The 71,620-nt window shown below is 42.1% G+C and overlaps 4 protein-coding genes across 8 annotated transcripts in view; 1 reads left to right on the top strand and 3 right to left on the bottom strand.

The window, feature by feature from the left end:
- The window catches only part of RabGGTa (Rab geranylgeranyltransferase subunit alpha), a 20,889-nt gene extending 12,416 nt beyond the window's left edge, over positions 1–8,473 (bottom strand). Inside the window, exons 1-6 of the mRNA XM_045754639.2 lie at positions 8,359–8,473; positions 5,896–6,006; positions 5,431–5,549; positions 4,185–4,375; positions 3,747–3,946; positions 2,195–2,295 (exon numbers count right to left, since the gene is read on the bottom strand). Of these exons, the coding sequence (XP_045610595.1) occupies positions 2,195–2,295; positions 3,747–3,946; positions 4,185–4,375; positions 5,431–5,549; positions 5,896–6,006; positions 8,359–8,361 (725 nt within the window). The 5' untranslated portion in view covers positions 8,362–8,473. The remainder of the gene's footprint in view (positions 1–2,194; positions 2,296–3,746; positions 3,947–4,184; positions 4,376–5,430; positions 5,550–5,895; positions 6,007–8,358) is intronic.
- Positions 8,474–27,234: 18,761 nt separating this feature from the next.
- Positions 27,235–38,578, bottom strand: LOC123765842 (asparagine synthetase domain-containing protein 1). 3 transcript variants are annotated; one of them, XR_011230685.1, is made up of 9 exons: positions 38,377–38,578; positions 36,924–37,073; positions 35,966–36,043; positions 35,472–35,594; positions 33,594–34,493; positions 31,100–31,264; positions 30,618–30,799; positions 28,031–30,284; positions 27,814–27,942 (listed from the first exon to the last, which is right to left on the bottom strand). XR_011230685.1 is itself a non-coding variant. In XM_045754638.2 (8 exons), exons 2-8 carry the CDS (start codon positions 36,981–36,983, stop codon positions 27,696–27,698), a joined length of 1,755 nt encoding a protein of 584 aa, XP_045610594.2. In that variant the 5' UTR covers positions 36,984–37,073; positions 38,377–38,565; the 3' UTR covers positions 27,235–27,695. The 3 variants fall into 3 exon arrangements, 1 of the variants encoding a protein (XP_045610594.2); XR_006773772.2 differs by having other exon boundaries at positions 27,825–27,959; XM_045754638.2 differs by lacking the exon at positions 28,031–30,284 and having other exon boundaries at positions 27,235–27,942; positions 38,377–38,565.
- Positions 38,579–39,224: 646 nt separating this feature from the next.
- Ssadh (succinic semialdehyde dehydrogenase) lies at positions 39,225–55,820 on the top strand. 2 transcript variants are annotated; one of them, XM_045754634.2, is made up of 12 exons: positions 39,225–39,452; positions 40,791–40,919; positions 42,018–42,116; positions 44,294–44,464; positions 44,797–44,880; positions 45,393–45,537; positions 47,185–47,280; positions 50,597–50,760; positions 51,362–51,520; positions 52,237–52,406; positions 53,156–53,243; positions 53,976–55,820. In XM_045754634.2, exons 1-12 carry the CDS (start codon positions 39,402–39,404, stop codon positions 54,153–54,155), a joined length of 1,536 nt encoding a protein of 511 aa, XP_045610590.2. In that variant the 5' UTR covers positions 39,225–39,401; the 3' UTR covers positions 54,156–55,820. The 2 variants fall into 2 exon arrangements, with proteins under 2 accessions (XP_045610590.2, XP_045610591.1); XM_045754635.2 differs by lacking the exon at positions 39,225–39,452 and adding an exon at positions 39,920–40,024.
- On the bottom strand, positions 53,934–59,550 carry LOC123765841 (serine-aspartate repeat-containing protein I). 2 transcript variants are annotated; one of them, XM_045754637.2, is made up of 3 exons: positions 59,453–59,550; positions 56,219–57,404; positions 53,934–54,072 (listed from the first exon to the last, which is right to left on the bottom strand). In XM_045754637.2, the coding sequence occupies exons 1-2, from the start codon at positions 59,462–59,464 to the stop codon at positions 56,256–56,258; spliced, it is 1,161 nt and encodes a 386-aa protein (XP_045610593.2). In that variant the 5' UTR covers positions 59,465–59,550; the 3' UTR covers positions 53,934–54,072; positions 56,219–56,255. The 2 variants fall into 2 exon arrangements, with proteins under 2 accessions (XP_045610593.2, XP_045610592.2); XM_045754636.2 differs by lacking the exon at positions 53,934–54,072 and having other exon boundaries at positions 55,798–57,404.
- Between the last annotated feature and the right edge of the window lie 12,070 nt (positions 59,551–71,620).

Genomic DNA, 71,620 nt, shown 5'->3' with positions numbered 1-71,620 from the left:
CAAAGGTTATCTTCACAACCCGGAGGGGTTGACGGCGACTACCACGAGGGGGACGAGTAAACGTGTCCACCTGGAGAATAGAATGGCCCTGGGCAGCGAGGATATGTCGAATATCGTCGTGGCAGTCGCGTAGGTCCCGAACACCGGTCGCAACATGGGGCGGGAGCAAAATAGTGCCAACACTGGCATTCAACTGAACGTTCTTCGAGACCCGAACGGGGGTCTCGCCAAGGCAGGATAAGGCAGCCAAGCGGGAAGCAGCATCCTGAGAAGGAGCAGCAACGACACGTGTACCGAGACGAGTGGGGTTGAAAGTAATGGAGGCATCCACGGAATCAATGAGATGTCGATGGAGGGAGAAATCGTCAGGAGGCGCAGAATCAAGAGGGAGGAGATCAAAATATTTGGCCCACGAAGCGGGACCAAACAAGGCTTGATAGGTAGCAGAACTGGAAGGAATCGAGCGAGGGCGGCCGTGACGAAGACGGCGGTGAGAACCCCCAGAGAGAGAGGGGTTAAAAGGCGCAGTAGTTACAACTAGAGAAGGAGCCACGCCAGGGGACGAGGTAGTCACCACTGGGGGCTTGGGGCTCGACCCAACCACAGAGGAGGGAGGGGAGCCAGAGGAAGGAGTCAGAGAGGCCAAAGGAGGAGCAAGGTCGGGGCCCAATGCAGCGGAGGCTACAGAGCCCGGTCTTCCAATACGGACCGACTCGGGGGCTTGGTCGCCCACCCCACGAGCCTGAGAAGGTAAACCAGAAGAAGCCGAAGCAGGGGTAATCATCTTGACGAAAGAAAGAATTCACTCACGAATGTGCCCCCACACCCACCATGGAGCCACAATTAGAGGCAGGACACCCAACAAGAAGCTATCGCCGATCTTGTCGGGGCCTCCTAGGGGTGCGTCGCGAGTATACGCCCCACAAACGCCACCTTAAGAAACCGACAGTCCGTCGAGATCGGGTTCAGTGACGAAGTGGGGATTGACAATAAAAGGTTCCCCTCGCTCTCGACGTCGGGTACTGCAGTTCTACGGGTGCATGAGTATGCCTCCTCAAGCACCCGGGCGTCAAAATAGAAGAAGTCCAAGGGAAGAACCAGAACGAGCAAAAGGTCGGTAGGAAACGGCAAGCAGATAGGAGAAGAGGGGGGAGAAAAACGAAACAGAAGGAAAAGGAAAAGATGCCCAGCAGAATTGGAGAGGACGGCAGCAGGAGCACAAGGCTAGAAAAGGACAGAGGACTGTCCCAAGGAGCATCACACTCCGGCAGCCGCCCACTAAGCCCCCACACGGCGACAACGAGCTGAGCGGGGAGGGGGTTGGTTGTAATGAAATGTCCCTTTTTGGAGGGAAAGGGCCTTGGTGGCTCCCTGGACCCTGCCTGGTGCATCAGCGGGCATTTGTTTGACTCTTGACTAAGGGTTTGTTGACATGGGAGCCAGCATTCTAGTGGTAACCAGGGGATGTGTGACCTAATTACTAAGTGGATTGTTTGCTATGTTATTTCACTTTGTTTACTCACTCTTGACCATGCTGCTATTTTGCTTTGCTTCTTTCTGGGGGCATGATATCTTTCTGAGGATGATCATGTATCACTGGAGAACCATGCAAGAATGATCATTTTTTTTTTTAACAAGTCTGGCTGAACTGGTCTGAACATCACAACCTCCAATACTGTCATGATGTTGGTAGACTTACTATTATGTACAAGCCCAATATTCTCAATTTTCGACACCTGACCCATCTATGTGGGCAACAGTAGTTGAAACACACAACACAAGGCACTCTGCCATCAACAACCTCATACTGAAAATGCCTTTCTCAAGAACTTTACTTCAACAACCATTCATTCCGAGACTGACTCATCTGGAACTTGTTCACTCAACAGACTGATAAGTGGGATATCAAGTCAAATGATCACATGAAAGCTGTGGCACACAGCTTGCTTCTGGCTCACCATTTTCTTATACGATTGTTAATTATCATTAAAGCTAGTTTATAAGCAATGGATTCAAATAATAATCTCATGAAATAAATGAGTCTCTGGGGGGAGGGAGGGCAGATTCCAGATGAGCTGATGTAGGATAACAGCTCGTATTTACAGTTTTGCTAGGAACCTCAATGAACCCTAGTCTTAGTTTAAAAAATTAAGGGATGGAGTAAAAAAAAAAAATATTTTCTTCAAAACCTCACCTTGGGGTTTTTTCTTGCCTGTTGACAAGCCACTGCAAGAAAAACCAAGGACTTTGGTCCGAGGGATCAGTGAATACAGCTTCAACTACCGTTTTCAGTTCCTGAGGAAACAGATTTAAGTATAGTTAATAAATAGGCCATGCTAAAGTTGAGAAAACTTTCATAAATAAATAAAATTAAATAATATACACATACATATTGTGCATTCATTATTGTTACCCCTTTTATAGAGTGGTAAAACTGGGTAGCAGTGAGTGCTCTGAGGCTCCATCAAAGGACCTCTACTGTTAACTACATACATCAAAATACATCAAACTTCACAGAATGGTTGACTCTTCACCTCACAGATAAACCCTGTTAGCCAAGTTGTCACCTCTCCATATGGGTTTTTACATTTTATGATGAAACAAAAGTGAATCAGTATCCCATAGTGAGCCATCTATCCTTATCACAAACACAATTTTGTATACATTGCAAATAAGTCAAACTTTTTATAACTAATTATATTCTTAACTAAATAATATAAACCCTAACAGCTATTTAAGGTGAAAAGGACTAAAGTATGACTCATTAGGGCAGAATAATGGCATGCAGGCAAATTCACCATAATACAAGCTTGTACAGTATACAAATCATAACACTGGATTCATGATAGACAAATTTAGTTTTGATACAGGAAAGCATTGGTTTGCCAATAGAGGTATAGGTAAGTGGTGCAAGCAATCGAGGCCTAACCCAGGCCTAACAAGAACTCTCAGCCCGGATTTAGATAAGACTTGGATTGAAAACAACACTACAAAATGCCAACACATTCTGTGTCTAGTAGGTATACTTCATTTTGACTAGACACCTGTTTATTTGATATACAGTAATGTAATATATTTAACACACGCAGTACTTTAATAATGTAGAGTATTTTTCTGTATATGGTACACCCTGGTAATGTATCAAGCTGTGTATATAATGCTATTAAAATCAAACTATTCCAAAAGATCTTAAATCAAAAGAAAGCAGGTGATGGTAGTGTTTTCATCCTGGGGCCTGACAGCCGAGTGGACAGCGTTTGGAATTCGTAATCCCAAGGTTCCAGGTTCGATTCCCGGTGGAGGCAGAAACAAATGGGAAGTTTCTTTCACCCTGATGCACCTGTTCACCTAGCAGTAAATAGGCACCTGGTAGTTAGACACCTTCTACGGGCTGCTTCCTGGGGGTGTGCAACAAAAAGAAGGCCTGGATGAAGACCAGGTCGCGGGGACGCTAAGCCCCGAAATTATCTCAAGATGACCTCAAGAAGATAGATCCACCAAGTTGAGAGGTGGCATCTCTAAATACTGATACTAGTATAATCATGGGCCAGTCTGTCATGCGTGTGCCCGAGGAGTCCAGGGATGCGGGTTAAATCCCATCACATGGCCTCAATATTTTCTCTGATATATCACATCCTTCTGACGTCATTGTGCATGATTAATATTCTAATAATATTAAATATACTGTATTACAGTGCTTACAAATTTAGAAGATGAAACAAAAATGTCAAAGTTAAAAATGTTACCTTGATAAGTGCATTTTCTGATATTGGATGAGGAGTGTTTGGTGGAGGAGGGTAAACCTGTGGCAGAAGCTTGGAACGATAATGCCAGGCAGAATAATTGCTCAAGTTGTGCTCTATCAAGTGTTGGGAAACCTTCAGCTCATCTTCTGGTTGTTGATCACTTCCTGCTACCACAAATCGACGGTAATCCCAGCAATGAACTGAAATATATAATGCAGATGTTCATGGTCTGTTTTCACCATTTCTTCACCAAAATAATCTGCATCTAGATTGACGCAGATGATAATACCTGATGATTGTTTACATGAACTATACGTTATTTATTTCAAGATACAGAATATTTCATAGTGTTCCTACCAAGAGCGTACACAATTAGGCAGCTGCCGCATGCCTCTCCTCAATTCACAAACTCTGTATAAATGATAAAGTAATGCTTACAATTTCTTTCATCTGCTTTGAGATACTTGTCACAAAGTGCTATTTCAGCAGCCCATGGCGGCGAGGGAAAGTTTTCCATCACCCAGCAGCGGTGGTGCCATGCCCCATAACTTTTGTGGTTTTTCATTAAGCAATTTTCTACCAATGTCATTTCCCCTTTAAGAAGTTTCTCCCATAGTTCTTGGTCATCTCTGAAAACATTGCCATCATTATATTTAATGTTTAATTGTTTATTAAAGAGAACATACAGTAAAGCAGGCTCCAAGTTTTGAATGGGGATGCATTCATTGAGAGCACATGAATAACCCAATGTTATTTGGTCAATGATCTTTTGGAGAAAAAATAGATTGCATTTCAAATTAAGGGATTTTGTATTAAAAAAACACATATATACTGTGCATACAGTTCTGCAAAATTTAGTCTTACTGATAATACTGTAAAAAAAAAACATTTACAGTTTTACACAAGTGCTGTATGTCTAATTTAAGACTTAACTTTTGTTTAACCAACAAAAACAGAAGCAAATACCCAAACTGAATTTTGGGCAGTCAGACAAACATAATATTCTCAATTCCTATGGCAAGCATATCTTACATTACAAATTTTATTTTGATCATTATTTAAAATCAAAATACCCATCCCCCCCTGTCACAAATCCAAGGAAGAAACATACCCTGAGCCAAAGAAGAGTATTATAGGAGACAAAAAAAAAAAAGTGTGACTATTTGGGACAAACTATGTACATAATTTTTAAACATTTTCCAACAAAAATTAAAATAATGATTTTTTATCACGTACAATATAATTTTTATGTAATGCAATGCTTAGTGAACAAGCTCATGTTGCCAAGGTTAAAATCAAAGAAATAAATCTAACAAAAACATCTAGTTCCAATGATCTTTAAAATGGTTCTCAAATCTTTTACCTAGGAAATACATGACTTAATAGTAATAATGATCCTACTTACACAACCATATGCAGGTCTTAGACGTTTTAAGCAAAAACGTGCATAAGCTTTCTTCAATATCACTCGGTTACAAAAAATTGAAAATAAAAAAAATCCCTTTGGGGAATTTCTATTAAATGAAATGAATTTTTTTATTCAGGAAAAGTACATACTGTACATAGATGAAGACTTACAAACAATGTTGGATTTATAGATAGAGCTAGTACATACAATACCTAAAGCCACAAATACACATAGCGTTTCATGCAAGCCATTAATAATAATAGTTACGGCACTAACCCCTTCATGGCCAAGAGAATCTCCCTTCGAAAGTTCCAAAGGGTTGCAGCATCTGGGTTGGCTGCTACAAGTTGAGCAGTTATCTTTAGTCCTTCTTCATCATGTATTCCAGATTTTCTCTGAAATATATAATTACCATGATCACCCAAAGCTGATATAATTATCTATTTAATTAAATTCATGATAGTATATACAATATAGTACTGTATACAGTATGGTATGCAGTATATACCAAATAGTATACAGTATACAAGCATATTTAGGCCCTCTGTAATTGACAGCTTTGGACAAATGAATTTGGCCTATAAAGTATAGCATTTTTGCTTTATTATACCATCAGTACATAAGTCATAAAAATATTACTGTATCTTGAACATAAGTCTAGTGATAATGTTGGAATCAAAGATGGCATTTCAAGGCAAAACTTCCTGAAATTTCCTTCTATACAAAAAGATTGAACTGTACCTTTGCAAAAGCTTTTGTAAGACCTGCAAGATATAATTTCTTCTTTTCTGCTCGCTCTTTCTGTTTCTCTGCTGCTTGTTCAGCTGTTGTCTTTATTTTCAGCCGTCCGTGCTATAAAGAAAAAGATAAACAAAAATGTGAACATTTAATTTATAATGGATATTATAATTTACTTTTATGAAGAAGGAAAACACTGTGTAGAACAATTAATACTGTGCAATTTAATCTTTTCACTACAGTTCTGTACCTCAGTTTTGTCCTTTGCCATCTTGGGTTAAAACAGGACTACACACAACAAAAATTATTGAATTTCTAGTGAGAAAAACTGCAGAAAAAATAATACTACAGTACATACTATATGGTAAAAGAATGTACAACACTTAAGATAAATGTTGATATAAAACTGAAAAAGGTAACACGTTTAGTCAATAAACCCCTAACAATGCACGATATAGCATCACAGATAAATATGCACCACCACACACCCACCACTTCATAAGAATAAGTGTATGGTACTGCTGCTCATGAATTGTTATATGCATTACATACAAATACCAGTACATTACATTATCACCATTTTTACAAACTGCTGCTGATGTTTATCCAATCCTAGAATTGGATCATTCTTAGCATCCTTTACCATAGTCAATGGGCTGTCCAAACTTGCTCCCTACATCTTGAGGTTATGTTGAGATGATTTCGGGGCTTTAGTGTCCCCGCGGCCCGGTCCTCGACCAGACCTCGACCCCCAGGAAGCAGCCCGTGACAGCTGACTAACACCCAGGTACCTATTTACTGCTAGGTAACAGGGGCATAGGGTGAAAGAAACTTGGCCCATTTGTTTCTGCCTCGTGCAGGAATCGAACCCGCGCCGCAGAATTACGAGTCCGCGCTATCCACCAGGCTACGAGGCCCCCCTACATCCTCACAATGTGCACCCACCTTCTTCCCAAGGGAAGCTAACTATCAAGAGAAAGTGCCAAGCCATTGCAACAATATAGCACTGGGAAGGGCTTAGGATAAGGATTTGGGATGGGACAGGGGAAAAGAATGGTGCCCAACCACTTGTGGATGGCGATGTGCATGAAGCGAGACCGTCCCTTCACCGTCCAGCCCAAGTGGTTGGACACCTTCTTCCCAAACTTTCCCTTCCATCCAAAACAATTTACTGGAATACTCATTTATCAATCATCATCAATTTGTTTCAACATGCCCAAACCATTTCAGTCTGGGTGCCCTCAACTGTGTGCTGTCTTGACTTTACGTGTCACACACGTCTATGACAATCATTCCATAGTCTACCTCTTCTTTTAACACGTCACAACAAGCTTCATAAATTGGCCATTTATACAGCTAAAACTTAAACATATATAAACTATTTAATTCTATTCATAAAGTGATTAATTATTTACATGAAATTACCCACTGGCCACCATTTCTAGTGGCCTCAACAGGGACAGAAAGCTGGCAACTTGTCAAAGGTTCCCTCAATACTGTCAGCCACCCTGGTCTGCCTGTGTCAGCCCCCCTGGTCTGCCTGTGTCAGCCCCCCTGGTCTGCCTGTGTCAGCCCCCCTGGTCTGCCTGTGTCAGCCCCCCTGGTCTGCCTGTGTCAGCCCCCCTGGTCTGCCTGTGTCAGCCCCCCTGGTCTGCCTGTGTCAGCCCCCCTGGCCAGTCCGTGTCAGCCCCCCTGGCCTGCCCGTGTCAGCCCCCCTGGCCTGCCCGTGTCAGCCCCCCTGGCCTGCCCGTGTCAGCCCCCCTGGCCTGCCCGTGCCAGCCCCCCTGGCCTGCCCGTGTCAGCCCCCCTGGCCTGCCCGTGTCAGCCCCCCCTGGCCTGCCCGTGTCAGCCCCCCCTGGCCTGCCCGTGCCAGCCCCCCTGGCCTGCCCGTGCCAGCCCCCCTGGCCTGCACGTGTCAGCCCCCCCTGGCCTGCCCGTGTCAGCCCCCCCTGGCCTGCCCGTGTCAGCCCCCCTGGCCTGACCCGTGTCAGCCCCCCTGGCCTGCCCGTGTCAGCCCCCCTGGCCTGCCCGTGTCAGCCCCCCCTGGCCTGCCCGTGTCAGCCCCCCCTGGCCTGCCCGTGCCAGCCCCCCTGGCCTGCCCGTGCCAGCCCCCCTGGCCTGCCCGTGTCAGCCCCCCCTGGCCTGCCCGTGTCAGCCCCCCCTGGCCTGCCTGTGTCAGCCCCCCTGGCCAGTCCGTGTCAGCCCCCCCTGGCCTGCCTGTGTCAGCCCCCCTGGCCAGTCCGTGTCAGCCCCCCTGGCCTGCCCGTGTCAGCCCCCACTGGCCCCCCATGCCAGCCCCCCTGGCCCCCCGTGTCAGAACAACGCCCGGGTCATGAACGGCCCATAACACTGCGTCATACGTGGCATAACAAAAAAACCTTTCAATATATGACCACGTACATACGCTTCATAACACAAGCAGCTTCTTCCATACATAGGCAAGACTTTAACAGGCGTGAGAGTTACCATTGTGCTAAAAGAGAGGCAGGTGGAGGCAGGAGAGGCAGAAGGGCGTGCACACACCTCCGCGGCTCACACAACACTGATTGCCAGATCCAAATTACTGAAAGTATTTAATTATTAATTTATTTACTTACATATTTATATGCAAGAAGGTAAATTGGGGGTTAATAGAGGACACAGAAATTAAGTTGATTTTACATTCTTGTCAAGCCACTAGCACGCATAGCGTTTCGGGAAAGTAGCGAACTGACGGTCTAAATGTAGCGAATTTGTAATAAGAGTAGACCAATTTTTTGTTTAGTGACTGGTACGGGTTTCAAAGTAATATATTTTGATATATAGAGTACACTACATGATGTTAATTGTTTTATTAATATTATTTCTGCACGCACGCACACACCCAATATATATATATATATATATATATATATATATATATATATATATATATATATATATATATATATATATATATATATATATATTAGTTTATATCAACCATACACAACCCAAAGCCTAAGTGACACCCTTGGAGCCCGACCAGTTGTGTAACCGGAGCCCAACCAGTTGTGTAACAGGAGCCCGACCAGTTGTGTAACCGGAGCATGATCAGTTATTTAACTAGAGACCAACCAGTTGTGTAACCAGACCCCGACCAGTTTTGTAACCGCAAGCCTAGCAAGTCATCTCATCCAATCCCCACCAAGCTAAACAAACAGCCCCAGAGCCCAATCAATCTATTCCTAGCTGGACCAAACAAAAATCTCCTTAGCCCTACCTAAAACCCTCCACTTGCCCTAGAAACTAACTATGGAGCTATTGCAAACAAAGACTTGACAAAAAGTACAAAAAAAGGTACCCAGATTTCCACCAAATATATAATTATAGAGCCCTAGCAAACAAACCTGGAGCACTAGTACACAAACAACCCCTGGAGCACAACTATGTACAAACCGAAGCCTGATCATGCACAACCCGAAGTCCAAGTGACATCCCCGGAGCCCGACTAGTTGTGTAACCGAAGCCCGACCAGTTGTGTAACCGGAGCCCGACCAGTTGTGAAACCGGAGCCCGACCAGTTGTGAAACTGCAAGCCTAGCAAGCAAAAATCTCATCCAACTCTTACCAAGCCAAATAAACAGCTCCTAGAGCCCAACCAAACTCCCTCCCTAGCTCTACCAAATGAACCCTTCCTAGCTTAGCCCTACCTAACAACTGACCCCCCCCCCCCCTTGCCTTAACAACTAACTTCGGAGTCAAAGCAAAGAAACAACTGAGCCCTATATAAAAAATGAATCCTGTAACTCTTGTAAAAATATAACAATTAAACCGTAGAAAACAAAGATGCACTCAGCCATAGCAAAGAAACAACCATGATGATCTAGCAAAGAAACACGAGGCACCAGCACACAATCCCTGACGCACAACCATGCACGAACCAAAGCCGATCATGCACAACCCGAAGCTCAAGTGACACCCCCGGAGCCCGACCAGTTAAGTAACCGGAGCCCGACCAGTTATGTAACCGGAGCCCGACCAGTTATTTAACCGGAGCCCGACCAGTTGTGTAACCGGAGCTCGACCAGTTGTGTAACCGGAGCCTGATCAGTTGTGTAACCGCAAGCCTAGCAAGTATACATTTCCATCCAACTCCCACCAAGCTAAACAAATAACCCCAGAGCTCAACCAAACTACATTCCTAGCTCAACCAAACAAACACTTCCACAAACCGCAAGCCTAGCATGAACGAACCAAACAAACAATTCAAAACAAACATGAAAGAAACAACATCTGGATCACAACCATATATGAACCGAAGCCTGATCATGCACAACCTGAAGCCCAAGTGACACCCCCGGAGCCCGACCAGTTATTTAACCGGAGCCCGACCAGTTGTGTAACCGGAACCCGACCAGTTGTGTAACCGGACCCCGACCAGTTGTGTAACCGCAAGCCTAGCAGGTATACACCTCATCCAACCCCCACCAAGCTAAACAAACAGTCCCAGAGCCCAATCAAACTTCATTCCTAACTCGACCAAACAAAAATCTTCTTAACCCTACCTAAAAACCCTCCACTTACCTAGAAACCAACTATGGCGCCATAGCAAACAAAAACTTGAGCAATGTACATAAAAGGAAACCCAGATTTCTAGCACACATGACCTCAGAGCCCTAGCAAACAAACCTGAAGCACTAGTACACAAACAACCTCTGGAGCACAACCATGCACGAACCGAAGCCCGATCATGCACAACCCGAAGCCCGAGTGACACCCCCGGAGCCCGACCAGTTATGTAACCGGAGCCCAACCAGTTGTGTAACCAGAGCCCAGCCAGTTGTGTAACCGGAGCCTGATCAGTTGTTTAACCGCAAGCCTAGCAAGTATACATTTCCATCCAACTCCCACCAAGCTAAACAAATAACCCCAGAGCTCAACCAAACTACATTCCTAGCTCGACCAAACAAACACTTCCACAAACCGCAAGCCTAGCATGAACGAACCAAACAAACAATTCAAAACAAACATGAAAGAAACAACATCTGGATCACAACCATATATGACCCGAAGCCTGATCATGCACAACCTGAAGCCCAAGTGACACCCCCGGAGCCCGACCAGTTATTTAACCGGAGCCCGACCAGTTGTGTAACCGGAACCCGACCAGTTGTGTAACCGGACCCCGACCAGTTGTGTAACCGCAAGCCTAGCAGGTATACACCTCATCCAACCCCCACCAAGCTAAACAAACAGTCCCAGAGCCCAATCAAACTTCATTCCTAACTCGACCAAACAAAAATCTCCTTAACCCTACCTAAAAACCCTCCACTTACCTAGAAACCAACTATGGCGCCATAGCAAACAAAAACTTGAGCAATGTACATAAATGGAAACCCAGATTTCTAGCACACATGACCTCAGAGCCCTAGCAAACAAACCTGAAGCACTAGTACACAAACAACCTCTGGAGCACAACCATGCACGAACCGAAGCCCGATCATGCACAACCCGAAGCCCGAGTGACACCCCCGGAGCCCGACCAGTTATGTAACCGGAGCCCGACCAGTTGTGTAACCAGAGCCCGACCAGTTGTGTAACCGGAGCCTGATCAATTGTGTAACCGCAAGCCTAGCAAGTATACATTTCCATCCAACTCCCACCAAGCTAAACAAATAACCCCAGAGCTCAACCAAACTACATTCCTAGCTCGACCAAACAAACACTTCCACAAACCGCAAGCCTAGCATGAATGAACCAAACAAACAATTCAAAACAAACATGAAAGAAACAACATCTGGATCACAACCATATATGAACCGAAGCCTGATCATGCACAACCTGAAGCCCAAGTGACACCCCCGGAGCCCGACCAGTTATTTAACCGGAGCCCGACCAGTTGTGTAACCGGAACCCGACCAGTTGTGTAACCGGACCCCGACCAGTTGTGTAACCGCAAGCCTAGCAGGTATACACCTCATCCAACCCCCACCAAGCTAAACAAACAGTCCCAAAGCCCAATCAAACTTCATTCCTAACTCGACCAAACAAAAATCTCCTTAACCCTACCTAAAAACCCTCTTACTTACCTAGAAACCAACTATGGCGCCATAGCAAACAAAAACTTGAGCAATGTACATAAAAGGAAACCCAGATTTCTAGCACACATGACCTCAGAGCCCTAGCAAACAAACATGAAGCACTAGTACACAAACAACCTCTGGAGCACAACCATGCACGAACCGAAGCCCGATCATGCACAACCCGAAGCCCGACCAGTTATGTAACCGGAGCCCGACCAGTTGTGTAACCAGAGCCCGACCAGTTGTGTAACCGGAGCCTGATCAGTTGTGTAACCGCAAGCCTAGCAAGTATACATTTCCATCCAACTCCCACCAAGCTAAACAAATAACCCCAGAGCTCAACCAAACTACATTCCTAGCTCGACCAAACAAACACTTCCACAAACCGCAAGCCTAGCATGAACGAACCAAACAAACAATTCAAAACAAACATGAAAGAAACAACATCTGGATCACAACCATATATGAACCGAAGCCTGATCATGCACAACCTGAAGCCCAAGTGACACCCCCGGAGCCCGACCAGTTATTTAACCGGAGCCCGACCAGTTGTGTAACCGGAACCCGACCAGTTGTGTAACCGGACCCCGACCAGTTGTGTAACCGCAAGCCTAGCAGGTATACACCTCATCCAACCCCCACCAAGCTAAACAAACAGTCCCAGAGCCCAATCAAACTTCATTCCTAACTCGACCAAACAAAAATCTTCTTAACCCTACCTAAAAACCCTCCACTTACCTAGAAACCAACTATGGCGCCATAGCAAACAAAAACTTGAGCAATGTACATAAAAGGAAACCCAGATTTCTAGCACACATGACCTCAGAGCCCTAGCAAACAAACCTGAAGCACTAGTACACAAACAACCTCTGGAGCACAACCATGCACGAACCGAAGCCCGATCATGCACAACCCGAAGCCCGAGTGACACCCCCGGAGCCCGACCAGTTATGTACCCGGAGCCCGACCAGTTGTGTAACCAGAGCCCGACCAGTTGTGTAACCGGAGCCTGATCAGTTGTGTAACCGCAAGCCTAGCAAGTATACATTTCCATCCAACTCCCACCAAGCTAAACAAATAACCCCAGAGCTCAACCAAACTACATTCCTAGCTCGACCAAACAAACACTTCCACAAACTGCAAGCCTAGCATGAACGAACCAAACAAACAATTCAAAACAAACATGAAAGAAACAACATCTGGATCACAACCATATATGAACCGAAGCCTGATCATGCACAACCTGAAGCCCAAGTGACACCCCCGGACCCCGACCAGTTATTTAACCGGATCCCGACCAGTTGTGTAACCGGAACCTGACCAGTTGTGTAACCGGACCCCGACTAGTTGTGTAACCGGACCCCGACCAGTTGTGTAACCGCAAGCCTAGCAAGTATACATCTCATCCAACCCCCACCAGGTTAAACAGTCCTAGAGCCCGATCAAACTCCATTCCTAGCTCGACCAAACAAAAATCTCCTTAGCACTACCTAAAACTCTCCACTTGCCCTAGAAACCAACTATGGAGCCATAGCAAACAAAAACTTGAGCCATGTACAAAAATAGAAACCCAGATTTCTAACAAACATATAACACTAGAGCCCTAGTAAACAAACCTGGAGCACTAGTACACAAACAACCCCTGGAGCACAACCATGTACGAACCAAAGCCTGACCATGCACAACCCAAAGCCCAACAAGTCACACCCCTGGAGCCCAACCAGTTGTGTAATCACAAGCCTAGCAAGCAAATATCTCGTCCAACCCACCATCAATATGCTAAGTGGGGTACCACAGGAAACCGCCTACCCGCTGAAGCAATAAATGCCAAAACTCTGCCGAGTTTTAAAATACAGCGTGAAAAAATCATCAGGGCAAATGGGGGGACCTTTGACAAGCCACCGGCTATCTTCATCAAAGCCATTAGTGTTAGTGGCCCTTAGGTAAATGAACACTGCTTTTCCCCAAAAGCAGTGGGTTTTCTGTGGGAAGAAAACGTATGTCTAAGAGTTGCATCTAACCACCTAAGCTGCATGCAACGAGCCAGTGTTTATATAAGGCTTGCCCGTGGACTCAGCGACCTCAAGTTTCAGCCCCGCTCCTGTGCCAGGTAAGTCCATCACGGGCTCACCATAGCCCATGCTACTTGGAACTTTTAGTTCCCAGTAGCTGAATCTTAAACAACAACAACTCAGCGACCCCTGTTCTCACTACGTCCGCAGCCTCCTCACTTACAAAATGCCCACCCTCCTCCCGGGATCCTCTGCATCCCGTTTTCTTTTCCAAGGGACGACACACAGGCAGGCTCAGGGAAACACTTGTTCTAGCTTGCTAGGCATTCGTGGTATCTTTGTGGGTGCTCCGCCGGAACCCCCAAAGTGATATATAAGCCTGCAGATAAGTAAGACATATTACCATGAATTGTAATTAGTATAAATTCAAATAATGCAACTTTCAATTACTAACTATACATGTAACTATTAATTGTAATTGATTTAATACTTTATATCATTATAATAATTATTCATTATAATTATTCTTTAATACTTTATTGTTATGCATTAGTCACTAATTATTTATCATTCATCCTAATTAGGCATTTGATCCATCAAAATTATTGCTTATCATTATACTATTTATTATTATTATATGTATTATTATTATTACATTTATTATTATTAATTTATTATTTATTTGTATTAATTTATTATTTATTATTATAAAATAAACAAGTCCCCACTCTGAGCGCGTTTTCTTCCAACCGCAGAAAATTCAGTTCCTGGCGGGGTGTCCCCGCTCCTTCCTGTTGGGAAGTTACAATACAATACAATACAATTTTATTTAGGTAAGGTACATACATACAATAAATATTTACAAGGATTGTTTGACTTATAGGTAGAGCTAGTACATACAATGCCTAAAGCCACTATTACGCAAAGCGTTTCGGGCATTGTTCATCTATTTGTACACAGGACTGTCGCTTGTCACTAAACTTAAGTTTTTTAACTATTAACTTGATGAAACAATATTACCTTATACAGGAGAATAATTCTGAATACGCAGTGCAATAAAATTGAGGAATGCGGCTTTGGGTTGGCCGGCCGCGTAATAGATGTATAGTGCCTTGTATAGTGACTGTTGTGAGCCTCTTGTTGAATCACTTGTGACACAAAAGATTATTGATATATATGTGTGTATGTGTGTGTGTGTGTGTGTGTGTGTGTGTGTGTGTGTGTGTGTGTGTGTGTGTGTGTGTGTGTGTGTGTGTGTGTGTATATGTGTATATGTGTATATGTGTGTATGTGTATGTGTGTGTATGTGTGTGTGTACTCACCTAGTTGTGTTTGCGGGGGTTGAGCTCTGGCTCTTTGGTCCCGCCTCTCAACCGTCAATCAACAGGTGTACAGATTCCTGAGCCTATCGGGCTCTGTCATATCTACACTTGAAACTGTGTATGGAGTGAGCCTCCACCACATCACCCCCTAATGCATTCCATTTGTCAACCACTCTGACACTAAAAAAGTTCTTTCTAATATCTCTGTGGCTCATTTGGGCACTCAGTTTCCACCTGTGTCCCCTTGTGCGTGTTCCCCTTGTGTTAAATAGACTGTCTTTATCTACCCTATCAATCCCCTTCAGAATCTTGAATGTGGTGATCATGTCCCCCCTAACTCTTCTGTCTTCCAGCGAAGTGAGGTTTAATTCCCGTAGTCTCTCCTCGTAGCTCATACCTCTCAGCTCGGGTACTAGTCTGGTGGCAAACCTTTGAACCTTTTCCAGTTTAGTCTTATCCTTGACTAGATATGGACTCCATGCTGGGGCTGCATACTCCAGGATTGGCCTGACATATGTGGTATACAAAGTTCTGAATGATTCTTTACACAAGTTTCTGAATGCCGTTCGTATGTTGGCCAGCCTGGCATATGCCGCTGATGTTATCCGCTTGATATGTGCTGCAGGAGACAGGTCTGGCGTGATATCAACCCCCAAGTCTTTTTCCTTCTCTGACTCCTGAAGAATTTCCTCTCCCAGATGATACCTTGTATCTGGCCTCCTGCTCCCTACACCTATCTTCATTACATTACATTTGGTTGGGTTAAACTCTAACAACCATTTGTTCGACCATTCCTTCAGCTTGTCTAGGTCTTCTTGAAGCCTCAAACAGTCCTCTTCTGTTTTAATCCTTCTCATAATTTTAGCATCGTCCGCAAACATTGAGAGAAATGAATCGATACCCTCCGGGAGATCATTTACATATATCAGAAACAAGATAGGACCGAGTACAGAGCCCTGTGGGACTCCACTGGTGACTTCACGCCAATCGGAGGTCTCACCCCTCACCGTAACTCTCTGCTTCCTATTGCTTAGATACTCCCTTATCCACTGGAGCACCTTACCAGCTACACCTGCCTGTCTCTCCAGCTTATGTACCAGCCTCTTATGCGGTACTGTGTCAAAGGCTTTCCGACAATCCAAGAAAATGCAGTCCGCCCAGCCCTCTCTTTCTTGCTTAATCTGTGTCACCTGATCGTAGAATTCTATCAAGCCTGTAAGGCAAGATTTACCCTCCCTGAATCCATGTTGGCGATTTGTCACGAAGTCCCTTCTCTCCAGATGTGTTACCAGGTTTTTTCTCACGATCTTCTCCATCACCTTGCATGGTATACAAGTCAAGGACACTGGCCTGTAGTTCAGTGCCTCTTGTCTGTCGCCCTTTTTGTATATTGGGACCACATTCGCCGTCTTCCATATTTCTGGTAGGTCTCCCGTCTCTGGTGATTTACTATACACTATGGAGAGTGGCAAGCAAAGTGCCTCTGCACACTCTTTCAGTACCCATGGTGAGATCCCATCTGGACCAACCGCCTTTCTAACATCCAGATCCAGCAGGTGTCTCTTGACCTCCTCTCTCGTAATTTCGAACTCCTCCAAGGCCGCCTGGTTTACCTCCCTTTCTCCTAGCACAGTGACCTCACCCTGTTCTATTGTGAAGACCTCCTGGAACCTCTTGTTGAGTTCCTCACACACCTCTCTGTCATTCTCTGTATACCTGTCCTCGCCTGTTCTAAGTTTCAATACCTGTTCTTTCACTGTTGTTTTCCTTCTGATGTGACTGTGGAGTAGCTTTGGTTCGGTCTTGGCTTTGTTTGCTATATCATTTTCAAAATTTTTCTCTGCTTCTCTTCTCACCCTGACGTACTCATTCCTGGTTCTCTGGTATCTCTCCCTGCTTTCTGGTGTTCTGTTATTCCGGAAGTTCCTCCACGCCTTTTTGTTCAGTTTCTTCGCTTCCATACATGCCCTATTATACCATGGATTCTTCTGTTGCTTCTCGGATTTTTCCCTTTGGGCCGGGATGAACCTGTTTACTGCCTCCTGACACTTTTGGGTAACATAGTCCATCATACCCTGTACAGACTTGTCTCTGAGGTCTGTGTCCCAAGGTATTTCACTTAGGAAACTTCTCATCTGTTCATAATTCCCCTTTCGGTATGCCAGCCTTTTGATTCCTAGTTCTTTTTGGGGGGAGATAAGTCCTAGCTCTACCAGGTACTCAAAGTTCAATACACTGTGGTCACTCATTCCCAAGGGCGCTTCCATCTTAACTTCCCTTATATCCCATTCATTTAGGGTAAATATCAAATCAAGCATTGCTGGTTCATCTTCTCCTCTCATTCTTGTTGGCTCTTTGGTATGCTGGCTTAGAAAGTTTCTTGTTGCCACGTCCAGCAGCTTAGCTCTCCATGTTTCTGGTCCTCCATGCGGGTCTCTGTTCTTCCAATCTATCTTCCCATGGTTGAAGTCTCCCATAATTAGTAGTCCAGATCCATTCCTGCTAGCAACAGAAGCTGCTCTTTCTATTATGTTAATGGTGGCCATGTTGTTTCTATCATATTCCTGTCTAGGTCTTCTGTCATTTGGTGGTGGATTATATATGACTGCAACTATAATTTTTTTCCCTCCATTTGTTACAGTACCTGCTATGTAGTCACTGAAACCTTCACAGCCCTGAATATCCATCTCCTCAAAATCCCAGCCTTTTCTTACCAGCAGAGCTACACCACCCCCACCTCTTCCTTCCCTCTCTTTCCGCATAACATAATAGTCCTGTGGGAACACTGCATTTGTTATTGTTTTCGTGATCTTTGTTTCTGTGAGGGCTATTATGTCTGGGTTTTCCTCTAGTACCAGTTCTCCAAGCTCATTTGCTTTATTTGTAATTCCATCTATGTTAGTGTACATCGCTTTGAGGCTCACTTTCTTCTGTCCCGTCTCAAATCGCCTCCTTGGTGAGCGCTCTGCTGGTGGGGGAGGCTGTTCCATGGGTGTGAGGACCTGTGAGGTGGGTAACAGGATCTCAGAGGATGCTGGAATGAGGGGCGGGGGATCCAGTGAAGGGGGAGGGACAGGGAGGGTATGGGGTGAAAGGGGAGGGAGGACGGGAAGGAAAGGGGGGGAGGGAGGACTCGGGAGGAGGGGAGGGGTAGAAGGGTGGGGATTGGGTTTGGGGGGAGGGAGATTTGGCTGAACTTTTGAGTGGGGGCAGGGAGGGTTTGGGGTAGGGGGGTTTTCTATGCAGAGGAGGGAGGCGGGGTTGTCCTCCCTTCTGGTGTTACTGGGTAGCTGGTTGTGGGTTCCCCCCTCGCCTCTGGGGGTGTTGTGTTGGGAGCTGTGACTTCCTGGTTTTCCCCTCTCGCCCTGCGCCTCTTCCTTGCTTCTGCCGCCACGGCTCTCTCCTCCCTTGTCATGTCTCGCTGGAGGAATACATTTTTTAATTTTCCCACGTTTTTCAGGGAGCTCTTCCTTGATAGGATCCCCTCCTTTGTGTTCTCGTTTGCAAACACTATCTTTATCATTCGGTCTCGGTCTTTGTTGTACCGGCCTAGCCTGAAAACCTTCTCAATGCTATGCTCGGCCCCTTCCATGTCTAGTGCCTTTAGTACTTCATTCACTGCTGCTTTGTCCTTGTCATTCCACTCTGTCCTATTGGTTCCTTCCTGTTCCTTAATACCCACAGCAACCACTGATCTTTTCCTTTCCAGCAGTTGGCTAGTGGAGCGTGCCGCCTCCTGCGAGGTGGCTGCTTTCATGGCCACCTCCATCACTGCAGTCATTACTTCAGAGTTATTTTGTTTTAGTATTTCAGCAAATGTTGCTTTTATTGTGGCATTCTCATCCAGAAAACTATTACCACTTTCTCCCTGGGTGGTTTTCTGATTCTCAGCCTCGATACCATTCTCTTTGAGGGTTCTAATCTCCTCCTTTGCTGCTGTCAGCTCTCTTTTCAGGTTGCTTATTTCGTTCTTCATTTCCTGCATCATTTCTTGCATCTCACTCTTGATGTCCTCCAGAAACTGGGCGAACATTTCCTTCATCTCGTCACCTTGGCTCTTTCCTGCTCCCCTGGGACCTCTGGCTGCCATCTTGACCCTGTTGGGATGGGGGAGGGAGAGAGAGAGAGAGAGAGGGGGAGAGAGAGAGAGAGAGAGAGAGAGAGAGAGAGAGAGAAAGGGAGTGATAAAGGGAGAGATAAATGGGTGGGTGGGGGGGGATCCGACCCTTCCACTGAAGTGAGAAGAAAGTAGAAGGGGAGGGGGGAGGAGGAGATGGAGAGAGAGGCGGGAGGGAGAGAGAGGAGAGGGAGAGAGTGGATGAGGAAGAGAGCGGGTGAGGGAGAGAGCGGGTGAGGGAGAGAGGGGGGGGAGGTGTGTGTGTGTGTGTGTGGGCAGAGAGGGAGGGGGAAGGAAAGAGAGGGAGGGGGAGGGAGGGGGAAGGAAAGAGAGGGAGGGAGAGGGGGAGGGAGGGAGGGAGAGAGAGAGAGAGAGAGAGAGAGAGAGAGAGAGAGAGAGAGAGAGAGAGAGAGAGAGAGAGAGAGAGAGAGAGAGAGAGAGAGAGAGAGAGAGAGAGAGAGAGAGAGAGAGAGAGAGAGAGAGAGAGCAGGAGAGAGAGAGCAGGAGAGAGATAGTGGGAGTGGGAGAGAGGGAGTGGGAGAGAGGGAGAGTGGGGAGGGGAAGAGTGTGTGTATGGGCGATGCGGGGGACTGGGGGTGGGGGGAGATGGCGACTAAGTCAGGTCAGGTCAGGTGGTGGGGTCAAGAGGGGGGGGGATAGTAAGGTCCTATCCCAGGTGTTAATGCCTTTTCCCCTGACTGAACAATTGTGTGTGTGTGTGTGTGCACGTGTGTGTGTGCGTGCACGTGTGTGTGTGTCTGTTTTAGCGTGTGCACACTTGTGTGCGCGTATACGTACGTGGGCGGGCGTGCTTGTATGTGTCAAGATATCCCTTATGCGTTACCTCTGCCTAAATGAGCCACTCTGAGATTTTTAAATATATTTGATATCCTGAACGAGAATTTGATAATCTTTTACCTCAATCTGTACACCTGATTAATTGACCAGAGAGGGGTACATACCAGTCTGCCTCCCGCTCACACAACCAGATGAGTAAGGGCACAGGCGATGTATGTTGATATGGATATCCGTCGTTGTCTCCCACTAGGTGATTCTCTAATTGCTGGTAGATTGATGAGGTCGGTTCTTCTCTGTCTACACAAAGCTCTAGAGTCAGTCACTGTATCGTTATGTGACAGGTCACTAATTCACTGTACCACTGATCACAGTCACCACTCAACAGCACAGTCAGGTGGTTCCACGGCGGGTCGTCCCACCCGGTCAGGTCACACACTTACATGCACCGGTGATGCCCTAGCTCCACTTTTCGTTTCTTCGCCAAATCTTCGCACTATCACTAGCGATATGACTATGCTATGTTGCACCCTGCTAGCTACACACTGCGAGAGGCCAAATACTATGATCTAGCCTCTATACTCCTTCAATGTCCCGAGAAATTGACGAATTTCCGCGGACCTCACTAATCGCGTGTCTCCTACCGACTCCTGCGCGTTTGTGTGCATGTGTGTGTGTATGTGTATGTGTATGTGTATGTGTATGTGTATGTGTGTGTGTGTGTGTGTGTGTGTGTGTGTGTGTATATGTATGTATGTATGCGTATGTATAAGTACATGTATGCATGAGTATGTGTACATGTATATATAACATTAATAATTGTGTAACTAGAGTCAAAAAGATTGTTATTTGCTTAGCTAAACGAACTAGAGGGTTCTGTTCCTGAACCGATTATGTGCCTCTGTAACCCTTTGCACCACCGCCCACGGGATGGGTATGGGGTGCATAATAAAGAAACTGAATTGATTGAATTACCCGCGTAGGCGAGCCTGGCCTGAGGACAGGCAACTGTAAATGCTTCACCCTCCATATATTTCAAGTGCAAATAATTGCCAACAGAACCTACTATACGCCTAATTAAACATAGAATATAGAATTAAAATATACACGATAAAAACTATTTTTAATACACAGTACATTTAAGTCGATAATAAATGCGTTTTGGGAGGTGGAGGCGGGGGTCGACCGCCGCGTTAACGAGCCTAGTCTGACGACGAGGTGGTTTAACACTATGGTGAAGCAAATCATGATCCTCAAAATCTTCCACAATATCCGAGAGGGGACGGACTATTTAGCATTAGTGGCATATAAACATTTGAATACTACAGAACCCGGATGAAAAAAACAATATGGAAACAATGACCCTCGGAGACATTTCAAAAACTCAATGTTATAATAACGAACAAATGCATAATGCATTAAGCATTGTAGGTGGAGGTAGACTATATATTCATGTGTACCTCCCAACTGCTCAGGTATATTAACAACAACTAAAAAAAAATTATCAGCCTTACCTACACGGGAGCGACATACTCACGCCGTCGCTGCTTCCTGACGACTGGCGGGGTGGTCCTCGAGGACCCGTAGCGACCAACACACCCAGGGACCCCCTGCCTAAAATTATTTGAACGCCATATTGAAATTCCTAGTGTATAGCACCAGGATTGTGTAAATTAATATTTATATGCATTATAGGCATTTTTAAGGTAATTTATAGATCTGAATATCATATATTGTCTAACAAACGAATTATTTAAGTTAATATTTTAATTATGCCAGATACAAGTTTCATCACACACAAGAAGATTCGTCAGCGGATTTATTTTTTATTTTTTTATTTGTATATAAGAAAAGTTCTTAAATTCTTGTAAAGCCACTATAGCATGCATAGCGTTTATGGCATATCCTTAATCCTAATTTTTTCCCCCGGAATACGACCCGCCAAATCGTCTAACAACCAATTCTCTGCTGGGTGAACAGTTTGTAGCGAGTAAACCTTATACTCGCTCCATTATCTCATCTTAATGGCTTAACTAATCAACGCTAATTGCAGAAGCTATAATCTCTCCCCTAATTACAGGTAACAGTTCTTCCATCCTCCTATCCTAGTGGAGGAAGCTGAGGTGTAGTCACCGAATATAACCAAGCGATATGAGAATAGTCAACCGGGACAGCCCCGCTCCTGTGCCAGGTAAGTCCACTACGGGCTCACCATAGCCCGTGCTACTTGGAACTTGTTCCGAGTAGCCAAATCTATAACAATAACGATTAGTCAACAGTACAATTTCCTTCTTTCTTTCTTTATTATGCACCCCATCCCGTGGACGGTGGTGTAAAGGGTTACAGAGGCACATAATCGGTTCAGGAACTGAACCCTCTAGTTCGTTTAGCTAAGCAAATAACAATGTTTGACGCTAGTTACAAAATTATTAATGTTGTATACACATGTACACACTCTCATACATACATGTAAATATATATATACGTATACATATATACATACACATACATATCTAATCACCCACACAAATACACACATCAATAATCTTTGTGTCACAAGTGATTCAACAAGAGGCTCACAACAGTCACTATACAAGGCACTTTACATCTATGGTGAGTCACACAGTTACTAGTCTTGCTCCACACCCACCCAACTGGGCGGCAGCTTTGCAGTCATGTGCATGCCTTACCAGTAAGCAAATTTTAGATACTTCGCTAAGATTTCGGGCAGCACATCATTATGAATGAATTACTTACACATTTCTTGGACACTATTGATGGTGTTATCTCTAAATTCCGCAATTTTTTCACATTCCATTATATAATGACGCAAAGTATGCGAATAGTTCTGCTGACAGAGTTTACATTTAGTCAAATCTACATCAGCAGATGTTACAAAGTCCCAGAGGTACTTGTAGCCGAGCCTAAGCCTAGCAGTGGTAACATCTAGAAGTCTGCTAACATTATTGGATGACCCATAGACGTGCGGTTCTTCATGCATAATAAAATGATGATAGATGGAGTAACTAGTGTGAATTTCACTTTGCCTCAAATCTCCGAAATTTAGTTGATGTTCCTGGGATATTGCTGCCCTCAGGCTGCTCAAAGGCAGTCCAAGTTGGTAATCAATTCCCTCTTTACGAGCAAAAGTCTTGGCCAACTCATCAGTTCTATCATGCATTCGGAGACCAATATGGGAAGGAATCCACAGGAAACAAACTCTGACTCCATCATTGATTATTTCACTATATCTGTGTGTAGCTTCAGAGATAAGCACGTCACAGTTATACCTTGGGGAGCTGAGGGCAGTCAAGGATGACAAGGAGTCACTTACAATTAGCGTGTCAACTTTGGATTCATATACGCACTCGAGTGCAAGGATTATGGCAACCAATTCTGTTTGAAGAGTGGAGGCCCAGTTATTTAGACGCGCTCCACACTCATGGGAGAAGGAACCATCTCTCCCTGTCACAACAACTGCATTTCCAGCTACACCATAGGACTGATGCAAGGATCCATCAGTGTAAATAATCTGGGACAGGGAGCGCTCTCTGACTAAAGCATCAATTTGGCTTAAGGCATTGTACTTTGCTTCTTGTGGAAGCAAGGCTTGTTCTTTAATCAGCTTCTTGGGTGGGAAAGGGGGAACAGTAATTTGGAAAGGAGTGATCTCCCATGGGGCAGGAAAGTGTTGTTGTTGTCTCTCTTGGTAGGGGTGATGAAAGTTATACATTCTGAGCACATTGGCAGTTACGGCAATCCATTTGGAGGGATGCTGACCTTCAAGCAAGATACAATTTCCACAGTTAAGAATGTAGCACTCGGCACAGTTGTAATCTGGGACTCCGCCGGCCTCACTCAGCTCTCTGCTGTGCTCCAAGCTCCGTCTCAACGTCCACGACATTACTGTATCTTAGTTAGTTAGTTAGTTTAGTTCATTTATTATGCACCCCATACCCATCTTGTGGGCGGTAGTGGAAAGGGTTACAGAGGCACATAATGGGCTCAGGGACTGAACCCCACAATTCATTTAGCTAAGCAAGTTACAATCTTGATGAGCTAGTTACAAAATTCAATATAAGTCATCACATCAACAATGGGTTCGAGATCGACCTCAAGTACAGGTTCTAAATTAAGCAACTGACATATGTGAAGAGCTAGTGTCAAAATTTATATGTTTGTCCTGCACACCGCCCCCCATCCAGTGGGCAGCGGTGGATAGGTTACAATCACTTAGTTACTACCTACAGTTAGCAAACTGGGGATATTTGGCTAAAATTTCTGGTAGCAGATCATTTTGAATGAAATATTGACACATCGCTGGAACATTGGTTATAGAATTGTCTCTAAATTCACGTATCTTTTTGCACTCCATCACATAGTGACGGAGGGTGTGCGAATAATTTTGTTGACACAGTTTACATTTGGTCAGGTCTACATCAGCAGATAATGAGAATTCCCAGAGATACTTGTAACCGAGTCTAAGCCGAGCAGTAGTAACATCTAGAAGTCTGCTGATTTTATTGGATGATCCATAGATGTGTGGCTCCTCTTACATGATAGTATGATGATAGATCGAATTACTGGTGTCAATTTCACTTTGCCTCAGATCTACAAGATCTTGTTGAAGTTCTCGGTGTACTGCTGCTCTCAGATTGCTCATTGACAATCCAAGGTTACACTCAACGGCTCCTTTAAAGACAGATTCTTTGGCTAACTTATCAGCTCTATCATGCATTCGGAGCCCAACATGAAATGGAGACCACATGAAATGGACTCTGTTACCATCCTTAATAATTTTGTTGTAGTTGTGTCTAGCTTCGGACACGAGCATGTTACAGTTATGTCTTAAAGAGTTGAGAGCATTTAAAGATGATAAGGAGTCACTTACAATTAATGTATCAAGTTTGGAGACTTGTACACATTTCAGTGCAAGGAGCAAGGCAAATAGTTCGGTCTGAAGGGTAGAGGTTCAGTTGTTTATACGGACTCCCCACTCAAAGTACAAGCCATCGCCCATTGTCAGAACAACTGCACTTCCAGCTGCACCCGAGGTGCGGTGTAGGGAACCATCAGTGTATATGATTTGAGAGAGAGAATGCTCTGTGGACAGAGCATCAATATGGCTAAAGGCATTGAGCTTTGCCTCAAGACGAAGCTTGGGCTGATCTCTAATTTGCTTCTTGGGTGGAAAGGGAGGGAGGGATTAAAACTGGAAAGGGTGTAACCTCCCACGGTGCAGGAAAGTGCCGTTGTTGTTTCTCTTGGTACAAATCATGAACCTGATACATTCTGAGTTGAGTTCCAGTTTTTGTTATCCGTTTGGAACAATGCAGATCTTCAATAAAGAAATTCTGGAGGGCTTCTGTGCAAGGGTTAGGATGAGTTAGCCTAAGCATTTTTATACCAATTTGACAGTTAATTTCCATAACACGATCAACAACGCTCGGAATATTAAGTTCCTTTCTCATATTAAGTATCTTTGTGGAACGAGGGCACCCAAGGATTATCCTCAAGGCTTCGTTCTGCAATTTTTCAAGCCCTCCAAGCTTTCTTTCAGGCATCAAAACAAGCAGAGGTGCAGCATAATCCACTAAAGATCTGATGTATGCAAGGTACATCATTTTGACAATTCTGACATTGGCACCATAGCCTGAGAGATAACCTGCAACAGCCTTGAGAGCTCGGAGCCTCTCTTTATACTGACGACAGAGTCTGAATACAACAGGACCCTACAGTGGCACCTCAAGGCCAAGGTATTTGAATCTGTTTACATAGTCAAGCTGGGAGCCATCAGAGAGTTGCATCTTGCGAACAGCTCCTCCCTGCCTGGATGGGCGCCGATTTAGTATCTTTGTTTTCTCTGCTGAGATGACTAAACCTAGGTCCTGACATGAGTCTAATACAGAGTTAAGAGTGTTCTGCGTGTTAGCATACCCAGTGGTGTGTATCATTATATCATCAGCATAGCTAATGATGTGGACGTTGGGTTTGCTCGGTACAGAGTTTTACAGCGTGTTTATTAAGATATTAAATAAGGTAGGACTGAGGACACCTCTCTGCGGGGTACCTAGTTCAAAGTCTCTTGTTACACTCCTATGACCCTGGAAGCTTGTAGACCAGATCAGGTGCTTGTAGACCAGGCAGAAGCTGGTAGACCAGGCACAAGGTAACAAAGTAAGCTGGTTACAACCCGCTCCAGGTACACTCAAGTATACTTGAAATACTTCCAGGTATACTCGTCGAGGGGCCAATAGCAGCATTTTTTGTTCATTTTTATGACGGCGAGCTATACCATCTTGGTTCAGTATAGCTGCAATACCACAACCCATCACAAAGGTCTCAATATCATTTTCACTTCCCACTTTACCATAAATCTTACATGTTATCTGCAAATTTTAGGACGTGGTTTGTCATATTCTCATCAAAGTCATTGATGAATATGACAACAAGGGTTGGCCCCAAAATGGACCCCTGTGGTACCCCATTTACGACATGTCTCCAGCCAAATTCATTCCCATTAGTACAACCTATTGTTTTCTTTGTTTTAACAATTTCAGTATTCTCCCATTTATTTTATGTGCCTGTAGTTTCCTTGTCAGTCTTTCATATGGTTTCTTGTCTAAAGCTTTAGCAAAGTCCATGTAAACTACATTTACCAGAAGTTGATCAGCCAGTAGTTTTCTGCCGAATTTTACATATTTCCTATCTATGGGGACTATCCCTTTTTCTAGAGATCTTCTGAAAAGGATTATCTATATCTGTAATTGTCCTGTTTATCACCAAATGGTATGAACTACAGTATTTCATACTCACGAATATTGGAAGATGTTCTTGTGCTCTACAAAAATTTTGCCAGTGTAGGCTAATAGATCAGCCTCGAATTTCATGTTCGCTCTTGATTCCATGTATGACTAACCATCCTGAGAGATGGGCATATTAGATGAACTTATAGCTAGTTATGATTACCTTGGTTTAAGATATTTGCAATAAGAGCAAGCTTAGACAATTTTTTTTAGAATAATCCAACAAATGTGCACTGAAACACACAATAACAATGAACAAAATATATTCTTTATTAAATTACAAGGTGGCTCATATTCTATGAAAGCTGTAGCATTCAAGAATTTGAGAACAGTTTTCCTTCTTGCCACTGCTTTTGGTACTGGCAAAAGTTGGCATCTATGCATACACTGCAGTGGCCTTCATGTTGTGGTTGTACAGGGTTTGAGGTGTCAACCTGCACAATAGTAGGCATCCATCAGTTTCAGGAGACCATGGAGTTGCGCTCTGGTTATCGGTCTGGAGTGGCCTCACCAGGGCGCAAAGCCAGGGTTGGTTGATTCGGGGGAGAAGCTGTTACCCAGGCAGCAGGTCCCCCTCTCCACGACGCTGAAAGTCTCCAATGGTCAGAGTTCCAGCTACCCAGAGATGGAAACGTTTGCTGTGAGGAAAGGGGGGGGGGGGACTGCAACTACTCAACATTACAACTGTCCCCAACATTTTAATAAGATTATCTCTGGACTAATCTTTTACATGAATCTGATCCTTTTTCCTTGGAATTTTCAAGCTTTGCTATTCTTGAGCCAAACTGAATAGCTCGTTTTGGTAGCCATGCAGCAACTGTCAGCCCAAGATGAGCAGCTGTAACACGAAGGAGGAACTTCTCTCCTATTCCACGTGGCAAATATAGGTTAGCCTTTATCCAGACTGGGAGCGAGTTGAGAAGAGATACAACATCTTCATCTAAGTATGGAAACCTGCAAGAGAGGGCAGACTGAATAACTTTACATATACAGTATAGTACAGTACATATATTATTTCTATGTATATTGTCTAAAAACTAACCTGTCACAAAGGTGGCAAAATGCACTGATTTGGTTCAGAGTTCATTCTCATTTTCTGCGTTCTGCCTTTGTGGTTGTGATCCAGGCTTCCTCTTAGCTGGCAGTTTCTTGGTTGGGATTCAATCAAGAAATACTATTTTCACTCCTTCCTTCTTGAGAATTGTCCTGTTTATCAGTTACATCCCAGGTTTTCTTGATTTTGGTTTGTTCTTGGCTCGTTTCCCTGGTTATGCAATGTATCTCTTAGCTTATTCTGAGCCAATTTCAGTCCTTGGGTTGGCTGGAGTTGGAAGTTCACCTCAATGTCTCCATTTGGCACTTGCTTTTTGACCCCAGCTTTGCTTCCAGTCTTCCACCAGGTTTCCTTAGGAGGTTCTTCTCAATGTCCGATTAGTTTAAGCTCTCAGTTTGTGTGTATCTGGCAGAGGTTTTAGATCATCCAGTGATACCACACAAAGCCTCTGGGTGAGTGTTGGAAGTCTAAGCTGATGCTGGTCCAGTGTCAGACTGGGTCAGGGTTATTTTAGGATTGAAAGACAGATTCTTTTGTAGTCCTCTCCATTGTTTAAGCTGTGTTTTGGTACTTCTGTTTGGGACTGAAGCTTGGTCTTCAGTTGTTGCCTACCTGTATAGGAGTATATGGTTCTCTCTGCTTGTGATAGGCATGTAGCTGAGTGCAGCAGTAAATAGCTGTTGGTTCACTTTGTGCCCTCAATTCTCCTTGTTGAGCTCTTCAATTTCCATCTATTTATGTCAGAGGGGGTGTTAAGCAGGAATTCTTTTCTGTGGTTTTGCAAGGCTGCAGGTGGATCTGTTTGCCCCGACATGGAGTCAAGGTGGATGCCTTTTGCATGGGGTTTCTGTGCATTGTCCTCTTTCAGGCTTTTCAGGTTTATTTTGTCTACACTGTAGCCGATTCATTATGTTCTTCTTAGCTAGTCTTGCATATTGACCCCATCAGGTTCTTTCTCTGTGGCTTCACCTTCCTTTGAGATTAGCATCTACCACTCTGTCAATTGTCTTATGCCATATAGGGTTTCAACCTCTCATTTGGCCTAGGCTGTGTTTCTCTTCATTGCCATTATTGTGATCTTTTCATCAGCTCTACTTACAGTACTATGTTAGGGCTTTAATATTCCTCCAGAGCCATAATTTTTTTTGTCTGAATTCTTGCATGCTTATCCTCTCACTTGTTTAAAGTCATGCCTTCAACATTAGCTATCTGGTTTCATCTTGTGTTAAGCAGTCTTATGGGTTAGGCAATCTATGCTTCTCTTCATTTTTTGGTCTGGTGATTCTGGTTCATTCCTTGCCACAAATGATTGCTTGTTTTCGACAAAGCTCTTTGGTTTTTACCGCTTCCACTGGTGACTCTAGTTGCTCGTGGAGTAGCTCTATTCTTTAACTTTTGATTTCTTCTTCCCTGCTCCTTCACTTGTTTTTCAGTGATTTTTAGCAGGGTGATCCTTATGATCAACTTCTTTCCTTCATCATCATCCTAACCTCTATATGTTTGCAGCACTGGCAACATTCTTTAACAACATGTTGACAGCCATTATTCATACTCATGGTTTCACAATGCTCAGTTAGATGTCTGGTGCCTTCCTGGCTACACCTCAACCTCAGTGCAACTGTGGACCTTTGGGGAACATAATTCGCTCGAGTTGTTCTTAATGTTTATCTGGGTCCGACATCCAGGGGGATCGACATTTTTAGGCAAGCTTCCTTTTCTCTTAATTATGCATGGTTTCCCATATCAAGTTTCTGTCTTATGATGTTATTCTGTAGATTATTCACGTGAGGCACAGTGGGGAATATAAGCTCTGGGAAGTCACCGAGGGTGCCACCCCAGAAATAGAAGAGAGTATAATGAAACATCTCTTTCTGGTGGCCACTCAGTGGTTCCCCTTTATCCATTATTCCCCTGCACAATCATAGGTTCCAGAGGAGTAGTTCAGGCATGAGTGTGATGGTGGTGGTGGGCTCAACTGGCCTCTGCTTGACTAGCGGTACCATCTGGTGGCAGGAGGTGGTGGTGGTGAAGTGGTATCGAGATAGTTTAGAGTTTTGTTTGGAATGAATTTGTATTCAACATATCTCTTTTTCTAAGCACATTTTGAGTTTTTACGACCCCCCTTTTCAGCCATTTTGGCAGGGGTTCCCCTCGGTATGTGGTATCTTCCGATTCCCTCAGCTTCTTCTGCTCCCGATAGGTCATGGGATGATCACAAATACCTGGCACGTTGGATCTGGCTCTGGGATATCAGTGCATAAGTTTCAAAAAGTTACTGAGTGCTCTGCAGAAGGGGACATTTCATTTTACTCATCTTTATTTGTCAGGCTAAATAGCCATAACACTACATATCCCTTATGCTATCTATGTCTAAATTCACGTTTTAAAAAAGCATTGCGTATAACTATGATATATAGTTATACATAACTATAGCTTTCAAGAAGAGAATTGAGAAATGTCAATTCTATCAGTTACAATGAATATTTTGAGACAAAAATATACAACTTTGGATAACATTTATAATAAGGAATGACATGTAATTATCGGAAAATTGTAAACAAATTTCTATATCCACCTTGGAGCACGTCCATGATCAGTCAAGATCCTATTGTCTCGGCCCAGATTTCTAGTATGTATCCGAGAGATCTCCATGCTGATTTCTTCTAACAGGGCCGACCAGCCCCCAGCTGCGAAGCATCCACGATGACGAGAATATCCCCCTAACTGTTCATCAGCCCCCATTCCACACAAGAGAACCTTTATATGGTCAAACAAAAGCAACAATTCAGTATTATGGCAATATCCTGCATCAACTTCACACAACTTTTAAGTACAGTAGTATTAAGATAATCATATATAAAATCCTGTATTATGGTAACATCCTGAACAAGAGAATATGTGTAGTACAGTATAATAATACAAATGTAAAAAATACAATACAGTACCTCATTCTGGCCTTATAAGCAGCATTTACTTTCTTTAACCAGGGATAATTTATCTGTATTGTACATCAGATATTGCTATAATAAGCAATAGCTGTCAAATATTTATGCTTACTCGAGCTGGTGAGGTGTAAGGCGCTCCCCTGAGGAACCCATGGCCACGACCACCAAACCAAAGTGCACATCCAATACTGTCATCCAGAACTGATGCTAATGGGGCAACCAAGTGACGAATGTCCGACTCTCTCTTCTGTGCCAGCTCCTCACCCGTCACATTTATCTGCAGCGAAGAAGGTTTCATATTATCATGTAAAAGAAAATTAACTGATTAAGATAACATTTTTATAAAGAATGATTAACAAGATATACTTACAGCACAACTCTGCCTGGACAGGACTCTCCACAACCACTCGTTTGTCACCACCACCATTATCAACTCATCAAAGTCTACCACCATCTCACCGTTTGTCACCAATACCTTAATCACTCTATCATGATTATATTCATTATACACACACACAGTCTAGCACAAAATTACAGATGATACTTCTTGATTTGATATAATCGAGTTCTATTTCTTCTATATTTGTCTTTATTCGTTATTAAATTTAATGACATGGCTCAGTCTGGTGGGGGTGCTCAGTAGCTCGCTAAGCCACAACCTGGAAGCAACAAAGCCACGAGGAAAACACTAGGATTATGACCTGAGCACCTACCAGCCAGGGGCAAGGACCTGAATCTTGTCCCCACCTCAAAGAGGCAAAGGGAAGCCTGAGGATCCGGGATTACCACAGAACTGAGCAAAATACTCGCTAGGAGAGTCAAAGTGCTCCAAGACAAGTAACTGCTTGGAGAAAATTGCAACCCAAACGAAAATTATGCAAACAGATGTTCCCACAGTGGGATTACTGTCTAGCTATACTTACCTGTCACCAGATGGCAGCCCAGGCAACTCAGGGTCCCAATCGGCCAGCCAGCTTATTCACTAGCCATCCCAAACCCCATAGACATTCATTGAAGGGAATAGGTGGGGATTGGAAACTATTGAGTGACTCACCAGAAAGAGGCATTTCATTACATTCAACACTGGATTTTAGGAAGGGTCTTATTAATAGTGCCCCAAGATAATTTCACAACAGTTCCTGACACTTCCGTGTCAGTTCCCGGCACAGAAGTGCCTAAGTAAGAGAAAGACGCAGAAAAGTTACTGCCACTTCACCTCATACTGCTGCCTTGAGAAAAGTTATAAATGCGACACCACCCGAGTCCCATACAGATAATGATAGATCAAGCCTAAAAACTCTAAACACAAAGATTTGCAGAACTTCAAACCATTGAGATCCCCAGCAGATTGGGAAATCTGCTGGGAAAATCATCATCATGGGAAGGGTTGTAGGGACTCAGCCTGAAGGGTCAGAAACCATGGAGCCAGAAGAATAACCCTGCCTACATACCTCTCCAGCTGGACCAATATAACAAGGAACAGAGGAAAAATGGGTAGGAAAACCCATTAGCTCCAGTCCTGGTGATTCTATGTTGAGGCGAATCAGTCTACCTGCAGAAAGTCAAACATCTCGCAAAACTAGGAGGAAGAAGCCTTACCTACTGACCACTCTATTGAAAGTGGATGGAAACGAGAGCACATTCAACTTATCTAAGTGTGGACTGCCTAAAGGCTAAATCCTGATAGCCATAAGCCAGAATATCTGTAGAGTCCAGGGGCCAGATTCACGAAGCAGTTATGCAAGAACTTACGAACATGTACATCTTTCCTTAATCTTTGACAGCTTTGTTTACATTTAATAAACAGTTTACAAGCATGAAAACTTCCCAATCAACTGTCGTTATTGTTATAAACAGCCTCCTGGTGCTTCGGAGCACATTAACTGTTTAATAATTGTAAACAAAGTCGCCAAAGTTTGAGAAAAGATGTACAGGTTCGTAAGTGCTTGCATACCTGCTTCGTGAATCTGGCCCCAACTCCATAAGAAAAGAGAACAAACTGAGCCTCACCAGTTGATACAATGACAACTGGGATGCAGTCAGTCATGCTAAAGAGTGGAATCCCTTGGGAGACTGTTGTGTTGTAAGATCAACCAGTCTGCTGCAAATTACCTGACCTTGATGTGTGCTTGCCCTAATCAGCATAGTGACATCTGAAGAAAAAACCCAAGCTCAGGTCTGATGAATCAATTAAAAGCTCAAAATATGGAGGAGGGCAATACTGAACCTGAGCCCCAAAATGCCAGAAGAGAAAAATTATAAATCAAAATCCTCCACTAGTCAAATGGGGCCTGAACTCGACTGTCCTGACAATGTCAGGGATGCTCAAGCAGATAGAAACATGAAAATACTGAAATAAATAAGAGAAAACCAGGAAATGGGCCAGCACTTAACGCTGAAAAATATTATGGAAGTGAAGATACTGGAGCAGACCACTAACTGGTACTTTAGTTCAAAACAAGTATAATCACAGGGAAAAGCTATACGCAACTTTATATCCTTCATGGGATTGTAGTGCTACCATAGGCAACCAACATCAACTGCTCAATTGTATTAAATACATGTACAGTACATGTATCAGATAATTCATATTATTCCATAATTACCTCCACAAAATTCCATTTTCTAGAAGGTCTCAACTCTTGTAATTGGAGCCAGCACTGTCTCCCAGAAATTCTGTCTGGGACTTCATAGTTCTTAAGTAAATTATCTTCATTTTTTTTATTTTTTTTATTAACTTTGTTATTTAGAGGTTTCTGTAGAAATGCCACATTCAATAGATCAATACTTTCCGATTCTGACAAACAAGAATCTAAGAGAAGAGCAAGCATTGCAGAATCCAAACCTCCCGAAAACAGCACTGCAATTCTTGAATGGTTACACGTTATTGGAGAGTTTGTACAACTGCGGCATTTTGGTGGACTTTTCTCGACTCTTCTCCTGACAGAGGTTGTTAATACTTTTATCAGGTTTTCAATATTATCTGTAAGAGCTAAATATAATCTCTCTGTATTTTCCTTATCTAATGAACTTGGTAAAGACTTGAATTGCTCTATGACAATATCTGAAGGAATACACATATTCAGAGAAGTTTGCACACTTGAAACTATTGTGTGCTTTTTGACATTTATCACAGAGTCCAGAGACAAAAGACTTTCTTCAGCCACATGTGACCAAGGAATTAAATTAACTGTAAATCCTTTTTTTAAATTAGTTTCAGAAAAATCAACAAAATAAAGTCCAAAAGCTGGAATTTCCTTTACATATTCATTTTGCTGACAGACAGATGTTATCTGGAACACTGATGAAGTTGCAGAAGGCAGTTTCCAAACCAAACTATGTCTGCCAAAGACATCTCTCCCAAAAAATAACTTTTTTGATTCTTTCTGGTAATAAATAAGTGACCAAGGACCTTTTATAGTCCCCAGGAAGGATGAAATTTCCTCCTCGTTTTTTGTAGCCAAATAGTCAGATATATATTTTGTGTCGCTAAGATCCCCTGGAATCTGAAATTACGAGAAAAAACACACACATTAGTTTAAATCATATACATTCAAATCTCTTAATTTTACATGAATTTTAAACCATTTAATAAATCATTAAAAATTAAGTTATTAAAATTATGAAAAATGCAGTAATGAATATAATGAAACGACTCTTTCCATTGGGTCCCTCAGCAGATCCCCAGGCCACCCCACCTCGCAATCGTGAAGTAAAAACAAGGAACAAATAAAATAACAATGGCTTCCTGAAGAACTGAAGTTCCGGGGATAGTCAACACCACTTAGATGTGTAACTGTAACAGTAGAAAGCACCCAGACAGAGATATAAAGCCCAAGTGCAAAACAAAACAAAAAACAAAGTCAGTACAGTTCTGGGCTGGCAAGGATCCTCAGGTGCCCTGGGTTATCAACTGGTGTTGAGTAGGCACAATAATATTAGTACTGTACTGTATTTACATAGGGGCACTGCTGGTTGCTTTGTTACCTATTTGAAGTTAGTTTTCATCATGCAGCTATTTGCTTTGTTGCACCTATGCTTTCTGGTAGAGATTTCTCTCTCTTTTTTGAGGTTCATCTCTGATTCCCAACTCCCTTTGTCAATACTGACTTCCAGTAGATTAAAAAAAAAGTGGATCTCAGAGGCCTGGTGCAATTTTCCCAAATGCACAGTACAACTAGCGCTTAGCTCAGGGCTCCTCTCATTTAAATATTATGTATCAATATCAAAATATTTATAAAACTATTTATAAAATAAATATAAAACTATTTATAAAATTTAAGCTCAGTATTAGTATTAATCAAAATATAAGTATTGGTTTATCTCTAAATGACACCAAAATAGCCATGTATCAAATAAGTCAGGAAAGTTGAATATTACATGACTAACCTAAACAAAAATTTAGACACACACTTAAAAATTAATAGATTTAAACAATTTGGAGGCCTTTTTAAAAAGTATTAAGAAAAACATATATACTCTACCTCAAAGCCTGCAAAAATATCACCATTCCACAGCAAGATATTTCCATACTGATCTACAAGTGGTTGTGGTGTTGGCTCATGTCCCTGAAGCCACAAAACACAGCCTTCGAACAATCCTGTCACCTAGAAACAAATGACAGATTGATTAGTACCATAGCAATAAGATCAGTGGTCACCGTCCAGCCCAAATAGTTGGGTCAGTTTAAGAAAGAGAATGTTTGACATATTTACATGACAAATTATGCAAAGCACTCTACATCTAGCAGTATGAAGCAGTAGGATCCTTGTGTTGATGCATTGATAAAGTGTAATGGTGCTGGTTTTATGTAATGTTCTAATATGTTGTCTAGTATGGCAAATAGATTTCTTTTGTAATGTTTCTACTTTTCCTATTTGGTCTCCTATTTTCTCTCATGCGATGCCTCCCTACTCCTTGACAGTAGTAATAGGTAATAACTACATAGCAAGATGTATAGTGTATTAATAAAACTTACCTCATCATTAATGGATAAAATCTCCCTTCCACAAGCATCAGGGCCTCGATGACTAAGAAAAGAGTAACTTGGAAGTATCTGAAAAACAATTTTACAATGATTATCTAGTGGTGAATGTTATTTATGTTCATTTACCTGATTTACCTCAGGGCCATTAACCCTAGTGGCCTCAATGAGGACAGGAAGCTGATGGCTTGTTGAAGGAACCCCCATTTCACATATCACATTCTTGGTAACTGTAAAAAGAATTCCCTCACTCTAAGTCAGGCCCTGTTCTTGTACCCTTCTATCAGCCCTTGTCGTTGTCCTCACACCCATTCTCTATCTATCAATAGCTTCCAACAGCTCCTATGGATTTTTCTCATTGAATTTTTCTTTTAAAATATTTTAAGAATTGCTCGCCATTGTGAACAAGTTTTGAAAGGACTGTGCATTCCATGGGTTAAAGCCTGCTATCTACTGTGAAACTGGCTAGGGAATATCTCCACAAAATTAAAGCAATATACAAGATCTTACAATTTTTTTTGTATATTGAACAAAAGCCCCACAATGACAGTAGGCACATTATATTATTTATTATTATTATTTTTTTTATTTATATATATACAGTACAGTACAAGAGTTCTTACATTCTTGTACAGCCACTAGCACGCGTAGCGTTTCGGGCAAGTCCTTAATCCGATGTTCCCCGGAATACGACCCCGTCAAATCATTTAACAACCAGGTACCCATTTTAGGGTTGGGTAAACAGAGGCTACAGTTAAGGATCGATGCCCAGAAAATCCTCCCCCGGCCAGGATATGAACCCAGAACAAAGTGCTTGCGAAATGCCAGGCGAGTGTCTTACCACTACACCACGGGGACTACTTGCAGGAAATTAAATACAGTTGAATGATTAGGTAAAATAACTGATACATTATAGTGCTTTATATTTTGTACCAATAGATAAGCAAGTTACCTTTTCCTCCAACTCGTGTGGTGATACTGACAAGCCACAAATGAAGCAAATGCCACACATTCTTAGTACAGTAAGCAGTACACTATAATAAACTGCTAGGCGATCCTTTTATAAATTCTTCAGTACAGTACTGTGCAGTGCAGAAAACATCTGAAATACATAATGAGAATTAGGTTAATCCCATGTGAGCACCAATTTATTATTATAATTTTGGAAATGAAATTTCCCACAGGCAATTTTGTCATGTTTGTTTCACTAGCAAAGATTAGTTATATGTACCCAACTATAATGTGATGTCAAAGTGTAAAATGTACATTTATTGATTTCAGAAGTACTGTATAGTATTGTATAATTATTTGACTCTACATCACAAAATGAAACGGCTTGCCCACTGAAGTCACATTCCGTTGTTAGCAATAAGCTCACTATTGTCTATTGCATTTTATTTGAGAATGGTAAAAGTTGGAATGGTTTAATTTGTTTAAACAGTTTTTGGTTGGAACAGCCCTGCACAGATCCACCAGTTATCAGCACTTCTTGACCAAGCCAATGCTGGACTTTTCCTCACTCGAAGGTCAAATGGGAAACAACAAATCTATCTACTGTACTGTGCTGTGTTTCCTTGTTACCTTATGCAATATATGCACCAAGCATCATATCTTTTTTTTTTTTTTTTGAGATATATACAAGAGTTGTTACATTCTTGTACAGCCACTAGTACGCGTAGCGTTTCGGGCAGGTCCCTGGAATACGATCCCCGCCGCGAAGAATCGTTGTTACAACCAAGTACACATTTTACTGTTGCGTTAAACAGAGGCTACAGTTAAGGATTTACGCCCAGTAAATCCTCCCCGGCCAGGATACGAACCCATGACAAAGCGCTCGAGGAACGCCAGGCGAGTGTCTTACCACTACACCACGGAGACTGGCTACTTATCCAAGATATAGTGTTGCCTGTGTGGAGTGACTTATCCAAGATAGTGTTGCCTGTGTGGAGCGACTTATCCAAGATAGTGTTGCCTGTGTGGAGCGACTTATCCAAGATAGTGTTGCCTGTGTGGAGCGACTTATCCAAGATAGTGTTGCCTGTGTGGAGCGACTTATCCAAGATAGTGTTGCCTGTGTGGAGCGACTTATCCAAGATAGTGTTGCCTGTGTGGAGCGACTTATCCAAGATAGTGTTGCCTGTGTGGAGCGACTTATCCAAGATAGTGTTGCCTGTATGGAGCGACTTATCCAAGATATAATGTTGCCTGGAGTCGCACTTCTCTGCACATATTGTCGCAAATTTATTATTTTTAATAATTCACTGTCGGGGACAGGAAGCCAGAGTGTATTCATTCACGTTTGGCTTTTATCGAGGCTCTCCCCTTCCCCCCCAAGGCTGAATTACTGACCCCGCCCAGGATGCAACCCCACAATAAGCTGACTAAACTCCTGCGTAAATACTCACTACTAGGTGAACAGATGCATTAGGTGATAGGAAATGTGCCCAACCATTCCTGTCCCGCTCGGATTCGAACCTGGAATTCTTGACTGTGCGTCAAGAACGAAGCCGACTGTACTACCGGGACCCCTTGAAATCTCAAATAATATAAAATATCAATAATAATATCACTGGTAATATTAAATCGATGATATTAACTACTAAAATACATGTTTACAATAATGTTTAGCATAGATAGCTACATAGCATATAAGATTAATTTAACAAAACATGTCTAGGAAGTTATTCGTCAGTATGTGTTCGCTACTTAAACTACTATTTAATTCAATGTATACACTTATATGTATAAGTACAGTACGTATAAATTTTATATAAATAGTATATATTTATAAGTAGTATAAACAATATACTCTTCACTCGTTTTTGTGAAATCATCAGGGAATATATATTTCAAAGGTCCATTCAAAGATTATTTCACAATAAAATGATGTTTTTCTACATTCTACCTTTAGTACCATCATTATAGTGGGTAAATATATCATATTTCTTCATTACTTAGGTAATGCTAGGAGGCTTTGGGTGATTTTGGGTGATTAGATGGACCCCTAATGTGTCCGGATTCCTGCTTCTAGTTACACAAAGGAGAAAACTGATGTCAGCAACATAATAATACTTAATCTTAGTTTCGTTTTAGAAAGCATAATAAACTTCTATTTGTACCAGATGCACAAAAAGCAGTTATTAATAACTTATTTTTGTTGCTCAAGCTTCTCAAGTGTAGAGAAGTGCAGGCATGCGGACGTGAGAGCTAGGAGTTGGGAAGCAATGGGGGGATATCCCATGAGGGATGGGGGACGGTACTATGGGATAGGGGCTAGGTGGTGGGGTAATGGGGAGGGGGTTAAGGGGGTGGGTGTTAAGGGTGGTGGGTGATGAGGGGTGCGCAGTGGCCCACCAGACTCAACAGTGGTCGCTGGGGGTGACACTACACTGTGGTTGACTTGTTCCTCCCTGGAGCCGCTCTTAACACTATGACAACTGTCACTTGCCTTACAGCCCTTCTTAAACACCATAACCGTACAGTAAGTCCATAGTGTAACACTGGCATGTATATATGTACTGGGAGCTGCAGTGCAGCTACACAGTATTGCTGCTTATTAACCCTGATTTGGGCTATATACCCGGCCGGACCATGTCCACTACAGTATATTACCTTGACAACACCATAACGCCGCATCTGACATACATATTAATGTAATGGATATTGACCCTATAGTTTTTACTAAGAATATTGAGTTGTCAAGTAAGCTTAGGTTATATACACGTGGGATTTTGGCAGGCGACACAGGAGGCGGGTTTGACAAGTGGAGGTGACAGTGATGGATGTCTTGTCACTGCTCCTCATGCCTCACCCACTTGACTTTCATATAAGTTTATTAAGGTATAAATACACACAAAAGGATGAGGGAGCTCAAGCTATTCTCACCCCCTCGTTCAGTACAACGTGTTCACATATATATGAACCCTACTTGACCTTTGTACCGTATTGTGTACCGTACTGTCATGGCTCTGCTCAGTACCCTCCTGATAACCCTTCAACAGAAGGGAACAGAACACATTATCTGCGTATTGGTGCTTCTACTCGTTTTACGAGGCATGTTTATTATATATTTACAAATAAGATAATAGTTTATGCAAGTGCAGAGTATGGAGATTAAATGGTACAATCTTGTAAAGTCATTAACAAGCATAATGTTTCAGGCAAATGACACTTTTTTTTCCCCCATATGCTGCTGCTGAATCCTGTGTGTACTTTGTACAGGTTATAAATTGTACCTAAAAAGTACAGTGTACATATAAATACTGTACTGTACTGTATAGTACAGGTAAATTCAGAAACAGGTCAACAACCATACTTTTAAGGGCATTTTACCTTGACAGTTGGGAACAGATTTAAGTACAGTAGAGCAGGGGTTGTTACCTGCTGATTTGTTTGATTAATCAAAAACCTTTGAAAAGTAACTTGCTTGGTGGCTCTGGTTGAGTTAGGGGCAAAGGTTGGGTACCAGTTAAATATCATTTGCCTTGTTTCCAGCACTGGTTTATTTTGTTTCACCTGGAACCTTTGGGTAATTTTCTCCATTATTTGGAGAAAATTTTCTCTGACCTTTATACTGCCCTCACCTGTTAAGTGAACTAGATTCTAGTCCTGGTTTTCAGAAGGCCTGCATCAGTCTCGGATGCCCAGTGCGCTCTGTAGCCTCTGGTACCAGTGCCTAAGCTCGGGAGGAACTATTAAGGGGCCTGCCATAAAAATAAAAGAAATAATGAATAAAATTTTTGTAATGGCAAGGTTCTACTATTAAGTACAGTATTCTGTAATTAATAATTATGCTACATAAAATATTGAATAATTACAGCTCATGATGTTGAAAGGACATGGACTGCGTTATGCATCTTTGCTACACCAAGAGGCATATATTGGTGGCAAATGGGTAGGGGCGGCAAGTGGCAAACTTTTCCCCGTCACCAATCCAGCCAATGACAAGGTATGCTACTGATAAAAGTTAAGTTTATGCATGTGAGATTAATTGGCTAACTCAATATACTGTATATAGCATACTCGTATCCATATTTTAATTTAAATATTATATAATTTCTTTGCTCGTCGGGACAGAGATTGCCTACAGAAATATGCATAATATGTAAATTATTATAATGTAGCCATTTGATCACAACCTAATTTTTAACACATTTTAAAATACTTTTGTGTATTCAATGACAGATTCTATATTTGTGTTGTCAGTAACCTAGAAGAATTGAAGGGTATAAATTACATGTTGAAAGCAGTGAAGTGCCCTTCTCTGGTTGGCCTTTGGTAGTTTCCTGTAACTTGTGTTCTGGTGAAGCCTGGCCTTGAGATGTGCACTCTGGGATCCATATTTACCTATCGGGAGTCGGGGCCAAGCTGTTGCTTGTTTTGTTGTGCTTATGGTTTCTGGTAAATTTATTTTTGGTTTTGGGTATAGCTCTGATCCCAGAGCTTCCCTTGCCACTTAAAGTGAGCCAGAATCTGGTCCTGGCTTCTGGTAGAGAAGGATAGTTTTCAGAGACCTAGTGTGATTAACTATTGGCGGTACCAGCGCTTAAGCGTAAGGGAATATTTGAGGTCCATCAGAAAAGGCTGTTTCATTACATTCAATATTATTTCACAATTTTGAGTTGATCTCTGATCCCCAAGCAAATCTTCCCTTGTAGAGAGAGCCAGATTCTGGTAAAGGTTTCTGGTAATACAACATTGGTCTTGCAGGCTTGGTGTACATTTCAAGGTGCAGCTTCATTTTAGAGTGCAAGCTACAGAGAGTTACTGAGGGGAATCTCCCAGGAGATTAGGCATTACAGTACTAGGTCAAGTGTTTCAAAAGAACAGCAAGATGTTTTGTAACGTATCTCTCTAAAGAAGCAGGCATTATAATGTTTCTTTTTGCGACATAAATATTTCTGTGCACATGAAGTGTCATATTTATTGCTGCCACAAACCCATTGCTCATCAGGGGACAGTTCTGGAAAAGCTTAGCCACCCGTCTTTTTGATAAACGAAACATTGGTGTAACAAATGTGTCTTTATATGTATATATTCTATACAGGTGATTGCTAGTGTGCCTGACATGGAAGAAGCTGACACTCGGGCAGCTATTGATTCTGCATATGAGGCTTTTAAAACCTGGCAGAAGACTACAGCAAGGGTAAGTTCCATTTGATGCTTATACTGAATTAATCCATGTGAATTTTCAGGTCGGTAACATAATCATATTTATAAAACTAGTCAAATCTATTTCTACAAGTTAATTGATAATTTTTTAACTATATAGCACCTAACAAATACCGAATGGTTTTGACAATGCATGACATCATATATAAATGCACAACTGATAGGAAGGGAATTGTGAGGAGAAAATGCTAAACCAGTATGGTATACTGTATAGTAAATACAGATAGGTTGTTAGAAGAGTAAAAGTGCAAAAAAATTGTTAGAATATAGCAGGGATGAGTGAGGTACTGTATTTGCAGAAGTATATACAAAGATTTCTGTGAGGGCTCCTTCAGTACCTTACTAGAATTAAGTGCAGGTTCAGCGAACCCTTAGGGAGATGTACTCCCTCAAAGGAGCACCCCTTATCGTGGTGAAGGTGCTTGTGTACGACACCGTGGTGCTGGTAGGGGGTTGCTTCTGCACCCTCTCTCTCTCTCTGGGTATTGTACGTGCAAACCAGACCAACGTAGGGCACCCTTTGGTAGCTTCATTGGTCATTGGCTGATCATTGGACCACCCACTGGAGGAACTGCCCATTAGGGGCTGCTCTTGGGGAGGGGCGGGGGGGGGCTGGTCGGGAGTTTCGGCTGGGAGTGAGAGGAGAAAAGTTGTCTTTGCACCAGTGTGGAAGGATGTATATGATGCAGTTGGGGCCCCCCTGTTAAAAAGTGGGGGTCACTGCTTGGGATGATGTACCCCTTCTGCATTAGCCAGCATTTGGCCTTCCTTGCTGCCCTGGTAGGTGTATCTGTTGGCTCAAGGGGCCCAAACTTTTGGAATAATTGATGCTCATGGAACATGAAAACTCTTCTCAAATACAAGCTCATGGGATGCCCAAACAGGCCCCCCCTCCCCAATAAAATAAATCAACACATCCTCCAACCCATGAAAATGGGAAAAGATTATTACAATACTGTTTTTGAAAGCAGTAAATTTACGATTTTTGTCAAGTTTATCCAGGATTTTTTTTTGTAAGGTGTGTATTCATATTAACAAGTAACCCGTGTGATAAGACTAGTTCTGCTGCATCAGTTATTTATGTAAAATATATATATATGAATGATGTATATTTTGTTTTTGAGACATTTTATATGTTGCTATATTTTAAAATTAAACTTTTCTGTTTCTCTAATTTAAGGTATATTGTATGAATTTAGCAAAATAAGAAAATACATTCTTCACTTTTATAATATGTGGTATAATATGTAGCAAGATTAAGGTACAGTAATATGTAATGCAGTTATTGTCATCCATCAGTAGCCTGTTTTCATAGTCACCCAGCATCTGCCAAGTGAACTGCAACTGGAAACCAGTACATGATGCATTCTCCTGTCCCATTACCCTTACCACCTTTTCCATATAGATGAGGTGGACCACAGAGCAGCCCCCCTCATGTCACACACACGTGCATCCTCATCTTACCTACAGTGAGTTGGAGTGACCCAGCATCTACCACACTGCTAAGAGTGCTTCTTCATTATTAACTGCACTCACAAAAGTTGAATTGTCATTTAAGATACTGTATACACTATTATGTGCTTTCACATCCACTACTATACAGTGCTTCCACTGCATATGATTTGCAATCATTCTTCTGGCAGTGCCTTCTGCAACACAAGTTTCTTTTTAGCAGCTGATTCACTGCATCTGCTCATTGACCTTGTACCACTTTTGACACACACCTTCACTGTTCTCTCCTCTGGCTATCATTTCACTTGGCTAAATTTTAATAAATTACATGAATAGTTTCCACTGAACAATCCTGTGCTGGATAAAGCCTCCAAAGAGGGAGTTGGTCGCTTAGATAGCATGGCAACCAAGTTGTTATTCCATCAAGTCCGAGGCTGTGTTCACCCAGCCATCACATCTAAGCCAAATGGTGCTTAACCAGACTGATCAAATAACAAGCACTTCCCCCAGTTTACTACACAAATGGCTATACTGTATTTGTATGTGTATACATAAATGCATGCATATCATAAATATTGTTCACTTCTAATACTTTTTTGGAATAGTGGATAGCTGTTGCTGGGATGGTCATCAAGTCTATTGATATGACTGAATGTGTCTCATATTCTGACAGTAGTTTTGTATTGCTTTTCAAAACAGGAGCGATCACTTCTCCTTCGAAAGTGGTACAACTTAATGGAAGAACACAAAGAGGACCTTGCATTAATAATTACTGCAGAGGCTGGCAAGCCAGTGACAGAGTCTCGAGGAGAAATTGGGTATGGAAATTCATTTTTGGAGTGGTATTCTGAAGAGGCTAAAAGGATATATGTAAGTATTTTCAATTGTATTTAATACTAAAGGCATTTTCTCTAAGTCTATGAAAATTCTTGTATAATATGAGGATTATACAGTATGTAGTCTGTGAGATTAAATTTCCCATGTGAATTCTGTAATTATAATTTTTGTTATTGTTATATTTTCTTCCATTTAATACTATTATGGTACAATGCTTATCATCCTAGAGTTTGTTATTGACTGAAGCTTTATTATTTTCAAGGAATAATGTTATATTCTCCTGGTTTTTCCCCTGATAAAATTTTACTTATTTTAGCTTGGATTAATTTATATTTTATTTTAAGAATTATTAATTCTGCATACAGGGAGAGGTAGCACAAAGTCCTTCAGCCAGCAAGGAGATGATCTTCTTACGTCAGCCTATAGGTGTAGCAGCAATGATTACTCCGGTAAGTAGCTTTGACAGTAGAAATGGTAAGTGTGGAGGTTATCTTGAGGTTATCTTGAGATGATTTCGGGGCTTTTTAGTGTCCCCGCGGCCCGGTCCTCGACCAGGCCTCCACCCCCAGGAAGCAGCCCGTGACAACTGACTAACACCCAGGTACCTATTTTACTGCTAGGTAACAGGGGCATAGGGTGAAAGAAACTCTGCCCATTGTTTCTCGCCGGCGCCTGGGATCGAACCCAGGACCACTGGATCACAAGCCCAGCGTGCTGTCCGCTCGGCTGACCGGCTCCCTTTAAGTTACGTTTAGAGAACCGTTGAATTGTTTTATGAATGTAATGGACAAAAGTTTTTAACATTAGCTGTAATTTGGTGACAGGTTTGCTGGATATAAACTTTTTTGTATAATCAAAGCCTAAGTCATTTTATAATTTTAAATATCTTGCTGTAACAGTTTTAATGAAAGATAACTATGAGGCCAATAAAATGATAATTACAGTATTGTCTTTATTTTAGTGGAACTTCCCAAATGCCATGATTACTCGTAAAGCTGGAGCTGCTCTGGCAGCAGGCTGTACCTGTGTCATCAAGCCTGCAGAGGACACACCCTTGTCTGCACTTGCTGCTGTAGATCTGGCAGAAAAAGCTGGTTTTCCACCAGGTACGTTTTTTGAGAACATTTACTCAGATGTAAAATTGGTTGCCTTCTCTGGAAAGAATTAATTATATCACAAGTTTTAATCCTACTTAAGAAGTTTACATTTAGCTAATTCCTATCTAAACTACAAAAATTGCATCTCCATAATAGTAATCTTAATACTAATGCAAAAAACTAATTTTGTTTACAAGATTCACATTTAAAATGCACAAGTATTAATATGGTGTTTTATGTTCTACTGTATGTGCAATTCCTGATTCTACTTCAGGTCCTACCTATACAACATAGGTCCTTTCTTCAATTAGGTCCCGTCTACTGTATAAATATACAACTGAACCTACACATGAAAAGAAAGGAATGTGACAACTCATCAGGCTTTCCTGGATCCTTATCAAGTCATATGAAAGCAAAACCTTTTCATTTAAAATCTGAGGTTAACTAGTTTCACTACAGTATACTAGAGGTACACGAGCTCCATTAGAGAAAAGAAGAGGTATCGATAGCTCCTAAAGCTGTTATTGTAAGGCACGTTTATCCTAAACCTGTTGCTAAGGTATACATGTTTCGGTGTATATTGGGGTAGAGCGCTGATATTTATTATATACAGGGTATTTCTATATTATATAGAGCATTACAATATTTACTTCTGAATGCACTGCTAAAATGTCACTGTGGTGGTTTTTATCTTGGTTTGTTTTAACCATTATGTTAATAAAACGTTTGTGGCGGAGTGGTTAGCACCCTCACCCGATCACCTTGCAAGTGAGAACGACCCAGTTTTGGGAAGAGTGGACATATTGGGCACTGACCATTTAAATAATTAGCTGATCACGTTCTTGCGAAAAACAAAACTTTCAACTCGATCTAGAGAAGCAGGCTGGGTTTTTTTGGGTTGTGCAATGTTGAAGGAGGGAGAAACTCGGGAACAAGACAAAGGGTTAGAGCAGAGAAAGTTAATGAATAAAGTATCATGAGGATCTGAACTAGAGTCCATCTTGTTCCTAATATTTATAAAATACCTAACAGAGGTTACAAGTTTATTCATATCATGTTTATTGATTATGGATTTAATTAGAAGAATCAGATCATATGAGGGCCCTAATACCCTACAAAACTATAGAGATATCGCTAGAGATAGCCTGAAAAATGGCTACTGCACTTTAAAACCGACATGTGGAAAGTTACAAGTATAGGAACAGGCGGTAGAAGACTCCAAATTCAGTACAGAATAATAGGAAAACCTCCTTCATCAGGAAAGAAGACCTAGAAGTAGAAATAACCCAAAATCCAACTACAGGCACACATCAGCACAATATTGTCATCAATGTTAAACTTGTCACCTCTTCAATTTGACAATCTACCAACTTTTGCACTTTTGCACTCCATGACATTTTCACTTCTCACGATTATTCTAATTAAAAATAATACTTTCAAATTGTTTTTCCCTGGCTTACCAGGGTTTTTATTGTACCAGGTTTCATATTATTGATGTGTGGTGATGCCTTAAAAACAATCATTGCCACTTTACATAAAGTAATCCTTTCTTCTTCTTCAGTGATAACAGCAACTTATTTATATAGAACTGTATAAAATTATCAAGTTTTGACAAGGAAACACACGTTTTATATTGTGAGCTTATCTTCTTGTCAGGTGTCATCAATGTTGTGACTACATCGAGAGCAAATACATCAGTCGTTGGGGAGCTTATGTGTACCAGTAAAAAGGTTGCAGGCGTCTCCTTCACAGGTAGAGTGTTGTAGTACAATTTTCATTAAAAGTTTAAATTAGAGGTGCCACCAACTATCAATAAGTAGTGGGCAAGACTTATTTGTTGCAATTTATTAATGCAGGTAAGATTTTCTTGATCAGAATGCAACGACAAAATGTTCCATAAACTAATAAAAAATATAAATTCTTAAGAATTGGTTGAATTACAACACAGTTACTTTGGCCAGCAGCATGGTCTCTGGCTGTTTATGTTCACCACAGATTTCTGACCAATGTTCACAGACAACACTCCAATCATGGAAGTATATGACCCTCACCCTACCCCAATAAAAATAAATAAATATACTGTATATACAGTATATATAATTTTTTTCGTTACACAGTAGCAAAGTTCTAACTAAACTTAACATTACTGTGTAATATTGGATTTCTAAGTGATTTTATTTGCATATTCAGTATGAAAACATCCAGAAAGGGTGCATAGAACTTGAAAACATTAGCTATGAGGAGAAGCCTCAGGCATTAAATATGCCAAGGCTGGAAGATAGGATGAAGAAGGTAATATGATCACTATGTACAAAATAGTAACAAATTGATAAAGAGGAATTTTTTAAACCTGCAACTTCAAGAACAAGAGGTCAGTTTCAAGCTAAAGAAACAAAGGTGCCAAAAAATATAAGGAAGCTTTTTAGCAAACAGTGTTGTAGAAGGTGGGAATAAGTTAAGTGTGTAGGCAGTGGATAACAAAACCATTGGTAGTGTCAAAGTATTATATGACAGAGTATTGGGAAGATGCGATACCACAAGGGTAGCTCTCATTCTATAGCTACACTTGTGTAATTATGCTGGTTACTTGTGGGGACCTGAGCTTGTGTTGAGCTAGACGACTAAGGTACCAGCCTTTCCCTCCTTTCAACAGATGTTGTTGGTGCATGTGTGTGGGGTACTTTATACACGTTCAGGATTCTTTATGAAGCCCTTATTAATCTTAGAGTGCCCAACATCACTTATCTGTATAATAAATCATTTAATGAGTAGAGCAATGCTATCACATAATAAGTGTTTGTTTATTACTTTCAGGTGAGGGTTAAGTTGGGGTGTATCCGGATGAAGGGCATACATTCTACCTCTTACATTAGCCCTATTGGACGAGTGATAGCTTTCACCTTCAGGCATGCTAAATGTACTAGTACAGAATGGGTGTGGGTGTCTTCCAGCCTTGACCCTATGTCTAGGTGAGCTGCTTATGATGTCACTCACAAATTAAAAGCCTGAGCACAGAAGTATGCAAGGTGCTAGTTGTAGATTTTGGGTGGTTGGTGGGGCATTTAGGAAAATTTTATCTTTGACAACTATTTGGAAGGCTTGGATAACTCTTGAGCTTGTCCAGTAAAAAAGACCAGGAGATATTCAGGCTGGGAGCAATAATGCACACAAGTGATTTAAGTTTTTGGGAGAGAAGGTGCAAGATATGGCAACCCTTCAGATCCTCTTCTGGGTTTATCTGGAGGCTTGCACTTGTATAGCATGTAAAGAGGGTTGTACAAACCATAGGATACCTGCAAACTTATTTGTTTCAAGCCTACGGCTTCCCATTGTCCAGGTCTTCTTAAGCCATCGGCTCCTAGCCCTTGATTCCAACCACAACAGTTACCTACCTACCAGATACCTATTTACTGTTGGATAAACAGAGGCATTGGGTGTAAGAAAAGGTGGGGTTGGTCTTTTTATACTGTACTGTACAGTATTTATGTAATAGGGAAGCAGAGACAATAGATAATAAGAGATAGTGAACCATTTCTTCAGGTATTTTCTGCATCTTGGTTACCTATAGCAGAAGGTAGTAGAGCTTTAAGAATGTTTCTTTGAAATAATAATGATTTGATTATAATAGAATGTCTCTTTCTGGACTGCTCCTCAGTAGCTCCCTTGAGTCTGTACAGTAACACATTTCAGACGGACTGGTTACACTGAGCACTTGAGACTCTGTCTCTACTGGAAACAATGGCCTCTACAAACTCCCTTTTCACCTCTACATGGAGGAAAGTACATTGGTACTGGGTTGAGCTTTGATCCCAATGTGAAGTGCCCATGTGAACTTCAAAAGGAGGCCGACAAAATAAAATGTACTGTATCAAGATGTTGACCAGACCACACACTAGAAGTTGAAGGGATGACAACGTTTCGGTCCGTCCTGGACCATTCTCAAGTCGATTGAGAAACGTTGTCGTCCCTTCAACTTCTAGTGTGTGGTCTGGTCAACATACTTCAGCCACGTTATTGTGACTCATCGCCTGTATCAAGATTGTTCATAGCATTAATGGTGATATGGAAGATGAGAAGGAAGCTGCATCACAAATGGCAATAGTAATTCCCTTATGGCAAACATAGTTATTTGGTTAATATTGGTTAATAAGGCTTCCATTATTAACCATTATTTGGTTAATAATGCTTCCACAGATAAAATTCAGATTTTAAAAGTTTGTCAGTACTACAGGTGGGGCAAAGAACTGACTGAGGACAGTGAAAAATTAAAGAAATCAAAATAGATATACAGTTGTAGATTTTGGGTGGTTGGTGGGGCATTTAGGAAAATTTTATCTTTGACAACTATTTGGTAGGCTTGGATAACTCTTGAGTTTGTCCAGTAAAAAAGACCAGGAGATATTCAGGCTGGGAGCAATAATGCTCCCAGCCTGAATTCAGGTCTTGGTAAGACCTGAATTCCAAACACTTTCAACCAATGAAGCCTCAGCATCTGAAAATCAAAACTGAGCTTGGCAAGCTCTTGCACAGTAATTATAGGGTTAGGTTTGGTTAAATTAGCCTAGATTGATTAAACTACTTATTGGCACAATCTGTATTTCCATTTTCATTTAAAATGTGCTGTTTTAAAGTACTTTCATTATACTGTAATGTGTATAGAATCAATTTTCTGTATTGTAAAGTACAATACCCAATACAGTACTGTATTACAATCTGAGAGCGATCAAAACATCTTGCAACACCAAGGCAAGTTAAATTATTGGTCAAATTTTATTTATTTAAATGAAGATGGCATAATAATGTACATCTATTATTAATATTCATTGTGGTAATGAAAATTCAGTTGTTTGTGGCTAAATAATAAAGTAATTTGTTAAATAATTGTGGTGTGCACAGTAAGACTTTGGATAACTCTGATCTCCTGTTATGTGGATGGTGATCCGCCACGTGTGATCCGCATTAGCGAGTGAATACTGTACTGTACAAAGAAAATCTGTTACTCTGTCTGAAGATTTAATATACAAGCTTAGTTACAGTAAGTTTAATAATTGTATCTTGTTTTTTTTAGGCTCGACAGCAGTTGGACGGCTCTTATATAAGCTCTGTTCAGATGGTGTCAAGAGAATTGGACTCGAACTTGGAGGAAATGCTCCATTTATTGTCTTTAATTCAGCAAATATTAAATCTGCCGTGGAAGGCCTTATGATTGCAAAGTTTAGAAATTCAGGACAAGTAAGTGTACTATAATATTGGATGAAAATATAGAAATTGATTATTTAGATGAATATCTACAATTATACTGTAGATATTCATATCACTCTTAATCCATTCTGAATTTTAACAAATTCTGATTTATGAAGAAATTTGCATTTCTATTTCTGAAAGGGCCCCCTGTGAACTTTGAGCTATTCTACTAAGGCTGCCAAACCTTAGGGAATTGCAAAAGGTTCATGCATATAAATATCAGTGTGCATATACAGTATATGCATATATTTATTTATTTATTTATTTATGCATATACAAGAAGGTACATTGGGAATGTGAGGATACATAATATGGTAATTACAGTCTTGTAAAGCCACTAGTACGCGCAGCGTTTCGGGCAGAGTGTATATCAGTGTGGCTAGCAACAGGGAACCACGAAAGCCCCCTACCCCAAGAAAGAGGCGTTTCATTACATTCAGTGGTGGACTTTTAGTGCCACAGTTTATATTTTGTACACGTGTCCCTTCAATTGGTATATTTTGTGTACTGATGTTTTGGTGGATGAGTTGGATTTTTTCTAATATACTGTACTAAATATAAATATATATAATTTTGTAATAATTTACAGGCTTGTATAAGTGCCAATAGAATATTGGTCCAGGAAGAAGTATACGATAAATTTTTGGAAGCTCTAATGGAAACTGTCAGCAAAACACTGGTCATTGGTGATGGTTTTGAGAAGGAAGTGAATATAGGTCCACTCATAAACAACAGTCAGCTGAAAAAGGCAAGTGCATTACAGATATTTTGGTTTGGCTAACCTGTTTATTATATATTGTTAACAATCTTCATGAAAGGTAAGACCTAACTGAATTTGCAAGAATTTCCTTGAGAGGAAATTTTTTTGGGGGGCTAACCCCCTGCTTTCCCAGTAATTCCTTCAGCTTGTGTACTGGCCATTATTGGTCAGACTAGCTTAGCCAGGTACTCGATACACAAAAATTTGCCTACAGAGTTCTAAGGCTTATATATCTCTCATTGCCTCCTCGACAAAGTGAGAGCACTTGTTAATCGGAAATCAAAGCAACACTGAGAGAAAAGGCCCTTAAATGCTAAGGAAGGACGACACCACAAAACACTCAAACTCCCTCCGAGAAATGATTTAGACCATGCCAAATGTCCAAATAGCAAACTTGCCAACTGCTTAACTAGCAATCCTTATGGTTCACTCCTCTGGTGGTGGTCTGGTTCACCCCTGGTCTAGGGAACAAACCCACCCAACTCTGCCAGTCACCTGGTCTTTGAATATCTTCCTATTGCTTTGGAAATCTTTGGCTCCTACAGGTAAATGTCTAGTTTTTCTTTGCCCTTCAAGCCTGTGTCAGGGTTGTAGGCTATTTACATTTTACAAGTATGTGCACCATTCACATTGTCTCTCTCAGGTGTATAATTTTTATATGCTTGACTACAGTTAATTATCTAATTTATACTTTTATTTTACAGGTTGAAAGGATTGTGAATGATTCAGTAGCGGCTGGTGCAAAAGTAGAGCTGGGTGGAAAATGTCACAGTATAGGAAGCAAATTCTTCCAGCCAACTATACTCAGTAATGTGACTGAAGATATGGCATGCTTCCAGGAAGAGATATTTGGCCCTGTCATAGCTCTAAAAAAGTGAATAAATATTGAGTTTTGTTAATTATATGTTTAAAATTACATATTGTTATTATATAGAGAAGCACCAAGATCAGATTAGAATTTCATAGAAAATAACCTTTTTGCCTGTATGGGCTTTTATCTAATCTATCACAAATACTTGGGACTTGTGCTTATAAATGGGTAAAATGGTAGAAGGTTGAGGTCAGATTGTTTGAGGTCAGTGAGGTGTATTATGCATTACAATTTTTTTATAAAATATTAATTTAGCTAGCGTGTAAGTTTACTAAAGAAAGTTAGTAAGCTATTGAACTAGCTAAAAAGTTCAATAGCATTAGTGAACTTTCCTTTATTTTGTTGAGATATTAGTACTGTACTAATATTAGTACAGTACTAATATCTGTACATGGTAATACTGTACCATGTACAGTACTATTAGTACTGTACATGGAAGATATGAAATGGCAGAGTTGTGGAGTGTGAACTAAGAAGGATGCTCTACACTGGTCCAGACATCTGGAAAGTATGATAGAAGGCATTCAAGGAGGGTGAGGAAAATGAATTCCAGGGGGTTACTGACAAGTAGAACCTCGGTTACGTGGAACGGGAAAACTAATCCTTCATGGAAGGATTATTTAGGGTTCAGGTCTCATAAAATCTTAAGAGTAATGAACAGACTGATTTGATTGTTCATCATTTTTATTACAATCTAATTTTTTCCTTGATTATAATAGTCTCCACGCTTCATGTATTTACACTTATTGCAGATTCAAAACGGAAGAGGAGGCTGTTGCAATTGCAAATGCATCAGAGAGTGGTTTAGCATCTTACTTCTACAGCCAAGATGTGTCACAAGTGAGTTAAATTACTAAGAATGTATAAAAATGCATCATATAGTTTTTCTGGATATAGTAACCAGATGTAATTTAGACAACTTTGAGGATGTGTTATGATATTATAATATGAGGATGGGCCCAAACTCTGATATAACAGCTGCTCAAAATGTATTGACTATGGTCAACTGCCTTGCAAGCTCTTTAGCCTGAAAACAAACTACAAAAACTAGAGCGTATTAGATGAGAACATAGCTGTTCTCCCCCAAACAAATGCATAACAGGAAACGTCAATGTGAGAAGTGATGCCAACAAAATCCTTACCAGCTCCTCGCAGGCTGTGTATACCACTTCCCGACGAGCTAGTAGACGAATCTTGCAAAAGAATGAGGTTTTAATTGGACAGTGACCTCTGAAATATCTAGTAAAAACATAACCCTATTAGTACATAATAAAGCAGCAGTTAAGAGACTAGCTTGAAGAGGACACTGGGACTTCCCAGCCTTTTGGTCAAAATCAGAGTGTAGGTAATGAAGGGAAAGGGAAGGGGGGTCTTTGTTCATGTGTCTAATGAAATTTTTGTGTGTGTTAGTGAGGAGGTTGATGGGTGTTATGGGGTTGGGGTATAGCTGGTATTTATTGGTGATGATGGCGGTGGGAGAAGGGGTATTGGTGTCATGTACTGTACTGTACAGTAGATCAGTTATTAATGAAGACTTTGAGTTTCTATACAAAAGATTCTTTCCTTTTCTAGGTTTGGAGAGTGGCTCGTAAATTGGAGACAGGAATGGTTGGTATTAACGAAGGCCTCATATCTGCTGCAGAAGGAGCATTTGGAGGTGTCAAAGAATCTGGAATTGGGAGAGAGGGTTCAAGACATGGCATTGATGATTACACTTATTTAAAATACATATGCTTAGGTGGTATCAACTAAAGGTTTATATTTATTCAAAGCATATTCAGGACCTGTCAGTAAAAGATACTTTGAAATTAATTTATCAAGATTATGAATAAACACATACAATAAAACCTTGTCTTCTCTATATTTTTCAATTACTGTAATTACCTCACATTAATATTTAAAATAATATATATCGAGATTTAGTGATGTAATACAACAGGCAGTTTGTTTCAAAATACATTGCAGTTTTTTTATATTGTTTGAGTTTATTGTTAAATTGTTCTGTGGAATGTAAGTAAAATTATGTTGTGTGTATTATCTGCAAGGTATGCAAGTTTATGATTACTGAACTAAGTGATAAATCTCACTTTTCTTCTAAAGAATGAGATTCAGCACGATAAATGTTTATCTGGCCTGTATAAGTACAGGTACAGTGTAGTAGATTCTGTATTATTAAAAATGTGGTTCATTTAGTGCAGGATTGAGCAATGAGACTCATTCCTGGGCTGAAGGGCTTGAGCTATGAGAGAAGACGGAGAGAACTTGACCTTACCACACTGGAGGAAAGGAAAGGCAGAATGCTGTCCTTGTCCATGTACGTGACCAGCTGCTCAGATTACCATCTTCTCTGGTCTCCTCCAGCAGTTATACTCTGCTCTTCAGTATTGCCAATGCCCAGGGTTCAAATTACCAACTTCAGTTTGGCTAATAAGGATTCACTATTCACTCACTTCACTTCACTATTGCCAAACCAAAGGTTTAATACACCCTTCGCATGCTAGACCAAAGATGACCCATTGTCACCATCTGATCACCCCCACTTATTATATTTCTTAGGAATATCTATAAATGTTTTAATTAATAGCCTCACAGTTTGTTGAGATAAGGATAAATGTTACAAATAAGACCAACATTGTATACTAATTAGGACTTTATTTTTAAATTAATACTCTGTTATATCTTTCAAATACGAAGACAAACACAAATCCAACCGTCTATACGGAATGGAAATTTGTACACTAAGGCATAGGTAGCCCTGTTTACAATTTCTATTCATTTACAAAGCTGGAAAAATATTGCCTTTGAGTGCATTTTGTGAATGCTCCATAAATCTAAAAATAAGATACTCTTTAGAACATTTCATTAAATGCTGAGAAAGATTTTAGGAAATTTTGAGCAAGAGTTCTATAAGCACTAGTGACCACCTCCCAGCGGTGTGGAGCTGGGAGCACCGGCCTCCCCGTGAGGAGCTCCGAAATGCTCACGCAACTCACCAGTCTCTTTGTGAAGTTCTCGCTTCCAGCACAAGAGGAAGAAAAAGAAGACAAAAATCCAGAAATATTGAGCAGTTTGAGATGATAAGAGGCCAGGTTTGCCAAGATTCCCAAGCTATGTACAAATGTTACACGGTTGTCTGGCATCACAAAGACTAATGATGACTATATGATGCTGTGACTGATGACTTAATCTGATGGACTTGTCATACTCTTGTACTCCACCACTGTCTGGTGTGCGGGCAGCCACGCCAGGACTCGGGGCCCCCTACCATCGTACTACGACTAGATGAGCAATACTAGTTAACACGCAATCGACAATACCCTGTTGTTTTCCACCTACAGTATTTACAAAAATCGTGAATGGGATATATATACAATGACAAAATCACCACTCTGAAATTTAAATAAAATTTTAAATATGTTAACCTTTTTTTTGTCCCATTTATACCAAGAAAGCAAACTTATAAAAATAAAAATGCCCTGTTTTTACCTAATACAGTATTATCGGGTCCATGAGGCCTGCAACGGACTAATGTACAATATTACATTGCACAAATTTTTCACATTTATCTTCTATAACATATGAGGCTGCAGATGGTTAAGTGAACATTGTTAGGGGTTCAACATTGACGCATACGCAGAGCCACACAAGAAAACAATAACAATTTAGCTTTGTAAGAGTTAAACTAACATTGCTCTCAATGCGGTTCTTTGCATGGCCAAATCACGTGTTTAAATTTTTCTCAGAACATATATACATACTGTATTTGTATATATATGTATATATACACAGTACTAAAGTTTATACAAATAACTTACCACTGAATGCATCTCAAAAGAATCCAAGCTAAAATGTTTACACAGCAGGAACGAGAGGTGGGAGGCGGGAGGCGTGGTGGCGGAAGAACACGACCTTGGCAGCTACGATGTGAGGGGCGTCGTTGGGGTAAATGAAGGACCGGAAACGAGGGTCCACCTCAGCCAAGGGGTCTACCAGGTTTGATGGTGCTGCAGGACTTGACTTGGTGATGACCGGAGCTCCCACAGGGAAGGCGACGGGCTCTGTGTGTACCACATTCGATGCTTCTACAGCTTGATCAACTGGGGAAGCCTCGACCTCGGGGGCAACCAATTCAACTGGGGTAGCCACTTCAACTGGGGCAGTTTCTTCAACTGGGGCGGTTTCTTCAGCTGGGGCAGCCAATTCAACTGGGGCAGCTTCTTCAACTGGGGCAGCTTCTTCAACTGGGGCAGCTTCTTCAGCTGGGGCAGCCAATTCAACTGGGGCAGCTTCTTCAACTGGGGCAGCTTCTTCAGCTGGGGCAGCCAATTCAACTGGGGCAGCTTCTTCAGCTGGGGCAGCTTCTTCAACTGCGGCAGCTTCTTCAACTTGAGCAGTCTCTTCAACTAGGGCAGCTTCTTCAACTGGGGCAGCTTCTTCAGCTGGGGCAGCCAATTCAACTGGGGCAGCTTCTTCAACTGGGGCAGCTTCTTCAGCTGGGGCAGCTTCTTCAACTACGGCAGCTTCTTCAACTGGGGCAGCTTCTTCAGCTGGGGCAGCCAATTCAACTACGGCAGCTTCTTCAGCTGGGGCAGCTTCTTCAACTGCGGCAGCTTCTTCAACTTGAACAGTCTCTTCAACTAGGGCAGCTTCTTCAACTGGAACAGTCTCTTCAACTAGGGCAGCTTCTTCAACTTGAGCAGCTTCTTCAACTAGGGCAGCTTCTTCAACTAGGGCAGCTTCTTCAACTAGGGCAGCTTCTTCAACTGGGGTAGTCTCTTCAGGAAGAATAGCCTCCTCAGTTGTGACAGCCTCTTCAACTACCGGAGTCAAGTTTACTTCCCCGGCAGCAGATTCACCTTCCAGGACTGCTTCCGTTGGTTCAGCTCCATTCTCCGCTGGACTAGCAACTTCGGCTGGTTGAATCTCCGTGTCGACAGCTACTTCGCCATCAAGTACGGCGAGCGGCGCCGCTTGAGCCGCCAAAAACAGGGAGAGAAGAAACTGAAAGACAAGAAACGCAGCATTTAATAAAAAACGTTGACGACACGCCTGCCTGAGCAGAATCTTTGATACAACTTGCGAACAAGTTAATTTTTATATTTATATAAATTGTAGGCCACCGTTTGACGTTAATAATAATATTAACTGGAATTAATATAATATTTCATAAATTAGAAAGTAATACCATTGTCGGGGGACAGAAAACTTGTTTACACTAACGAACGAAAATGCTTGAAACGCGCGAAACACTCGTATAGGCATTTAGGCTTTTGGCATTGTACTTGTCTTACTAAGGAATTCACTGTTCTTGTATCTTATGCATGTACTCACATAGTTGTGCTTGCGGAGGTTGAGCTTTGGCTCTTTGGTCCCGCCTCTACTAATTTACAGATTCCTGAGCTTCTCGAGCGCAATAATATCTACATTTGAAACTGTGTATGGATGGAGTCAGCCTCCACCACGTCACTTCCTAGTGGATTCTACTTACTAACTACTCTGACACTGAAAAAGTTCTTTCTAATATCTCTGTGACTGTGATGTACGTATGTATGTACTTCTGTGTAAATAAATTATTATTATTATTATTTAGGATAGAAACCCACACTTGTGTTTGTGAAATTTATGTAAGGAATTTACACCAAAGTCTTTCGCACTCTTCTGAGTGTGTGATTAAGATGAGACTTACATCTCAATGTCTAATGAGGCTGCTATCCTGAGTCCAGTCCTCTTATCCTTCTTGACCTAAGAGGACTGGACCCCAGGATAGCAGCCTCATTAGACGTCGAGATGTAAGTCTCGTCCTAATCACACACTCAGATCTTAATAAAGGACTCGGTAGAATGCGAAAGACTTGGTATAAATTCCTTACATAAATTTCACAAATACACAAGTATGGGTTTTCATCCTATGTTATTATATCTATGAGAAGACATTACCATTATTATTATTATTAACGGTGTATCTAGCCTGCAACTATTTTTTCCCTTTTATAATGATGGTTCCATCACATGCGGCCCTCAGGGAGGGATGCTGAACCTGACCTTCACCGGCTGGCCGGCGCCGGGTGTGGCTCACTGTACCCTGTACTGACAGCTGGGTGTGGCTCACTGTACCGTGTACTGACAGCTGGGTGTGGCTCACTGTACCCTGTACTGACAGCTGGGTGTGGCTCACTGTACCGTGTACTGACAGCTGGGTGTGGCTCACTGTACCCTGTACTGACAGCTGGGTGTGGCTCACTGTACCGTGTACTGACAGCTGGGTCTGGCTCACTGTACCCTGTACTAACAGCTGGGTGTGCCTCACTGTACCGGAACACGATACAATGAACACTGCAGGAATTTAAAAAAAACGGTTGAATTTTAAAATCCATCGCGATAAAAATCATTAGGACTATAATGATTAGAAATTAATGAAATGATTATGAAGCTAATGCTTAGACCTTCGACAAGCAGCCGACTTCTTGTCATCATCGAGACCACTGGAGAGATAGTCACTAAAGACATAGTGGTACTCAGCTAAGTTTGTGAGCCAACACTTTTCATAGTAAGATATGACTAAGACTCTCCACACAGCACTTGCCTCAAGTGGCGAGTCTTCCCTCAACATAAATCCTCCGGAAGAATAATTTTGCTTCATAGATTAATAAATAACAAACGCTTCGTTGCTACTGTAATAATATCAAAGAAAAATTAATTATGCGCGCGCAGGCAGAGATGAGCGAGGCTGCAACTAAATCATTATATTGTAAACAAATATTTCCCAGTTCCAGGAGATACTTTGGTGTCCACTAAACCAGAACATAATTCACTTGAGGAGTAACACTTTCACAATCAATTTGTCCTGGGTTCGAGTCTCAGTGAGGGAGAGACGGATCCTTACACCTGATGCCACTGATCACTTAATCAGAAAATCGGTACCATGGAGTTGGGCAAAATTGTGGGCAGCATCCTGAGGGATGCCAGATCTGAGTCGTGGCTTAGGTAAGACTAACAATCGTCCTGTCCCAGACAAACGGGAACTAAAAACACGAAGAATGAGGTACCCACCAGAGCGTGCATGGCTGATGTCACTCACTGGGAGATGTGGCGCCTGTTTCTGGTCGCCGCCGCCTTATATACAACAGCGTCATGTCCACCCCGCCCACTATGCCCTTTCCTCAAACCCCCTGACTCACTTCATTTATCGTGAACTGGCTATCCTTATCACCTTCTCAGTAGCGTCCACCGCTCACAGGGATTATTACACTTCGACATGGTCTAACGATGAGCTTTTGAAATGGAGATTTTCACTTGTACACAAAATATAGGGATATTTTAAGATGCGCTTCTGGGTTCAGTATCGAGGTCGTGCGCGCTGGTTTTTCCCGTGGAGGCTGATAATGTCAACTGGAGGCTTAAGATGAACGTTCCTTTCAGGCCTCTTGCATGGGGGTATAGGCTGAAGGGCCAGCCATCCATTGGGCTAGTTTATGTGTAGTCTAGTTCATGTGCGGCTCCTCTGGTCTAGTTCATGTGTGGCTTCAATGGTCTGGTTCATGTGTGGCTTCAATGGTCTAGTTCATGTGTGTCTTCAATGGTCTAGTTCATGTGTGGCTTCAATGGTCTAGTTCATGTGCGACTCCTCTGGTCTAGTTCATGTGCGACTCCTCTGGTCTAGTTCATGTGCGGCTCCTCTGGTCTAGTTCATGTGCGGCTCCTCTGGTCTAGTTCATGTGCGGCTCCTCTGGTCCAGTTCATGTGTGGCTTCAATGGTCTAGTTCATGTGTGGCTTCAATGGTCTAGTTCATGTGCGACTCCTCTGGTCTAGTTCATGTGCGGCTCCTCTGGTCTAGTTCATGTGCGGCTCCTCTGGTCCAGTTCATGTGTGGTTTCAATGGTCTGGTTCATGTGCGGCTCCTCTGGTCTGGTTCATGTGTGGTTTCAATGGTCTGGTTCATGTGTGGCTTCAATGGTCTAGTTCATGTGTGGCTTCAATGGTCTAGTTCATGTGTGGTTTCAATGGTCTGGCTCATGTGTGGCTTCAATGGTCTAGTTCATGTGTGGCTTCAATGGTCTAGTTCATGTGTGGCTTTAATGGTCTAGTTCATGTGTGGCTTCAATGGTCTAGTTCATGTGCGGCTTCAATGGTCTAGTTCATGTGTGGCTTCAATGGTCTAGTTCATGTGCGGCTTCAATGGTCTAGTTCATGTGTGGCTTCAATGGTCTAGTTCATGTGCGGCTTCAATGGTCTAGTTCATGTGTGGCTTCAATGGTCTAGTTCATATGCGGCTTCAATGGTCTAGTTCATGTGTGGCTTCAATGGTCTAGTTCATATGTAGCTTCAATGATCTAGTGTATGTGTGGTTCCATTGGTCTAGTTCCCATATGGTTCCACATATTTTAGTTCCCATGTGGCTCCGTTGGCCCAGGTACCTGGATTGTGCCTGGATGTGGTTTTGGGAGTTCTTTTACTCCCCAAGCCCATGTGAAAGCTTGGTCCAATAGGCTGTTGCATGGAGCGGTCCGAAGGGCCACATATCCACAACAGCCCGGTTGATCTGGCACTTCTTGCAGAAAACTGTCCAGTTTTTTCTTGAAGATTTCCACTCTTGTTCAACTTTTCCCATAGTTGCTTGGAGGATATTGAACAACCGTGGACCTCTGATGTTCATACAGAGGTCGTTATACTTCGGTTATGCATGTGGTATCTGTACTCATCACTGGCTCTATTCTGCATTTCCTTCCATATCGTTCACTCCATATATTGGTATTTTGCTGTGTAAATTTGGGACTTGGCCCTCCAGCATTTTCCATATTTATATTATTTGATACCTCTCTTTTCATTTTCAGAAAGTATATTTTGAGAGCTTTGGTACGATCCCAACAAGTTAGGTGCTGTATCGTGTCTATGCGTGCCGTATATGTTCTCTGTTTTATCTGTATTTCAGCAATCTCTCCTGTTCTGAAGGGGAAGTGAGTAACGAGCAATGCTCAAGGCGGGACAACACAAATGATTTAGTATGAATATGAATGATGGGATTCCTGGATTTTAAGGTTCTTGTAATCCATCCTATATTTTTTCTAACTGACGCTATAATTTGCTTGGTTATGCTCCCTAAACGTTAGGTCGTCAGACATCATTACTTCCAGATCCTCTACAGTCTTGTAGACTCTAGCTTGTGTGTGTAGGTAACTTGAGTTGCCTCATCCCTTTGTGTGTTTTTTCCTCAATAAAGTTATTTCAATTTCAATTTCAATTTCTACAGTCTACACCACAGGGAAGCTGCACCACCAGGGCCTTCATGGCTATCTTAACTCATGAGATATCCAGTTATGGCCGGCAGGTCCCGGGAGAAGAGTCGGGCTGCTCTGAGGAGTGGCAGGTTGGTATAATTAGGAAATTCCTAAGATTTATGAGTCTTCTGTCTAGTTACACACCTGTCCTCCTGTCCTCCTGTCTAATGACGTTCATGTTACTCAAGTGCTGCCTAAGAACACTATTGTGTAACTGTCAATGGAGCAACATCTACTGCCTTGATAAATCTTTACGCAATAGACAGGATTTGAGGAAGAAGAAGCAGGTGGAAGACGACCTTACGGTTCATTCCGGTGTGTGGGAACACTGATCCACTCTCGTGTCCTGGTGTGACAGTACCCCGTCCACCACCGCTCACTGAGCAGGTGTGTCGCCTACCACACCCGCTCACTGGGCGGATGTGTCGCCTATCACACCCGCTCACTGAGCGGGTGTGTCGCCGACCCACCGCCGCTCACTGGGCGGGTGTCGCCGACCCACCGCCGCTCACTGGGCGGGTGTCGCCGACCCACCGCCGCTCACTGGGCGGGTGTTGCCGACCCACCGCCGCTCACTGGGCGGGTGTCGCCGACCCACCACTGCCCACTGGGCGGGTGTGTATGCGACCCACTACCGCCCACTGGGCGGGAACAGGTAGCATGATACACAAACATAACCAAATGCAAATAATTGAACACACGTGAAGGACTTATCTTAAACAAATTTGTGGTCCAGTTCATGACCCCTTAAAGTGACCCCGTGACCTTAGAGTGACTCCGTGACCTTAGAATGACTCCGTGACCTTTCCGTCACATCCCGCGGGTTGGGAAGGTCGCTCTAATGACCTAGTTAAGGGGTCAGTTTTAAGTCAAACTGTGAACAAGGTGTTCGCACACATACATGTTGATAAACACTGCAACTAGTCCATCCGTGTTGCAGCTCGTTTAGTTTTGGGATTCAGTTCTTGAGCTGACATGCATAGATGACTTTATCTACCACCACTCACAGGATGGGCATGGTCGGGGTTCGATTCTAATGCCAGTATTAAAGGTTAGGTGAACGTTTTTTTGCCCCTCTGTTCACCTAACATCGAATATGTTACTGGAAGTAAGGGAGCTGTTGTGGGTTGCATCTGGAGAAGGCCAGTAGTTGGTCCTACGGGACATGGACAAGACTTATAGGCCTCCTGTCTCCGACTATGGGAGCCAACTCTATGATGTCTGACAACAGCGCTCTCTTTGCTGCCTCCTCTTTGAACGCCGGCCTAGTCGATCTCAGCCGCAGCGTTCCTTATAAGTCCTGTCATCAGCGAGTTTTGATATTTTTGACGCTGCCTTTTTTTTCTAAGAATTAAGGAAATTACAGACCTATTGTCGACCAGGCTCTCTGTCCTTGTATCCCTGTCTGTTTCTGTCCGAGGCTCTGGGTGTCTGTTGTCTCTGTGTCTGTATCTGTCTGTGTCCGTATCTGTCTAATGTTTTTGTCGAATACTCCCTCACAGGCAACATTACCACCAGTGGCGCCTGTGAGTCTTACGGGAACGGCTGATTACTTCTTTGACTCGTTCGCGTTTCTAGCTCCCACTAATGTCCTTTCGACCTACTTTAACTTTAAAGAGGCTGGTCTTGTCCACCGTGTCACTTCCCTAAATATCTTGTATGTTGCGATTATGTCTTCTTCTCTCCTTCAGGGTTGTGAGGTCTAGTTCCATTAATCTATCCTCATAGTTCAACTCTCTTAGCGCTGGAAGTAATTTTGCTGCAGACCTTTGTAGTTTTAAAATTTTAGTTTTATGCTACAAAATGTGCAGAAATCCAGGCTGGTGCGGCATATTCCAATATTGATCTAACAATGTAGATTGCAATCCGTCCTCATCAATAAAGGCCACATGTACTTTAAGCCACCCGCTAAATCATTTGTTTGTGAATGAAAAACACTTTGCACACGACTCACAACTGATGACGTATGTACGTTTCTCGAACAGTGCTTCGGTCACGTCCTTTGCTCGGATCGCACCCCTCTAAACACCTCATCCACCTACTGCAAATATTGTACCAATAATTACCAACAGAACCTAACCACTTAACCTTTACGGGCTACTCATGCCCGTGCCAACTCCTGGGTGGCTAAATCTTCATCAATCACCACTTAACCTAAGTTAGGCGTAACTGTTCAATACATTCTAGTATGTAATAATACTAACTTATTTCTGAGAAAATACAAATTTTCAATACCCAATACATTCAAATTGATGACATGTTTGACCAAAATACAACAGATGTTACATGATATCAACCCCAGTACACAATTGTATGCATCCTAACATAAATAAAATATTAGCTGACATTCCTTCATGCTGGTCGTGGATGCGTATAACTGACGCATTATAAAGGCTGTTATGTTATAGGTTACCAAAGGGCTGAGTAATGTTACAATGGCTGTGGTATCGTAATTATCCACAATAAAAATCCACTATCTCCCATTCCACCCTATAATCGTAAGGGATGCACGGGTTCGCAACCCATTTCCTTATCACACACTCCATCCCCCTAGTCACACCCCACGCCTAAAAAAGAGGAAATATAAACATTGATAGTTGGAGACAGAAGGATAGAGAAGCAGAGAGAGAGAGCGAGAGAGAGAGAGAGAGAGAGAGAGAGAGAGAGAGAGAGAGAGAGAGAGAGAGAGTGACAACTAAAGAGAGACTAAGAACTGGCTCACAAGACAAGAGTCGCAGCACCAACAGGTTTAGACCACAGACTGACTCTTAGACATGTTAAGGTCACATATATTTGCGTATGTATTTTTCTCTTTGGACATACAGTCAGGGAAAATATGTACATTATTGTATGCATTTTCCACACTAAACTGAAAGTTATGGGCTCGTAAAAGCCTATATTACTTTTTAAATGAAGGTGTCCATGGGCCTGAAATAGGAAAATATACAAGCAACTGAATTGATTAATAATAAAAAAAAGTGAAACGATGATAATTCGTACAATTTGAAAATTCCAATATATTATTGGAAATAATATATATATATAATATATAAATAATATATATAAACGTGAGTCACGTTTTATTGGAAATGTCTTTTCCATAAATTCAAGGATTCAAAACTATCGCTCACCGCTATAGTTAATGTCTGGTGAAATTTGAACAATAGGCAACGACCAAAATTACAACTAAAATAATATGAAGCATTATCTAGTCTAACTTAGATATGGATAGACACAGATATTTTGAAAACGATTTTACAGAACAAATATTGAAAAATTCTTGTCCAGTATATATATATATATATATATATATATATATATATATTGTGACGGTAACGCGTTGGTGTTCGGCTGTTTAAGGCTAGGGGTATGGCCTCGTCACATAGTTATAAAAAAAATAGAAAAACTGGAACTTCGTCTGTGGTAAGGTAAGGAGAAGACACACAAAACACAAGTAAACTTTAACAATGAAATTTTAATTACGTTAAATAAATCAAAACATGAAAATAATGCACAAACAAATATGTATAATAAAATCAATCAATCAAAATAATAAGAATACTTAAATGACACAATGAAAAGTTACGTTAAGGCAAAATAACAAGAAGTGCAATACAACAGTTAAGTGGGAGGTGCTGGAATATTGGCTTAAAGCCACCACCTCTCTCAGTACACGCTAACGTCTAGCTGGGAGGAGTGCTGGCTACGAAAGCACGGAACATTCTGAGGACTGATGTTGGGGCGACCCCAGACATCAGGTAGTATTGGGGGGCGAGTGCAGGTGCAGCCAGACCGGCGACCAATCAGCGGAGCCGTAGCGATCAACGGGTAGTTTGGTGGTTGGAGTTCGAACAGGTGGCTGGTTGCATACGTTTCTGCTCACCCTGGCAAGCCTTGCTGGTGCTGGTGTTGTTGTCGTTGTTGGACATTTCTTCCATAGTCTTTTTATATAATTGTGAAGACGTAATTTTGGAGGGAAGAGCAGGCTCAATCTCTTGAAGGAGATTATCGTCACAACTCTCCCCCGAAGCCTGCGGTTCTGGAAGAAGTACGTCGTTATGTGGTGGAGTAATGGATGGAGTCGCTTCTACTTCATAAACTCTGGAGAGATCATGGGCTAAGATGTTGTCAGACTCTTGGTATAGCGTGTCTCCAGGTTGAATTTCTGCAGTTAGCAAGCCCATAGTAGAAGACGTTGAGATGAGAAGTGGGCGTGCTGCAGGAGGTGTAGGGTGGTGTGGTCCGTATTGATGGTGGACCGAGCACTTTTCAGGTGTGGAGTGAAGTGCTGAAGCTTCAGGATGAGGAAGAGTAGCTCCTTGCCAATTGTTCCGTCGTTCCTTGTAGCAGTAGTCGCTGACAGGTGAATTCTTCTCGCCTCGTTGCTGCATCACGACACCACCATCGTCGGTACCATTGGCGTCGACATGGAGGATGTAGGGCTTATCTGACGAGGTGAGAGTGGAATTAGAAGAGGGCATAGGAGCACGATTATTATCCTGAAAGCATTTGGGAAGATCATTAAGGATTTTGGAATTAGAAAGCGCTGACTCCTTGTCAGTGCTTTCGGGAGGAGAAGCTGGGAAGGTCTCACTGTGGATGTAGGGTTCTGTGAATGTGGAATAGTTAGTCAAGACAGTGGGAGGAGTACCATTATATTGCTTCAGGAGGTTGACGTGGCACAGCTGGGTCTTCCGCCGCCTATCAGGAGTCTCTATCACATAATTATTATTATTCCTGCACTCTTTGACGCAGTAGGGTCCTGAAAATCTGTTTTGTAAAGGTGAACCTGGGATAGGGAAATAAGCAAGGACGAAGTCTCCCGGCTTGAATTTTCTTACTTTGCTGGTCTGGTCGTAATGAGTCTTCATTCTCACCTGGGCTTTCAATAGATTATCATGGGCAAAGCGGTGGACTCTCTCTAGAATGTGTTGAAGGTTTTGAAGAAACTGGGGCACATTCTGATGCTCACTGAAGGTGGCATCTCTGAGAGAGTCTTTGAAAGCCTTAAGGGGAGTACGGCACTTACGGCCGTAGAGCATCTCATAAGGAGATACTCCTAGGGACTCATTGGGGAGACTTCTGAAAATACACATTATTAGGTCAATCTGCTTATCCCAATCCTTTGAGGTTTCACTACAAAACTTTTTCAAGAGTGCTTTGATGGTCTGATGACTACGTTCAAGAGAACCCTGTGAAGCAGGATGATAGGGGCTGGACAATACCTGTTTGATGTTGAACTCCTCCAGTGTTCTTTTGAAGAGATCACTGGTGAAGTTGGTGCCACAGTCACTTTGAATCTCCCTGGGAAATCCGTATTGAGTGAAGATCTTCAGTAGATGTTTGATAACCGTAGCAGCCGTGATGTTCTTCACTGGAACTGCTATGGGAAATCTGGTGGTAGGACACAGGATGGTTAGGATGTAGGCGTTACCTGAACTGGTCCGAGGTAAAGGACCAACACAGTCTATTATGAGTCTGTGGAAAGGTTCCGCAGGCACCTGTATGGGAATCAGTGGTGCTCTGGGAATGGAGACGTTCGGTTTGCCTGCCATCTGACATGTATGACACTGTTTTACGTACTGTTTGACGTTATTTACCATACCTGGCCAGTAGTAGTCTTGACGAATCCCATGGTAAGTCTTGTTGAAGCCGTAGTGGGAGAATGATCCGTGGGCCAGGTGTAGAATAGTGGGCCGCAGGCTGGTGGGAATCACAAGTTGTTCGGTGTTGGCCCAATCGTCCTCCTCCTTCAGTTTACTGGGTCTATATCGGCGGTAGAGCAAGTCGTTCTCTAGGAAGAACCCAGGAATACTGTCGGGTTGAGTCTCAGCCTGGAAAAACAATGGTGTTAAAGTAAGATCTTCCCTCTGCAACTTACGGAACTCCAACTTGGTCAGATGCGGGGGTAGTTTCTGAGGGTCTTGAGGGACAGCGGTAGCAGTAGAGTCAGCTGGCTGTGGACGTGCGGCTTGTGCACGGGTGGTCACGAGAACCGGAGGAGAAACTTCACTCTCTTGAACCTCTGCTGGAACATACTCAAGAATAGGGTTACTTGGCACAGAGTTACACACCTGGGGTTTGTCCATGACGATCAGGTTGGTTGGTTGCAGGTCTTCTGCCAAGTCGTTGCCTAGGAGAAGTTGCACTCCAGGCATGGGAAAAGGCTTTTCCCTGACGGCGACTTGGACTTCCCCGTTCACGTAGGGACAATCCAGGTGGACTCTGGCGAGAGGGTATGGAGTAGTAGCAGTGAGGTCAGTGATGAAGACCGTTTCCCCGGTGTAGACTATGTTGGGCACAGCCGACTTCAAGATGATCGATTGTAGAGCCGCTGTGTCCCTCAAGATCTTCAATTTGAAACGTCCCTCCGGATTTGAACCGTTGGCAGAGACAGTTCCAGTATACAGGTGGTTACTGAAAAGAGAAAGATCATTAACATCAACACCAACATTCATCACAGGCTTACCGGACTTAGGAGGAGTTGGTTTGGGTCGTTGTTGGTCAGTGGTTCCCTTGTATTGAGACTTACCACACTTGTCTATGGTATGTCCATAGAGTCTACAATACTTGCAGTACAGTTGTGAACCAGCTTGATCGGGGCTCACCTTCTCGTAACTGTACCACGACTTCTTACTGGAGGATGGTTCAGGTGTCAGCCGGTGGATGAGGCTGTAAGTGTCAGCCGACTTAGCACACTTCAGGTAGTCGGTTTCTTCTTTATCTGCTAAGTAGAGGCGGACAGGAGGCGGCACACGTCTCAAGAATTCTTCAACAAGCATCAGGTTGACGAGTTCTGTAAAAGTAGAGACATGTGCTGCTTCCAGCCATTTCATGAAATACCTCCGTTTCGTGTTAGCAAACTCGAGGAAGGTAGTGGTACTTGCCTTCAGGTGGTCACGGAATTTCCTTCTATAACTTTCAGTAGAGAGGAGGTAGGCGTCCAACACTGCTTGTTTCAGAGTGTAGTAGTCATTCTCAGACGCCAAAGTACTGAGTGTGACTGCAGCTCTACCTGTAAGATGGACTCTGAGAAGTGTTGCCCATTGGTCGACAGGCCAACTGAGTTGATTAGCAAGGGTTTCAAAGGTGGTAAAGAACACATCAACTTCTGCTTCTACAAAGGATGGCATTAACTTACTTGCATGTGATATATTAAAACTGACGGGAAGATTGGCAGTAGCTTGCTGGCGTTGAGCGAGGTGTGAAGTTTCCAACGTGTATTCCCGTTGACGACACTCAAGAGCCAGAGTCGCTTGTTGCTTGTCATGTTCACGTTGCATTTCCAACTCGCGTTGTTTGGTTTCAAGCCGTATGCGTTCCCGCTCCTGGAGTAAGGCAATCTCACGTTCTTGTTCTTCCCTTCGTATGGCAGCTGCTCGTTCTTGTTGTTCGAGGGCTTCCCTTTGCTGTTCGCGGGCTTCCTTTTGCTGTTCATGTTCAATCTTAGCCAGCTCTAGTTTAAGTTTCATCGTTGCCAAGTCAGTTTTATCTGCAATATAGTAAGTTTCATGAGTTTCAGAGTCTATCTTACCTTGCTCTAAATAGTAATCCAGCAACAGGTTGTGTAGGTCATTTTTGTTGGCTTGATAGGGAACTTCTAGTTGATACTCATGTGCAAGAGTTTGTAGTTCAGTCCTCTTGGCACGACTTAAAGTCCCTATTTCACCTGCTGGATTTGCACGGAAAGTTTGGAGACGAAACATGGTGAAATTAGCAAATAAAGGTACACGAATGTTCAATAATGAAATGTCAGAAACAGGACAACGTGGCAACTGGTACCTATCCTGTGTGATCTTTAACAATTAACGTTAAGTGAAAGATATTAAATTAAATCAAGGGCGCAGGAAATCTTGTACCCGGTACTCATGTAAGAGAATAAGGGCAAGAAAATCCTACTAACAAATGAAACAAAGTTTCGAAAACAAATGAAACAGTTAAATGCTTCAAAAGTAAAATTGGTAGTCCAAGGATGTAGGCATACCTTGCCAAGTCTCTAAAGGACATAAAGCAAGTTTTTCCTACTGAATTTAATATGATACTTACAGAATTAGCGAACTTTTGTGCTCTGAAAAAATAAGCTAATTCCCTACCGTTGTATGTATCATCATCTCTGACTGACGTGTAGGGGTGCGAGGTGTCAACTGGTGACGAGAACTGCTGCTGAGGTCCCAATTCAGCAACTAAAGTTCGAGCTAGAGGAACTATGGCCCTCTTTGTCCTCCTACAGTCAGATTGCAGAAGATTGGGTACTCTTGACCCGGGGCAGACCACAGTACCAGGGTACCAATATGATGATCTGTCAGAATGAGAAATATTCAAGGGACATAGATGGTAAATACGAGTAATAACATGGAGGGAGAGATGACCAATTAAGAGTATGACTGAGGCCTACAGTCACCACGTAATCCAAAGTTGTCTCACCTTCACTATATGTTACTCTCGTAATGCACAATACACCGCACCTTATAAAAAATGAAATTGAATGAAAAATAGTAAAGCTACGTTAACAGAGTTAAATACGCTTACCATAAATTACCACTTGGCACCAGTACCTGAGTGAGGCTCCTAGGACAGGCCCCCATATAACTTGTGACGGTAACGCGTTGGTGTTCGGCTGTTTAAGGCTAGGGGTATGGCCTCGTCACATAGTTATAAAAAAAATAGAAAAACTGGAACTTCGTCTGTGGTAAGGTAAGGAGAAGACACACAAAACACAAGTAAACTTTAACAATGAAATTTTAATTACGTTAAATAAATCAAAACATGAAAATAATGCACAAACAAATATGTATAATAAAATCAATCAATCAAAATAATAAGAATACTTAAATGACACAATGAAAAGTTACGTTAAGGCAAAATAACAAGAAGTGCAATACAACAGTTAAGTGGGAGGTGCTGGAATATTGGCTTAAAGCCACCACCTCTCTCAGTACACGCTAACGTCTAGCTGGGAGGAGTGCTGGCTACGAAAGCACGGAACATTCTGAGGACTGATGTTGGGGCGACCCCAGACATCAGGTAGTATTGGGGGGCGAGTGCAGGTGCAGCCAGACCGGCGACCAATCAGCGGAGCCGTAGCGATCAACGGGTAGTTTGGTGGTTGGAGTTCGAACAGGTGGCTGGTTGCATACGTTTCTGCTCACCCTGGCAAGCCTTGCTGGTGCTGGTGTTGTTGTCGTTGTTGGACATTTCTTCCATAGTCTTTTTATATAATTGTGAAGACGTAATTTTGGAGGGAAGAGCAGGCTCAATCTCTTGAAGGAGATTATCGTCACAATATATATATATATATATATATATATATATATATATATATACTGTATATATATATATATATATATATATATATATATATATATATATATATATATATATATATATATATATATATATATATAAACAGTACTTGAAGGAATGATTTGAAAAGTGCAGTAGAGCGTAACTGCCCCGTGCGCCAGTTTTTATTATTATTATTACTATTTCTTATATTATATTATATTATAATAATACAATTCATTATAAATACAGGTAGGCGTATACTGTTTCTGCGTGTATATACATTATGAGTTTAATAGTCTTGAATTATGTTCAGGGCTAAAGTATACTTGCTGGTTGGTCTGTATGCACCCGTGGTGGCCTAAGCAATAAAGAGATTGATAGGCATTAAGACCAATGTCAAAATAAAAATTGAACCACAAAGGTATACACATGGAGAGGTGTCCTCCGCTTCTCAAAAGATAAATACTTTGATAGTTTACTTGGTCCTGTACTATGTTCGGGACAAAAATGCACCTGCTGGTTGGTCAGTATAACCTATTGTGGTGGCCTTAATAACACCTTCGAGGTTGATAGACCAACATTAAACCTAAACATTACCCCAGCAGTAAGGAATAGACTGTCTGATTGGTTAGTAAATTGTTATCTACGGGGAAAGCA

The sequence above is a fragment of the Procambarus clarkii genome, chromosome 37, assembly GCF_040958095.1.
Source record: "Procambarus clarkii isolate CNS0578487 chromosome 37, FALCON_Pclarkii_2.0, whole genome shotgun sequence".
NCBI lineage: Eukaryota > Metazoa > Arthropoda > Malacostraca > Decapoda > Cambaridae > Procambarus > Procambarus clarkii.
Note: the sequence above shows the minus strand (reverse complement) of the source record. Positions and strands in the feature narration are given on the sequence as shown.

Excerpts from the sequence above, each read along its gene's own strand:
- LOC123765842 (XM_045754638.2), bottom strand. The coding sequence starts at position 36,983 with ATGTGTGGCATTTGCTTCATTTGTGGCTTGTCAGTATCACCACACGAG. Across the intron at positions 35,595-35,965 it reads TTTTATCCATTAATGATGAG|GTGACAGGATTGTTCGAAGG; the intron begins GTAAGTTTTATT and ends ATTTGTTTCTAG. Across the intron at positions 30,800-31,099 it reads CTTACACCTCACCAGCTCGA|GTTCTCTTGTGTGGAATGGG; the intron begins GTAAGCATAAAT and ends GACCATATAAAG.
- Ssadh (XM_045754634.2), top strand. The coding sequence starts at position 39,402 with ATGACAACTGTCACTTGCCTTACAGCCCTTCTTAAACACCATAACCGT. Across the intron at positions 50,761-51,361 it reads AGTTTAGAAATTCAGGACAA|GCTTGTATAAGTGCCAATAG; the intron begins GTAAGTGTACTA and ends AATAATTTACAG. Across the intron at positions 53,244-53,975 it reads ACAGCCAAGATGTGTCACAA|GTTTGGAGAGTGGCTCGTAA; the intron begins GTGAGTTAAATT and ends TTCCTTTTCTAG.